At 37.2% G+C, this 71,176-nt stretch overlaps 3 protein-coding genes and 1 long non-coding RNA gene across 4 annotated transcripts; 1 reads left to right on the top strand and 3 right to left on the bottom strand.

The window, feature by feature from the left end:
* The first annotated feature begins 21,448 nt into the window (after positions 1 to 21,448).
* LOC116139643 (galactoside 2-alpha-L-fucosyltransferase-like) lies at positions 21,449 to 24,454 on the top strand. Its single transcript, XM_031425320.1, has 2 exons — positions 21,449 to 22,035; positions 22,880 to 24,454. The coding sequence occupies exons 1-2, from the start codon at positions 21,759 to 21,761 to the stop codon at positions 24,337 to 24,339; spliced, it is 1,737 nt and encodes a 578-aa protein (XP_031281180.1). The 5' UTR covers positions 21,449 to 21,758; the 3' UTR covers positions 24,340 to 24,454.
* Positions 24,455 to 25,158: 704 nt separating this feature from the next.
* On the bottom strand, positions 25,159 to 27,375 carry LOC116139635 (peptidyl-prolyl cis-trans isomerase NIMA-interacting 4). Its single transcript, XM_031425313.1, has 5 exons — positions 27,186 to 27,375; positions 26,249 to 26,399; positions 26,019 to 26,128; positions 25,640 to 25,782; positions 25,159 to 25,517 (listed from the first exon to the last, which is right to left on the bottom strand). Exons 2-5 carry the CDS (start codon positions 26,385 to 26,387, stop codon positions 25,475 to 25,477), a joined length of 435 nt encoding a protein of 144 aa, XP_031281173.1. The 5' UTR covers positions 26,388 to 26,399; positions 27,186 to 27,375; the 3' UTR covers positions 25,159 to 25,474.
* A 709-nt stretch (positions 27,376 to 28,084) lies between these two features.
* Positions 28,085 to 29,281, bottom strand: LOC116139646. Its single transcript, XR_004129494.1, has 2 exons — positions 29,077 to 29,281; positions 28,085 to 28,516 (listed from the first exon to the last, which is right to left on the bottom strand). It is a non-coding gene; the product is annotated as an uncharacterized LOC116139646 (long non-coding RNA).
* A 1,363-nt stretch (positions 29,282 to 30,644) lies between these two features.
* Positions 30,645 to 41,995, bottom strand: LOC116139645 (dnaJ homolog subfamily C member 16). Its single transcript, XM_031425322.1, has 17 exons — positions 41,694 to 41,995; positions 41,538 to 41,607; positions 41,408 to 41,450; positions 40,197 to 40,274; positions 39,989 to 40,073; positions 39,816 to 39,898; positions 39,660 to 39,717; positions 38,811 to 38,921; positions 38,060 to 38,117; positions 37,775 to 37,871; positions 36,515 to 36,550; positions 35,121 to 35,257; positions 34,775 to 34,845; positions 34,612 to 34,665; positions 33,405 to 33,547; positions 31,280 to 31,415; positions 30,645 to 30,779 (listed from the first exon to the last, which is right to left on the bottom strand). The coding sequence occupies exons 1-16, from the start codon at positions 41,815 to 41,817 to the stop codon at positions 31,296 to 31,298; spliced, it is 1,368 nt and encodes a 455-aa protein (XP_031281182.1). The 5' UTR covers positions 41,818 to 41,995; the 3' UTR covers positions 30,645 to 30,779; positions 31,280 to 31,295.
* Between the last annotated feature and the right edge of the window lie 29,181 nt (positions 41,996 to 71,176).

The following is a 71,176-nucleotide window of genomic DNA, read 5'->3' as shown; positions in this document are numbered from 1 at the left end:
TTTTGATAAAGAGAAGCACCGGTTGATCTTCACGAAGCGTGAAGGTCATTCTTCACGCATATTGGTGACATGTGGTCACAATCAACGGTTGGAAGCGTGTTCCTGTCTAAACGTCGCTTATAAAAGAAACCAAACGTCGTCTTCCACCTTATAAAACCCAAAGCCCATTCTAAGTTTTTCACATAACTCAAATTTTTAGAGAGAAAACAACATTTTTGCACTAAAAAAATTAGTTCATCCTCTTTTCGGTTAATGCACACTCAACGCTATGACATAGCATATGTCCCCAGCAATCAAGAGGTAAAGAAATTTCTTCCCTTGTTCTCTTTTTCATTTATGTCAAAAAGCTTAGTTTTTACAGTAATGGCGGGTATGGACATTTGATAGGCTTAGATGATGAACATTCTTGGGTAGTGTTTAAAAGAAACACTTTTAAGAGTTGAAACTTAGGGCTTAAATCTTTAAAAAATTATTCTTAAGAATTTTTAGGGTTTTGGCGGCTGTAGAAGAGAAACCAGGGTTCTTTTACTCTTTTGAGTCGTCGTACGAGATAGATAATGCAGAGTTTGAGTCACGTCTACATGTCGCACCTTTATAGACTCTAAGGGCAATAGACACCTTTGAGGCGAGAACAGCTGAAGAGGGAAGCTTGCAACCATCGAGCACCTCGACAGGTCTTGGAAGCTCGCAACCACCGGGCACCTTGGCAGGTCTCAGAAGCTCGCAACCACCAGGCAAATTGACGGGTCCCAAAAAGGTGATACGATCAACCGTTGTGAAGGAAGAAATTCAGAAAGCAATAGACTAGTACACGATCAACGTAGACGTGTATGGGTACAAGTCACACACTGCTCAGGATCCTCTCGAGGGAATAGCCACGATCTCGGAAGCGATCTTCAAATGTGGAGTGAGGATACCACTTTACCTATACATCAGGTCGATTCTCGACCACTTCCAGGTTGCGTCATTCCAATTGACGCCAATGCATATATGATAACGGTCGCTATGTATATTGCATTTGACGAACACAACCTCGGCGAGCCAATAGCAAAGGAGCTCGGTTGCACCTATTACTTAAAGAAGAGTAAAGATAAGGATTCGTACTACCTCTCCAAACAATCCATAATCAAAGAAGGGATATTTGGTTACCCCAGCAATATGGGGGCTTATGAAACCAAGTATTTTTTCTTCGAGTACGATGGAGTCTGAAATTTAAGGAACCGAGTAGGCTTTTCTTTTAATTTCCAGATCGTTCGTTTTTTAACTTTAACTTTTTCTTAACATATTAGGCTAACGAACCTTTTGCTTTCTTGCAGGAAACAAAATGACCAGATTGTTGGTGCTAGCTGATCGCAGCCACATTGAAGCGTTTGGTCGACTGCCCAACTAGAGTCGCGACGCAAAACTGCTCGTGACTACTGCCAACCTTCAGAAATACGGGTTTTTTAGTCCTGACACATATTTGGACGGTTCAGCTCATAAGTATTTCTTACATAGAAAAACTTAAGTCTTTTTAACAAAAGAATACCCTATTTGCTGACGTGTCCATTATGCCATGCAGTAACCATGCCTCAAAAGGTTGCAAAAACGACGAAGAAGTCTCGGGGGTTTGCATTCCCAAAAATCAACCCAACTAGAATAGCTAAAGCGACCTCCAGTGATATACCTGTAACGAGGATACAGATCAGTGCCAAAAGGCAATCACCTGCTGGGCAATGTGGAGAAGCTCCCTAGTCTGCCGCTGCTCGTCCATTAAGGAAGAAAACCACAACCTTGAAGATGAAGAAGAGAAAGACAATACCCAACGAAGAAGAAACTGAGTCTGAATCAAAAGGCTTTGGGATATTTCCAGATAGGCAAAAGCCTTATCAACCCTTCTCTGCGAGGCCGATCTCAAAGAATGCTCCTAGGACCTCGATTGCCCTTGGGAGTGCGCAAGGGAAAGAGGGAGTGACCACGGCTGCTTAGGGAAAGCATGTGAAGAACATGTCAAAGAGGTCTCTACCGCAACGAGGCTTGACCTGTCCGTGATGGATCTTTTAGGGCAACTACCAGACCATTTGCGGCCGGTGGTTTACACCCTTTTAGCATGCCAATTTGCCATAACGTTTGATAGATACGTGGCCTCTCGACCTACCAACTCGGTGGCCATTGCACTTCAGATGCAAAGTTAGGTAAGATGACTTGTTCTCTTTGAGAACTCTTTCATATAAGTCGATCCTTTAGATTTGAAGAAAAAACTAACTCTTTGTTCCTTTCTTTGTAGTCTTTGCTCACTTTGAATGTCGCCCACAACAAGATGAAGATCAATTCTTCCAACAAGCTCCACGAGAAGATTGAGGAGATTGTCAAGCTGAAGCAAGATCTTATGACTTCAGACGAAGAGGCAAAGGCTGCCCACATTCAGGTGAATGTGTATCTGACAGAAAGGAACTCTGCTCTACGAGCAACAGATTTCCATAAGACTAAGCTCCAAAAGAAGGATAACGACAATAAAAGGGCTCCAACTAACAATAGCGAGGCTCACTAAGGAGTTGGGCCAAAGAGAAAAGGAGTTGCAAGAGAGCTTAGAGCGTGAAAAGGCAGCAGAAAAGAATCGAGCTGAGTTATAGGAAAACTCAGAAAAAGAGAAAAGGGCGAGACAGACAGATCTCGAACTGGTTCACGGGCGAATCATTTCGCTGACCGAGCAGATGAAGTAGCGAAACCTCGAATTAGAGAGAAAGGTTGCCCATTGGGCACTGCAAGCTATTTATAGCTTACGATCGAACAATCCTAACATGGATATCTCCGACCTCCCTGAAGAGTATCAAGTTGCTCTTGCTTCTATGATTTCTGTCGAAGAGTAAGAACAATAAGAGCCAACCCTAGAAGATGATCAACAAGAAGCAAGGTTCTTTTACTCTTTTGAGTCGTTGTACGAGGTAGATTATGCAAAGTTTGAGTCACGTTTACATGTCGCACCTTTACAGATTCTAAGGGCAATGGACATCCCTGAGGCGAGAACGGCTGGAGAGGGAAGTTTGCAACCATCGAGCACCTCGGCGGGTCCTGAAAGCTCGCAACCACCAGGCACATTGGCAGGTCTCAGAAGCTTGCAACCACCAGTCAAATCGGCGGGTCCCAAAAAGGTGATACAATCAACCGTCATGAAGGAATAAATTCAGAAAGCAGTAGACCAATATGCGATCAACGCAGACATGTATGGGTACATGTTGCACACTGCTCAGGATCCTCTTGAGGAAATAGTCGCGATCTTCAAATGTGGAGTGAGGATACCCCTTTACCTCTACATCAGGTCGAGTCTCGACCACTTCCAGGTTGTGTCATTCAAATTGATGCCAAATGCATATGTGATAACGGTTGCTATGTATATTGCATTTGACGAACACAACCTTAGCGAGCCAATAGCAGAGGAGCTCGGTTGCACCTATTACTTAAAGAAGAGTAAAGACAAGGATTCGTACTACCTTTCCAAATGATCAACGATCGAAGAAGAGATATTTGGTTACCCCAGCAATGTGGGGGCTTATGAAACCAAGTATTTTTTCTTCGAGTACGATGGAGTCTGAAATTTAAGGAACCGGGTAGGCTTTTCTTTTAATTTCCAGATCGTTCATCTTTTAACTTTAACTTTTCCTTAACATATTGGGCTAACGAACATTTTTCTTTCTTGCAGGAAACAAAATGACCAGATTGTTGGTGCTAGCTGATCGCAGCCACATCGAAGCGTTTGGTCAACTGCCCGACTAGAGTTGCGACGCAAAACTGCTCGTGACTACTACCAACCTTCAGAAATACGGGTTTTTTAGTCCAGACACATATTTGGACGGTTCAACTCGTAAGTATTTCTTACATAGAAAAACTTAAGTCTTTTTAACAAAAAAGACCTTTTTTTCTAACATGTCCATTATGCCATGCAATAACCATGCATCAAAAGGTTGTAAAAATGATGAAGAAGTCTGGGGGGTTTGTATTGCCAAGAATCAACCCAACTAGACCAGCTGGAGCGACCACCAGTGATATCCTTGTAACGAGGATACAAATTAGTGCCAAAAGGCAATCACCCGCTGAGCAATGTGGAGAAGCTCCCTAGTCTGTCGCTGCTCGTCCACTAAGGAAGAAAACCACGACCTTGAAGATGAAGAAGAGAAAGACAATACCCACCGAAGAAGAAACTGAGTCTGAATCAGAAGGCTTCGGGATATTGCTAGATAGGCAAAAGCCCTATCAACTCTTCTCTGCGAGGCTGACCTCAAAGGACGCTCCTAGGACCTCGATTGCCCTTGGGAGTGTGCAAGGGAAAGAGGGAGCGACCACGGCCGCTTATGGGAAGCAAGCGAAGAACATGTCAAAGAGGTCTCTACCGCAACGAGGCTTGATATGTCCGTGATGGATCTTTTAGGGCAACTACCAAGCCATTTGCAGCCGGTGGTTTACACCCTTTTAGCATGCCAATTTGGCACAACGTTTGACAGATACGTGGCCTCTCGACCTACCAACTCGGTGGCCATTGCACTTCAAATGCAAAGTTAGGTAAGATGACTTGTTCTCTTCGAGAACTCTTTCATATAAGTTGATCCTTTAGCTTTTGAAGAAAAAACTAACTCTTTGTTCCTTTCTTTGTAGTCTTTGCTCGCTTTGAATGTCGCCCACAACAAGATAAAGATCAGCTCTTCCAACAAGCTCTACGAGATGAATAAGGAGATTGTCAAGATGAAGTAAGATCTTACGGCTTCAGACGAAGAGGCAAAGGCTGCTCACATTCAGGTGAATGTGTATCTGACAGAAAGGAACTCTGCTCTACGAGCAGTAGACTTCCATAAGACTAAGCTCTAAAAGAAGGATAACAACAATAAAAGGGCTCCAACTAACAATAGCGAGGCTCACTAAGGAGTTGGGCCAAAGAGAAAAGGAGTTGCAAGAGAACTTAGAACGCGAAAAAACAAAAAAGACTCGAGCTGAGTTATGGGAAAACTCAGAAAAAGAGAAAAGGGCGAGACAGACAGATCTCGAACTGGTTCATGGGCGAATCATTTCGCTGACCGAGCAGATGAAGCAGTGAAACCTCGAATTGGAGAGGAAGGTTGCCATTGGGCACTGCAAGCTATTTATAGCTTACGGCCGAACAATCCTAACATGGATATCTCTGACCTCCCTAAAGAGTATCAAGTTGCTCTTACTTTCATGATTTCTGCCGAAGGGCAAGAAGAATAAGAGCCTACCCTAGAGGACGATCAACAGGAAACAGAAGTCCATGAGAATCAAGTGAACGACCTAGAGGTCGGTGATCAACCGAATGACCCAAAGGTCGTGGTGACCGAAGTTAGAGATCCTGGTAATCAAGACCAATGATCGTTCTCTCCTTTACTAGAATAGAGTCTTTTGTACTATCTTTTTTATGTAGCTTTAGGTTGTCCTTTGTAAATATTTTGGAATATATAAAAGAACTTTTTGACCAATTGTGATAACACTTTTATAGCTTAAGTACTTCACAAAACAAATATAGCATATCTGATCATAAAACTTGTAAAATGTTGTAAACAACAAGATTATTTAAAACTTGAGATTACGACACAAGTGATTCTTTGAGAAGAATTGGGATAATCTTATTCACAGCATTTACAACAATGAAAAATTTACAAGTAAAAAACTAATCAAGCTATAAATAAGTTCGAAATTACTAATAAGAAGCGCGAAGATGTTTAGCATTCCAAGTTCGCGGTACTTCAGAACCATTAAGTCTTTTGAGGTGATACGTTCCAGGTAGTACCACCTTTGCGACGCAATATATGCCTTCCCAGTTAGGTCTCAATACCCCCGCACTTGGTTCTCTTGTACCAAGAAGAACTTCTTTTAACACCAGGTTGTCAACCTAGAAGTCTCTTCTCTTGACTTTAGAGTCGAAAAATCTTTTTGCCTATTGCTGGTAGGAAGCTATCCTTAACCGAGCTTTGTCGCGGTGTTCTTCAACGAGTCCAAACTTGTATGCAAGAGTGTTTCATTGTCTGTTTCATTGCAAATTTCTCTCCGAAGTGAACCAGTTCCTACTTCCACTAGAACCATTGCCTCACAGTTATATGCCAGCGAGAAGGGTGTTTTTGAAGTAGAGGTTCTCGGAGTAATTCTATATGCCCATAGCACTTTTGGGAGATCATCGGCCCAATTGCCCTTGGCTGCACCAAGCTTGGTCTTCAATGTGTACTTGATAGTCTTGTTGACAGCTCAACTTGACCATTAGCTTGCGGTCTTGCTATTGTGGCAAATTTCTTATGAGTCCCCAACTCTTTGCAAAACTGCTTGAATTCCTCATAATCAAACTGTTTCCCGTTATCAGAGATGAGTGTATGGGGAATCCAATAGCGACACATTATATTCTTGAAGACGAAGTCTTTGAGCTTTTTCGTAGTGATCACGACCAAAGGCTCTACTTCAACCCACTTAGTGAAATAATCCACTACAATTACTGCAGATTTGATGCCATCTTTACCATTTAGCATGGGTCCGATGAGATCAATTCCCCACATAGAGAATGGCCAAGGATTGGTCATCGTTGTTAATTGGTAAGAAGGAGCTCATGGGATGTTCGCGAATCTTTGGCACTTATGACACTTCTTCACAAAGTTGAAGGCATCTTCATGAAGTAGAGGCCAATAATATCATTGGACGATAATTTTATTGGCGAGAGATCGTGCGACTGTGTGATTACCATAGATCCCTTCATGTATCTCTCTCATGATATAGTCTGCTTTATCATCTGTTACACATCAGAGGAGGATAGTGCTAAACCCTTGTTTATACAATTGATTTCTGATGAGAGTGTAACAAGCAACTCTAGTTTGTAGGAGTCTTGCCTTAATCTTGCTGTTAAGAAGAACCCCATCTTTGAGATAATGAATAATTGGAGTCATCTAGGAAATGGATTCAATTGTAGCTACAACCTGCTCAGGTGAGCTGGTGCTAGAAACTTCGATGTACTTAATCGGAATATTGTTTGACACGTTGGAGTCCAACGAAGAGGCTATCTTTGTCAAAGCATCCGCGATAGAATTACTATATCTCGGGATCTGCTTGATCGTATAATGTTTGAAGGGTTCAAGTGCAGCCTTGGCTTTCTTCAAGTAACTGATCATATTCTTTTCTTTGGCTTGATACTCTCCCAGAATTTGGTTGACAACCAGCTAAGAGTCGCTATTGACGTTGATCATATCTAGACCTAGCAAAACGGGCGGGTGGGTCGGGTCCAAACGAGTATGGGTCCCACGAGTACGACCCAAAACGAGTCGATCTAAACATGTCCAAAATATTGGACCCAGACCCTACCTTATACGGGTACAAGTGGACCCACGGGTACCCATTTTTGCTCTCTCTAATTTTCAATTTTCATAGTTACACCCCTAAAATTCCTACCGTTTTCATTTTTTTACAATTACACCCCCATAATCAATTACTCTAAATTCAGTTCACTTAAACAAATACCAAACACCATAAACAAATACATAATTAGAAATTATTAATACACATAAACAAATACCAACCACAATAAACACCTTTACAACACAACCCACAATAAGAGCACAAATGTCAAAAGCCTATACACAAACCCATAAACACTAGGTCACTGGCAAGCAGAAAAACAAAATTGCCACAAAAAACAGCAAAAAAAACTAGAACAGCAAGTGAGCTACAAATAATCAACAGCCAAATCTTCAACCCAAGTCAAATCTTCAACCCCAAGTTGGCACAGCATAAACTACAACAAGACAAAGCACCAAGAGTTAATCATTAGACTTTATTTTTATGATAATTTTTTAAGAATATGAATTAATCAAAGTCTGATGACTATATCTTTGTTTGCCATGCAAATGATATTGCATAGAAAATATACTACTTGTTTGCAACCGAAACTTGACAGCCAAGTTCAGCATTGTTTTTCACTTAATATAGTTCCACATGACTAGCATATATTAGAAAATGCAGCATCGGCTTGTTTCAAGTATGAAGCCGTGTGTTGAGCACAAACGAAGAGGTCAGACCATGATCTTAGGAGAGAAAATATGGAGATTGAGAGAACAATATACATGTCCATAAAACACAAGTAAAACAAATACCATCTAATTCAAAAAGCCTAACTATTGGCCTTGAATAGAAAAGAAGCAATTTGTTTCTCCAGAGAAGTGAAACAATAAAAGAAATGTGCTTCAAAATAATAAGAAGCCTAAAACATGATATGGGAACTAAAAAACAGTCCAAAGAGACCAAACCCCGAAAGCCAAAACACATTAAATGAACAAAGCAAGCAAAACCCAGATAGCAACTGACGAAATAAGCAAAACCCAGATGTAAAAAATAATAAAAAAAAAACCTTTCATAAAAACACACCGATCTGCAATGGTGGAGGTTTGATGGACTCAAAATGAAAAGTAATGAAAAGTGTAGATGCCAATGGTGACAGTGTGAGAGAGGAGATGTTGATGGCGACAGTGACAGTGTGAGAGAGGACATGTTGATGGCGATGGTGACGATGTGAGAGAGGACATGTTGATGGCAACGGTGACGATGTGAGAGAGGAGAGTTGCATTTGTGTGGGAGGGAGGATAGTCGGCGACGGTGTGATGATGTGAGAAAGGAGATGGTGACAATGAGAGAAGAGTTGTGTTGCATCTATGTGGGATGAGAGTCGGAAGGGAGGAGAGTCGAACTGATAGACTTTTAGGATTAGGGATTTCAAATTTTCATTTTTTTTTAAATACTAAACGGGTACTCGCAGGTTTACCCGTCTAACTCGTTGACAATAAAGGTTAGGTCGGGTATGAGTCTAAAAAAAAAGGGTCCAATGCATTAGACCCGTACCCTATATTTTTGACCTGGGTATGGGTCGACCCGTGGGTCTGGACTCGTTTTGCTAGGTCTATTCATATCTGACCTCATTTCTGTTGCTATTCCCAGACCAACAAATAGCGCTTCATACTCGGCCTCATTATTCGTAGCTTTGAATCCAAGCCTAAAGGCTCTATAAATGCGAGTCCTCTCAAGACTGATGAGCAGAAGACCAGCTTTGGCTCTTCTCTTGTTCAAAGACTCATCAACATAGAGACTCCAGGTTGATAAATTCCGAATAGTTTCCTAGACAACTTCGTTAGCTGGCTGTTCAAATTCCTAATTTGGTTGATGAGAGAATTCCAAAATAAAGTCAGCAACAGCCTATCCTGTAATTGCTGCTTTTAGTCTGTAATGCTAATCGAACTAGCTTAGTTCCATAACCCACTTGAGCAACTTACTCAAAGCCTCTGGCTTCTAGAGGACCTACCTGAATGGGTAGTTGGTTAATACATGAATGGTGTGGGCACGAAAGTAAAGTCGCAGCTTCTTGGAAGCGATCAGTAAGGCATAAATTAATTGTTCCATCTCTAGATACCGTGTTTCGGCGTCTAGTAATCGTTTACTCTTGACATGATGGTCAAGTCGTATGTCGCTTTAGATCACATAACTAACCTCGCGAAAATATTTGATATACTTCGAAGATATAAAATGAAACTTAATCCTCTTAAGTGTTCATTTGGAGTATCCTCGAGAAAATTCCTAGGGTACATACCATCGGGGAATTGAAGTCAACCCCAAGAAAATTCAAACTCTCCTAGATATAAAAAGTCCCACCAATCGAAAGCAAGTTTAGAGCTTGAATGGGACAATAGCGGCTCTTAGTCGCTTCATATCGAGAGTAATAGATCGTTGTTTGCTATTCTTCAATATCCTCAAGGCCAACAAGAGGTTTGAATGGACTCTAGAGTGTGAGTGAGCCTTCCAGAGCATAAAAGAGCATCTCGAAAAACCACATCTTATGTCCAAGCCTGTTCCTAAGGAAATCTTATTTCTATACCTGCCCGTCTCTCGGTATGCGATCAGTGTAGCTCTCATTCGAGAAGAGGGCAATTCAGTGGCCAGGAAATATTACCGTTATCATCGGGATAATGGGCACCATACCAATGAATGTCGAGCTCTTAAGTAGGCTATTGAAGACCTCATTAAAAAGGGGCACTTCAAGGAGTACATTGATAGTCCAACTCCCACTCAAAAAAAGGATCAAGGGGAAGGTGGGAAGAAGCGTCGTGGTCGCAAGGGTCTTTATTTTCTTGGAATTATATTTGGAGGACCGCACCTCATGGGGAATTCTTGAGGTACTTAGAAGAAGTAAGCTCGAGAAGCTCGTCATGACCCTATGAGTGCATTAAACACGACGCCATGACCTGCTAAGGTGCGTAGAGAAGAGGAGATTACCTTCTCAGAGAAAGACACGGTACGATTGCATCATCCTCATGAGGATACACTCGTCATCACGGCTGAAATAGGACAGTGCGAAGTCATAAGAATGTTGGTGGATAATGGGAGTGCAGTGTACATCTTGTTTCAACGAGCATTTGAGGAAATGCAATTGGAAGAGACAGATTTGTGCTGTTTCTTATTGAAGGGGGATTTTTCATGGGCTCTGGCTCTCCGAACATATTAGCTTTTTCTGATTTATCCAGAATAACTGATATCGATGCGTTCAATAGAGTGAACAAATTCTTATCGCGATTACGATGAGAGACCTGAGCATAAGATTTCTTGGGCTCAAACTGTTGTTTCTTTTCCTTTCTCTGATCGTCATTAGCCCATTTGCGATCATGTCTTCTACTACTCTCTCCTCGGTTTTCCTCCTTCCGATTTGGAGCATTGGTTGAAAGATCGGGGTCATGGCGATTCAAAGCAACCATTGAATTTTCAATTCTAAGATATTTCTTAGTGAGGTTGTAGAAGCGAGTGAGGAAAATATCGTCCTCAGATTGTAGTTTCTTCCACAAGTCGATTTGCAGGCGAACTCTTGTAATAATAAGAGTTCGAACTGAATCTTCTAATGCATTAGCCACCTTATTTAGATCCCTATGGAACCTGTCAATATAGAATTGGAGGGATTCATTCCTCTCCTGCCGTATGTTACTGAGATAGCTCAACGGCATTGAGAACTTCCTATTAGCTTGGAAGTGTCTAAAAAATAACGAACTCATATGCCATGAGTTGATAGATCCTGGTGGAAGTGATCTAAACCAGCGTTTAGCATGGGAAGTCAGAGTCATTGCTAAGCAGCGACATTTTGCTAAGTTGGAAACTTGGTGAAGCTCCATGAGGTCGTTAAACTCATAGAGATGATCCTACGGATCAGAATTCCCATCGAATGCTCGCATATCAAGCATCCTAAATCTTGACGGGAGAGGAGTAGTCAAAATTGTGGGAGAAAAGGGAGATATACTTTAGAAGAAGATCTAGATAAACTAGTATTTATTAGAGTAGTAAACGTAGATAAAGCTGAAGAGGATTCCATAAGCGTGAGTTCAACCTCTTAGATGTGTAATACAACCTAAATAACAAGAATAGCTCAAGACTCGTAACAAATTAAGAACATAAAACATAACCATGACTTAAAGGAGCCAATATCCGAGGGGAGGTAATCCTCCGCACACACAGAAATTGAAACCACTAAGTGACTTAAAGAAGCCAATAACCAAGGGTAGGTCGTCCTCTGCACACATAGTAATTGGAATCAATAACTAGATCTTCCTCTAAAGTAGATACTTTGTATGAAATATCTTATATCCTAGAAAATAAAAAATCCAAGATACTATCCCTCCTATTGTAAATCCTTATAAAACTTTCTCTAAGTCTTCTTCTTTGTCTAAAATCTTTAAAACTCTTGTTAGACCTTCTAGAAAGCTAGTAAAAGAGTATGTCCAGACTAGTACTTTTGATAAGTGTCAAATTCCAACCATAACTCAAGAACAATACGTTACTTTGGAAATTCCTCAAGAATCCATTGCCCAATGGATCCGTGAAGGTTACTCTCATGTACACTTTGGTGTTATCAAACTTGCTTTATCATACCATGGCAGAAAAAGGACTCCTAGTCTCTGTTCGAATCGCTCTATTGGACACCAGATTTGTCCAATATCAGCATGCTTGCATAGGAATGGCATAGAAAACTTTGAATGCTGGAACAGTCATTATGACACTGTTTCCTAATTTCAATATGTCTCTCTTTGATCATTGCTCCAAAGCTCTAAAGGTTCAACTATAAATTGTCGGTGCAGATTTGAATCCAGGAAGTATTGCAGCTACTTTGCATTACTAGATGGTTTGGCGAATCCAAGACCATGCTCTTGATCTAGCTATTCCTATGACTACTGATGCGTTGCTTCTTACTATGGACTCCCAGAATACTCCTCATTGCATCAATATTTCCAAGTAGATTTCCAAATATGATTGATTAAACTGTTACCAGACTCTTAGGTGACAAGTTATAAGTCTCTTAATAACAAAGAAACTCCAGTGGTTTCTACAAAATCTACTATGCATGATAATAATGACAGAACAACAACTATCAGATTCAAGTCTCCAACAACTCCCAGTGCTCCACCTTTGAGTTTTCAACAAATTTAATTCATGATCACTCCAGTCTCACTAGCTACAGTAGTACAGGCACCTGGACTTTCCATTCATTCATTTCAACAATCTGGTGCTCCTGTCTATTGTTAATTTGATCCAGTCACTGGTCATACTCTATTTGATCTTAACTGTCAATGCTCGGACTGCCTTAATGATCCTATTTGGGAAATAGACGAGCATTATCTTTCCAGATGAAGCCATTCCAAATGGAAAAGGCAGACAACTCGATGCAGTAAAATAGATCTTCACTCCAGATTTGAAGACCATGATCCCCAAGTTGGCCTTCTTGGTCAGTCATCCAGAAAATTTGAATATTATGTCAAATATTCTCTACCAGCCTAGAAAGAATCACCATCCATTAAACCTTTATGGGACATTCCTCTAGAACCTAAACCCAGATCACCTTTAAAACTACTTTAAAAAGCTTTTAACTTGTTATCAGCAGGCTTTCCAGTGGATTGCAAAAGAAAATAGAACGACCCATTCACCCCTTATCCATACTTCTCCAGTCCAATCCATCATGATGATTCAATCACCTGACCCCCAAAACATAGGACAAATTTTCAATTATGACACATATTTTCCTTCTCTTAAGGAAACTGTGACTCAACAACAAAAAATGGTTCCTTCCAAAGTTATATAGCCTAATGGCTCCACACCAAAAATCTCCCAAGCTGAAGCAATTCTTAATTGGCAAACTGAAAATGCTTTATCTCAGAATAAAATTATTACCATAATAGAACAAAAATTGGACTTGGTAACTCATCAGGTGGACTCTCAATCTCAGAACCTCACTATGCTGATTTCTAGTTTATAAAAACAGATTGATCAGCTCCATCAGGAATTGATGCATATCGCTAGCACCTCTCATAGCTATTCAACTCAATTTCTCCAAAAGGAAGCATAAATGAAGTCGCATAAATGAAGTCGCTTAAAACTCAAATGACATCATTTCAACATGAATACCTTAAGCAAAAACCCAGACAACCACAGGCTTTTCCTAAAATGTCTTTGGTGCCAAATGCTTTTGATTCTTCATTAGTATGGCCACAAACCTCATTTTCACCTTTCCCAAAGATTAGTCAACCTTTGGTCTCTCCTTAGATGGCTTGTAGTGCTATTCAGGCTTTTGGGAACACTAAACAGCTGTATGCTAGACTCCACAAGGAACGTGATGAAAAGATTAAGCTGGAACATGAACAAAAGAAGCAAGAAAAATATTCTGCTAAAACACATGAGTCAGCATGGAAACCATCTGATAATATACCTGACTCTTTCTCTTCCAGTCATTCAAATCCTCCATCTCCAAAGCCTCATCGTCCTTTATCTAAGGATAAGGCTCCAATGCAAATGATAATGATGGAAGATCGCCAAACTTCTGCTAATCCTGTCTCTTCAGAAAAGTCCTCTTTCTTCCAATTATATGAGTTTTTTTTTTTTTTTTTTTTTTTTTAGAGACATGGCAGAAAGACAACGTCTTGCAGCCTCTAGTATTTCTTAGGATTCTCCATCTTCCTTCCAAACAGAATCAGAAGCTGATATGCCTTCGACTGATGAATCATTTGATAGTAGCTTTGATTCTGAAAGTGATACTTTTGATCAACATCTCAATGTTGATCCTCAATTAATGACCCATCAACCCGAATCTTCAAGACCATCTGTTGTCTCTGAAGTTGATAATGAAATGTCTAAAGGTGATGATTCCATTCCAAACTCTCTGCCTATATATCGGCAATCTCGTCACACTACAGCTGAGCATGACTCTTATACAACTCTAGCCAAGCTCTACACTTTTACTATTGATGATCTTCCTCCACATAAATGGAGAAATCGAATGTATGAATTTCAAGCCTGGTTACAAGCTGAGATGTTTAAACCTAATGGCCAAGTCTCTACTGTTCTTACGCAATTTATAGCTAGATTTGGAGGAATTCTCCATAATTAGTGGATTAATCTTCAGGATACAAACAAACTTTGTTCATCCAATTGCCAGTTATTAATCAAGCTCTGTATCTCCTTTATAATGAGTTTTGTGGATTACCTTACCTTTATGAGGACAAGGTCATAGAAGAATATTTTAAGATGCGATGTTGTTCTCTCAAACAGAAAGATCTTGACAGACATTATAAAGAATTGGTAAAACGGTATCATATACTTAGGGGTATGGATGATCCTAACATGAAGCAAGCTTTTTTAGCTTCTATTCTAGAATCCCAAACTCATGAAGCAACCAAGCTCATGCAATCTCAAAGTAAACAACTTTGTTCCATTTCTTTTGGAGAAATTTATCAGTTTGTCATTCTTGCCCTGGAAAAGCTCTGTTCTCAAAAAAAAAAAAAAATTGTGATGATTATCTGAAGTGTTCTAAGCAACTGACAAAAGTTTGTCAAAGACCAGACTTGCAGATCAAGTGCAAATCAAATCGCTCATGTTTTTGTCCTATCAAGAAGAAATTTCATTCCAAACGCATCAAGTATTCACAACCTAATGCTCTTGTCAAACGCAATTTTCAATGTTTCAAGCACCACAAAATTTCTTTGAAAGAAAAAACGACGAGACAAACGATCTAATCAGTGTTACTTATGCAACCGTCCTGACCATTTTGCCAAGAATTGTCCAAACAAGCCCCAACAGTCAGCTAAAATGATGTAACAGCTTTGATATAGACTTTTCTGATGATGATGTCAAAAGTTGGTTTTCCATGCATGAAGAACTCATTTCAGATAATGTTCTTTAGTTTGCAGCCACTAATACTATATTCTTTGATTCAGATGATTGTCACTATTTCTACCATATCCAACAAATACCACAATCCCTTCCATCATTAGCTTCTCATATCACGTACATATAGCAAAAGTTTAGATCTTCCCTACTAAATATTCCAATCCCATTTATGTCATAGCATTTTTTGATACTGGTGCTACTCACACTATTATCAATCCTAAGATCCTCCTTTCCTCCCAATGGTAATCTCATCAAGAAGTTTTCTACACTACTAATAGTGACACTTTCACTACTCATCTGATCAGCAAACCCATTAAAATCTAAATTTTTCTAAGATGTTTTACTTTTCACAAAGTTCTTGGTTCCGATTTACCTAGCAAAGATATGGTTCTAGGTTTTGATGTTTATTCCAAACTCAATAAACTTAGAATCCTCCCTAATGGTATTGGTACAAGATGTTTTTCCAATCTTGGACCAGCAGCCTAACTTATTCTAGATTGAAGGCAATCTAATTGAGCAGATCAAAGCTCAGCTTATTTCCCGCTCTTGTGCAGATTCTCATGCAGATTTTCTCACTAAATGTTCCCATCCATTATGGAAGAATTCTGATTTCTTTATCCATCTTCCATTCATCAAGAGCGAAGATATCAATCCCACCAAAGCTAGTCATTCTGGCATGTAACCAGAACATCTCAACCTAGCCCACCAAGAATGTACTCAACTTTTATCTCAAGGATTGATTAAACCCACAAATTCCCAATAAGTATGTGAAGCTTTTTATGTCAACAAACGTGCTGAACAAGCCAGAGGAAAACTCAGACTTGTTATCAATTATCAGCCTTTGAATTTCTTTCTTCATGACGACAAATTTCCTCTGCCTTCCAGACAAATCCTCTTTGCAAATCTACATAATGCAAAGATGTTTTTCAAATTTGATCTCAAAGCTTGATTTTGGCAACTTGGAATCCATCCTAATGATCGTCATAAGACTGCTTTTTGCATTCCTAACCAACATTACCAATGGACAGTCATGCCTTGTGGTCTTAAGATAACTCCTTCCCTGTTTTAGAAAGCCATGATAAAGATCCTTGCTCCTGCTCTTCATACATGTCTCATTTATATCGATGATATTCTCCTCTTCTTAAAAGATGAATCTCATGTTCATCTTCTTCGCAAATTTGTTATTATCATACACTTTTATGGTATTATGCTCTCTGTGAAGAAAATACATCTAGGTCAGATAAAGATTGATTTTCTTGGTATGGTTATTATTGATGGCAAGTATGACCTCTAGCCTCATATTGCTAGTGAGTTGTAGAAATTCCCAGATGTTCTCACAACCTAGAAAGAAATACAACAATTCTTGGGAATTGTCAATTACATGCGCAGTTTCATTCCCAACATTTCTCAACTCACTTCTCCAGTTTCCCAAATGCTTAAAAAGAATCCTCTTTCATGGTCTGATAAGCAAACCAATGTAGTTAAGAGTCTTAAACGCAAATCCTTCCATACACAGCCATTGAAGATTCCCTCTTCTGGGAAATGAAGTCTTCAAACGGACTCTAGTGACACTCATTGCGTGTAGTGCTTTTTGAACAAGATGATGACAAAGTACGACATTTGTGTGAATACCAGAGTGGACAATTCAAACCACATCAACAACATTGTCATTCTACTTTCGAGGAAGTATTAAATGCTATTGAAAGTTTTGAATTCCATCTTGTTGGACATCATTTCTTTGTTGAAACGGATATGAAATCCTTTAATCAAATGCTCCGATTCAACAAGAAAAATGTCTCACATCAACAATTACTTCGATGGGTAGAATGGTTTAGCAAGTATTCTTTCACCATCCAGCATATCAAAGGTCACACCTATACCATTGTAGATTATTTATCTAGGCCTAAAACTAAACAAGTTTGTTTCATGAACCTTAGGTCCAAACCACTTCCCTGTTTCATGTACCAACCACTAACCCATTCCAATTCTTGTTCATCCTCCTTTTTACCAAACCATATGCCAGACACACCTCCTGAATTCGATGACCTTGTTCGAATTCGTACCATTGATGAAAATGCCACCACCCTCATGTTTTCTTATCAGATTCAATGCATTGAAAAATGTGGACAGTCCATTTATGATATGTTAGGTGTCTATCCAAATTACCCCTTTTTAAAAATCTTTTGTTTACCTCTGGGTCCAAATGTCATATTTCCAGAAGAATTATTATGGTTCTTTTGGTATATGTTACACCAGTACCACATTGCAATTCAATTCCCGGTTCATTATATGTTGAAAATGATTTCCCAGTATCAGTCATCCTCGACCTCTGAGTTACACCTTTTGATGACTTTTCTGAAATAGTTCAAAACCTTGGAAAAATGGAAGTTTGTGTTTGCTCATCAACTTGCTCGAAGTCCTATGTCCACCAAAATGGCATGGTCTATCATGTTTTTTCATAGGCATCACTCTATTAGATCTGATGGCCTATATTTTTCACCGCATCAAGTCACATTTCATCAGTCTTATCCATATGATCTCGTCCATAATATGTTTGACCATCCTGTTGAGATTAGGTCAATTCAGAAGATCCTTTGTGAGAAAAATCAAATGATTCCAGATGAGATATGACCATCTTTTCGTGACGGTGCCCCGTGGGAACACTTTCCTCTAGTGTACATTGAGAAATTACTCCAGGCCAAACAAACATGCATGAGTTCCATTACTGCTCAATTGAATGACACTTCAGACTATCCAGAATGGTGGTACCCAGATTCTCAGCCAAATACTGTGCAGGAAGAAGAGCTTCAGCAGTCTTGTGATTACTATCTTCATAAATCCAAACGACAATAATACATGCATGCACCAAGTAACTCTGCAAGGTAGCCCTCTCAGTCTAGACATTTCTCCGGATATTCATCTAGATTCATCTTCTCGACAAATTCTTGCTGATTAGATTCAAGCAATGGGTTGTCTCGATTTCCAAGATCAAGACTCGTGGCATGTTACAAACTTGTCCGATGATTAAAGCTTTGCGTGTCTTAAAATAAATATTTATGTCCTTTATGTTTATCTGTAAAATAAACATGGACTAATCAAGTGCAATATCTTCTGTGTAAGATATAAGAGTCAAATATTGTAGGCAAGGTTAATAAAAAAAAAAAAATCCAAAAAGTCATATATGTCAGGACATAAATATTTATAAAAAGACACGCAGAGCTTTAATCATCTGACAAGTTTGTAATGTGCCATGAGTCTTCATCTTGGAAATCGAGACAACCCATTGCTTAAATCCAATCAGCATGAATTTGTCAAGAAGATGAATCTGGATGAATGTCCGGAGAAATGTCTGGAGATTGAAATGGCTGCTCTGCAGAGGTATTTGGTGCATGCATGTATTGCTGTCGTTTGGATTTATGAAAATAGTAATCACGAGACTGCTGAAGCTCTTCTTCCTGCAGAATATCTGGCTGAGAATCTGGGAATAAATAATCAGTATAATCATCTTTTATTCGAATGTTTTCTCTCTTTCAAATACAAATAATTACAAAAATAATCCCCAAAATGGATTAAAACAAATTTTGATTTTTGCATCATCACCTATATTTCGACCAACACAAAATCAACTATATCCATTATACAAAGCTTCATATCTAACAACATATATTTGGATCTAAGAAAATTCATCAAAGCCTATAGTCTTAGAACGGCTACCAAGAGATGAATAAACAAGCTTGTTCGGTGTAATGTTTTCACTTTTAAGTTGAAGAACTTGCGAAAGAGGGGAGAAAGAGAGAAAAAGAGAGCTGTCAGAGACAAGACGAAATGAAATGAAGAAAATAGGACGAGAATGGAGAGGGGAGGAAAGAAAGCCTATTGAATTGACTTCTAGTGAATGTGGGGAGCGAGAGTGATGTGTTATATTAATTTTTCTTTTTTCTTTTTCTGAAACTATGTTGATTTCTAATTTGAATAGACACGAGTCACACGAGAAGACGAAAATACCTTATTATGTTCAACACTTCAACTTCTTGTAACAGCCGTAGTTTTAGGGGGAAAATGTAACTTGATCTTAACAATTGGGTTTCTAATTGTACTCTATTGAAATTTCACAAACATATGTTCAAAATCTATCAGCTAAACATACCTTAGAATGGTGAGAATGAAAATGAAAAAGCCATTTTAAGGTAATCAAGTTCCTGAAAATCTCATGTCTTATAACCTGTTGTAGAAAACCATGACTTTAACTAAATCTTTGTTTTAAGAAGCAATTGTGTCGTGAGATGTTACAAAATTATAATAGCTCATCTTTTTAAGATTTTCTAAATTTCATATATATTTTAAGTTTTTTTTTTTTTTCTTTTTTGGTGACCGAAGTGTTCGGGTCAGCTTGTGCACACCTCAACTAATCCCCTGAGCTATGAAGTTAATAGCTGGGTAAACTTTCAGTGGTCACCCCTATTAACAATCGAGGTGAATTGAATTTTAGACCTTTTGGGTAACACTCCAAAAGTCCTTATTCAATCGCTCGACCACGCAAGGGTGGTTTATTCACAGTATTTTGGACTATTTAGAAATATAATACATGATCATAGCTGATATTTGTGGGACTTAATAGATTTGAACATCAAAATATTTTTAAACTTTTTAAATTATTGGAGTTAAAAGGCTCAAATTCGTCCTCCTCTAAAACGCCAATTATTGTCTAATTGGTTTGCCAATGAATGAAGTTTATTGACTTTTTTGCAACTTCATTGTATTTTTCTTTTCAATAATACTACACTCACAAACCTATCTCACTAACTTTCTCTTACAAACGCGACGGGTCAACTTGTAATTAGTCAGCTTATAATGGGTCCTACCTAAACAAATACGAACTGACCAATTACGAGCTACCACATCAACATTTATGAGAGGAAGTTATGAAAAGTGTTTGTCAATCTATCTTTATTCTTTTCTTTTAATGATACAGTAAAACATTTCTATAGTCATAATTGTAGGATTAACTAATTTTATTACTATGAAGAGGTTATAACTTAATAAAGGTACAGTTACAAATTTTTTTATTTCATAATTCATGTTTTAAGAATACAATATTAGGATTTCAATTTATGTTTTAATAGTATTAGGGTTTCAATTCAGTCCTTCAATTGCATAGTTTTGAAACGAATAAAAGATCGTGTCTTGGAACCAACAAAGATAAGTATCCTTGATGGAATTGTAAATGCAGTTGCTGCATAGTCAATTGATGTGAAACCACAGACAATTGCCAATTGTTTTAAACATTGCAAAATTAGGACCCCCAATGTTGGTGAATTGAAAATTACAAATAAAGTGGATTAGGAGAATCAAAGAGTCATTGTAGAATTGAGTGATCAGATTCGGCAACTTCACTATACTAATCAAATGGATATTAATGTCATCTTCAATCATCTATATAAGCAACAAGTCATGTATGCTTTAATTGAAGAATAACTCATTGGTACAATTAGACAATAAGAGAAATGAAATAATAATGAGGTTGATAGTATGAAAATACAAAAAGTTTCGTGCCAAGAAACTTTAAACATGTTTGAGAAGCTAAAAATGTTTTAGCTTCAACAAAAAAATGTCAATGCCAGCGAGTAATGTACCTGCAAGTTAAAACATGTGGTAACAACTCTAAAGAATAAATCATTATCCCAAACAATTTTAGATAAATATTTTTATTTCATCTTAAACATTTAAGGTAAGATAACATTTTTTTTTTTTTTGCAATATACAAATAATTATTATTATGTAGAGGTAAGTTTCCTTAAGACGGGAATTAAAAACATTATAACTTATTACAATGGGGAGTTTATTCTTATTTATAACTATCATAAATTGGGAATATAATTTTTTATGACTATGTAGAGTTTATTCCTATATGAAGTATTATAATAGAGAAGTTTTACTGTACTTTAATAGGGAATAATTAACTTTAGATCTTCTATCGTGATCAAAAGACAACTTTACCCCGATCCTTTTGTAATTCTCTCCATTCCAAATTTGAATAATAAACGAAAAAAAAAAAAATAAAAACTAAAAATAAAAAAATTAATTAATAAAAAACCATAGAAGAAAAATAAAAATTTTTAAAAAAAAAATTTACAAAAATTAAAAATAAAAAAAAAAAAAAAAAAAAAAAAAAAAAAGGGTTAAAAAAAAGAAATTAAAAGAATAAAATAAAAAAAAAAAAGGACAAACTACACGTCTTCACCATTTTACACTGGCACGACATCTCGTCTTTTTTTGGACGACATGTCATCCATTCGTGGACCCATTCCTCTGCCAGTTAATTCGAGTCTCTGTCCCTGCGTTCACAGGATCCAAACCATAACTTTGCATCAGTGCACGTGGAACGTGTCCAGTGTAGTAGTTGTCGGTGACACTTGCTCGCTTTCTTCAACTCTCCTTTATCACTAACCTCTGCAACACACCCACCACCGATCCACACAATCTCAGGTCGTAATACCCCGTTTTGGACCAACCATTTGGTCCAAAACGGACCTAAGCTAGTTTTTTGCAGCACCCAGATGATTTACTCAGCTATGAAGCGCTTCAATAAAAACACGGATACTGACCCGGAAACCCACCCGGATACTGATAGCCGTAGTGACAACAATGTCTTGAGAGATCCGGATAGTGAATGCCGGTTCGAGTTGAATTCGATGAGGTTGATGGGTATTTTTTTGGTTATTTTGATGGCAGTGTCGGTTCTGTTCTCTGTGTCAATGGTGCTTAGGGACCTACCCGTTGATGGTGTTTGGGAACCTAATGAAGCTAGAGTGTTTGAAGAGAAATTACAGAAAGGTATTTACTTTTGTGAGAAAGTTCTCTTTTTAAAAATTTTGGTTTGTGTATGTTGTTTGTTGTATGTGTAGTTGTGGTTGTGGTTTTGAGTACATTGTGTTTAGTGTGGGACTAGCATTACTTGCATGTGTAATTTTTATTATCAGTTGGTGCACTAAGCGATCTAAATTTTGGCTGAGGCAGCTTTAAATGTGTTTGGACTGAGTAATTACTGGTTCTCTGTGAATAGAACCGACTTTAGAAACCAGTTTTAGCAATTGATTTGGCTACACTGACTTGTAATAATATACATTATGACCTTAACGGCTTTGATTGGTGTTTTTATTGACTTTCCTTGTGTCCTTTTGGTTTCTTTCGAGTTGTTAGACAATGCTATCTTGTATTGTCGGCAATGCCACCATTAGTTTCCTAAGGTTGTTTCATTTTTCTATCGCATTGTTTATTGTTATTCTTCTTGGTATGATCATCTCTATAAGATTTTATGCTTTGGGCATTATTAGATTGTTGATGCACAACATTTGATAATTTGATTATGTAAATCTGAATTTTTCTTCATATGCACTTCAGCTTTCAAAGTTTGGCTCGTTTTAATATTCCTGTCTTGAGTACTCTCAAAATGCTTATTTAGAGGAAATTGTTGACATTCCACAGTCTTACTGAGATGATTGAAAGTTAGAAACAGTTAGGCTGAAAACCAAAATTTTTCTCCTATAAAAGGCCAAAATATGTTGTCAGGAATTATAATGTTGCTTAATTCTTTTACGGCAGGAGTTTTTCTTGGAAAACTCACTAAACCCTATTTTGCAAATTACTTACATCTTTCCTTCTTTTTCCCTTATTACAGTCCCCAGTTCAGAAGATGATTCCTTTCAGTCTGATGATGTGCCAAAGGAATTGCTAGATGGCCTTCTTTCTGCTGAATTTGACAAAAGATCTTGTCTCAGCCGGTACCAGTCAGCATCATATCACAAACCATCATCTCAGAAACCTTCTTCTTACCTCATTTCCAGGTTACGAAGTTATGAAGCTCTCCACAAAAGATGTGGACCCTATACTGAATCCTATAACAAAACCTTGGAAAACCTCAAGTCTGGCCATCCTCCAGAATCCTCAGATTGTAACTATCTAGTATGGATTTCTTTTAGCGGATTAGGGAATAGAATAGTAACCCTTGCATCAGCATTTCTTTATGCTCTCCTTACAAACAGGGTCCTACTTGTTGATCCAGGAGTTGACATGATTGATCTCTTCTGTGAACCATTTCCGGAGGTCTCTTGGTTTCTCCCCTCAGATTTTCCTATCAAAAAACAGTTTGACCACTTTGATCAAAATTCTCCTCACTGCTATGGGAGGATGCTGAAAAACAATTCTACTAAGTCAAATGGCTTGAAGTTACCATCTTTGGCATATCTTCATCTTGTCCATGATTATGATGATCATGATAAGCTTTTCTTTTGCAATGAAGATCAAAGTTTTCTTCAAAAAGTACCTTGGTTGATCATGAAAACTGATAACTACTTCATCCCATCTCTCTTCTTGATCCCATCATTTGAGCAAGAGCTGAGTAATCTTTTCCCAAAGAAAGATACAGTATTCCACTTGTTGGGTCGGTATCTTTTCCATCCCACAAATCCTGTCTGGGGACTTATCACCAGATACTATCATGCATACTTAGCTAAGGCAGATGAAAGAATAGGCCTCCAAATTCGAGTCTTTGACACTGTCGTTAGTCCATTCCAACATGTGTTGGATCAGATACTAGCTTGTACCTCAAAGGAGAATCTGCTACCTGAAATTGACAGGCAAAAAGCCATCATCCATCCCGGAACTCAGATGTCTAAAGCTGTTTTGATAACATCCTTAAGCTCTGGTTACCTTCAGAAACTAAGAGACATGTACTGGGAACATCCAACTGCAACAGGAGAAGTCATCAGCTTTTACCAACCAAGTCATGAAGAATTTCAACAAACTGAAAAGCATACACACAACCGGAAGGCTTGGGCAGAAATGTATCTGCTGAGTTTGACTGATGTGTTGGTCACAAGCTCATGGTCGACGTTTGGGTATGTGGCTCAAGGTCTCGGAGGATTGAAGTCATGGATACTCGATAAGCCAGAGAATAAGACTGTTCCCAATCCACCTTGTCGCAGAGTGATGTCAATGGAGCCTTGTTTTCATGCACCTCCCTTTTATGATTGCAAGGCTAAGAGAGGTATTGACACGGGTTCAGTAGTTCCTCATGTGAGGCACTGTGAGGACATGAGTTGGGGTCTTAAGCTAGTTGATCTTGAGAAGGAGTTGTAAGTTGTAAACCAGATAAAGTCTATTGCAACTGTCCTAGTTGAAGTTGCAATTCTTTGGATGTACTATAGAATCAGCAATTTCATTAAAATATATCTTAATTATTTTGTTACTTAATTAATAGATTGTTTGTCTGATGAGTCATTCAATAATTAGGGGTTGAACTACTTTTGTAATAATGGATTGATGTGCTTATTTATGCATAACCTTGCCTTGATTGATTGCTGCAGCTATTAGGAAGCTGATATAATCATGTAAATGGCTTGTTATGAGTCTTATGCCTAGTCTGGTAATATTATTTGTTGCATAGGTTATGTTGATTAATGCTCAAGAGCTGTTTGACATAGAGCCTTATTTTAGCTATGAACTCCCCGTGTAGATGCGCAGAGTAGAGAGCCTCTACTTCAAAGAATTTGACGTAGAGTCAGAAGAAAAAGATTGTGCCTTCACCTAGGTTTATAATAGCCAACACTTGACAATTTATACCAAAAAAACAATATAAAAAAGGTCTTCACAAGCAGTTGTTGCATATAGGCAGTAGCCAAGGAGTTGCCCCAAGTGACCTCGCTTTGAAATGCCACGTAATTAATATAGCCATAGAATTGAATGGTATTAGAAATCTTCTTGAAACCAAATTGGTGACACATATCTCCAATCCCATCTAATTTCCATTCCAAGACTCTGTTGGCTCCAAATGTAATCAATATAAGGCTGTCAAATCAAATGCTTCTAGGTGCAAATTTTCCAGTACAGCCCCTAAGTCTTCTTCCCGGCACTCTTTGAGATATTATAAACATCCATTTGGAATACTGTCCAAGTGTGTATGCAAATCCCAGTTCAAATCATAAAAAGTTCCCAACAAAATTAGAAGCTGACATTCATCTTTTCCTTGCTCAAGAAAGTCGAGATAGCACACAAATTGAAATTAAAAGAAAAAGAAATTTATGAGCATTTCCAAACAATTATAATCTTTCCAGATAATACTCAGTAATATCTAACTTCTGATGAGAAAGCATCATTCAGCCACGAATGTCAACCATCATTGATGAGCCACATTATGCTTCAATATAAAAATTCATTATTTTCATCTCTATGTTCGCCTTTCCTGGATTACCCTTCATGCGAATTCCGGGTTCCATCAATTCTTCCTCCCTTCACACAAGATTATGTGGTATCCATGCCTGCATTGTAAGGTACAAAATAAATAAGCTAGTATAAGCCAAGGATAATATTGTGGTCCACAAGATATACCTAAAACAAGCTGGTGTAAAGCCTTAAATAACAATAAAATTTAAGAATATACGTTGATTTGAAGGGTGCACTGGTAGCTCCAATTGGTGTGCTGAAGGCAACTTCCTGGAATGGGCCGGCCATTTTGCCACGTGGAAACCATCCAAGGTCTCCACCCTTCTTCCCAGATGGGCATTCCGAATATTCTGCAGCTATCTGATGAGAAGGGGTAAGGAACGAAAATGATTCAGCAAACACCCAAACTCAGGCATTCTTAGAGGTGCCCAACTAAGTTGTCTTTCTTAAAAGTGCATAATTTATGCCAGGCACAATTTACCACTATAACTTAAATAAGATAGTCATCACTAACACTCGTGCTTATGGTCTCTAAACCAAGAGTGAATATTTAGCATCTTCAATAGTTATGGAATGATAGTTTCTACTGGATTCACCTTAGCAAACTCAGCTGGTGGAACCTTATCTCCATTGCTAAGCCAACCATCTTGCAGCTTCTTGTATGCTTCATTGATCTTCCCTTGTTTCTCACATAAGACATGTCTCGCTACAACAAATTAAGGAGTATCATAAGCAAAACCAAACAAAGAAGGGTGTGACAGATATGTGATAGATAATCATTAAATGAATGATAAGCTACTAAAGGCGGCAAGCAAGAATTAGAAACCTTTGACATATGTGCAGGTGCCAAGCCCGTCAGCTGACTTCCCACCTTTTCCTTTACCCTTAGAAGCATTCTCATCACCTCCTGCTGACTGTTTCCCTTTACCCTTCCCTCCATCCTTTGGTTTAGAGTCCTTTCCCATTGCTTCAAAAACCTAAATAATCGAAGTGCAAAATGTCATAGAAAATGATACTACCATGATAAAACTAATGACAACTACAAAACCACGCATTCGCAGAAAAGGTAAAATTGCATCCCATAAGTTTTTCAACAGAAACTCTACTACCAACATTTGCTTTAGCGAAAATAAATAAATAACAAAGAGCTTCCAAAACATTCATATCTACCATTGTCACAATTTAGTCAACTCCAAACTATCTCAGTGCCCACCAATTTGAACCCAATTATCGAATTGCTCAGTGTACACAGGCAGCTATGGTACTCCCCCTCAACTTCATATGCAATGAGAATCCCTTCCAAAGCACCAATACTAAGTTCTAACAAACCCAGAAATAATCCTAACACATGCAACAAAACAAAAGCCAAGACCAATACTAGCTATACTAATAAATCAAAGAAGAAACCTCAGTAATCACATCAACACACGTGGGGAAAAACACATTAAAGAAAAATCATTATCATCCTCCTCACCACCAACATTTGTACACTAAATACACAAACCGAATATATACCCAGAAGCGTTCCATAACAGGCATCACCACCCAATATCAATATTAATAGAATTTAACCAACACCCACAAACAGAAGCAATAATTCGAGAATTTTACGCAACCACGGGAGCATAATTTTTAATTTTTCACCTTATGCATGAAAAGTACAACGAATGAAACCCATTTAATATAATCGAAAACAAAAGGAAGAGGAATAAAAATATTGAACTCAAAAAACAAATGACACGATCTAAGCATGGACATGTCACCTTAAAAGATTTCGATCGAAAATGTTGATGAACAAGGGAACTGAAAAACCAACAGCTGACTAACTGAAGTCTGTCGGGGCTTACAGCGATACCGCGTTGAGAAGTTGAGTTCAGACTATCTTGAATTGAATTACGAAATCACCCTTCTGATGAGTGGTGGGTCGGGTCACACGGGCCCATAATAGATAATCAATAACAGTTCAATCAATTTAGAAGAGTTTTCTTCCTCTAAGCAATCTTTGCCCAAACAAATATCAATTAGGGTTTATACAATGGTAAAATTTATTTTTTAATTATTGATAAATCTATTTCTTATTCGCATTTTTTTTTTAACTTGAAGCAGAAGGTAGGACTAAAAAACTTAAAAAGTCAAAAGAACATTTAACTTATATAACGACTTTATCATTAATCTGCCTTAATATAGAGGATTGGCACTTTCTAGTTTCTAAATTTTCATCTTAATAATTGGATAAAATCAAGTCAATAATAAAAAAATATTGTGCCGAAAGTTTAAGCGAACGTTCGCATCTCTAATTTGATTTCGCTTAGTCAATCATATGAAGGCAATTCTTCATGTTATTTTACAAATTCAGAGCTGTACTGAACACAATTGCCATGCATATTCATGATTCTAACAAAAATCATACAAAATCATGCTTCAACAACCTGGCGAAGGCCTGAAACTATATCAAACATAAAAGGGGTTCAGCAACCATCAGATAAGGTTCTTAAAGTACACAGTTAATTGAAATGAGAATGATCACCCCATCAGTTTAAATCTCATATACGCCTAATGGAAGCCATTATTTGCTGATACAACAATACAAACCAACATTCTGTAATCCAGTATCAAATTCTTACATATGAACAGACCAATTTTTCGGTACTCTTTCCAATAAAAAAAAAAAAAAAAAAAAAAAAAAAAAAAAAAAATTCCAAACCTAATTGAATAGGAAGCCTTCTATATCTAGTTTCTAGCCTATATAACTAGATTGCCAGGGTGCTATCAAGATAACATCTAGATTCTAGATATTGCAGCTTAAATAATACATAATTGTTCCGTAATAGTCTAATCTTTTCCTATATCATCTGGAAATGATTTTATCAACAGCAACTGTTTGTTACTTCCAATTACAACTATGGCCTTCGACTTTTATCTCATTTCGAGAATCTCCGGCGCTATCCATTTTGTTAAGCGATATCTACTACTCTGAATCAGAATCTGAGAGAGGGGCCTGGTAAGCATCTTTGGTTCCACATCGGTTATAGAAAAGGTCGTCTTTCTTTGAAAATTTCTTTGCACGCTCTCTCTGTCGTTGTCTAGTTTCATCCTGAAAAGAATAAAATGTTTCCAAAGCATTTATCCTTATTGCTTCATGAGAAAAAGAAATACAGAAAATAGTATATCAAGGATCATGTTAATTGGATTGGTTTACGAAGGACAATAATGTGTAGGACGAGAAATTGAAGGAATTAAAGAATAGCTAAAAGGAAATAGAGAAGCTAGTAACATTAAACCATCTGAGTAGCTATAATCATCATAGAATAAACAATGCTAATAAACAGGCTTCTAAATTACACCACACAAGTATGATTTGTTTCGAATGAAAGAATGAAACACAATTTTTGCTCGTAGAATATTGGCACATGATAAGCATCATTCACCAGCTGCAACTCATTCAAGAACATGGCACCAAACGAGAGATCAGTAAGAGTATTTTCTTTCTTATTAATCTTTCTTTCCAGCACTATATTTGTATGTGTTTGTGTGTGTAATTGACAATTGTACATACATTAATAAGGAATATGCTAGACAGCTTTTGCACATTATACTTGAGAAGTTTGCAAACCATTAAAAAAATATCGTAATTTTTAAGCCAGCCACTACTACCTCAGTGCTTGATTCACTTGGTTGACCTGATTGCCTAGGACAGCTGGTTTTTGACTCCTAACCAGCCAGTGGTACCAAAACATTATTGCTGCCAAAAGCAGCTCGGACCTATTCTGGATCTCCAAGGTAACTGGAACATCGGCTAGAATGTTGCGCAGCAGTGCTTCATTCCAACACTCTTAGAACGAATGCTTTTGTGCCCTCTGGACCATAGGATCTGCATCCTCAGGAACAAGTTCAGAGTCTTCACTCTCTGTATTGGAAGAGAAAGAACTTTTGGGTAACGACAAAAGACTCCAAAAGAATCATGACACGTTTCTATCTGGGCTTTTAGTTATTAACATAAACCGTAATGCAACGAAATTTTTATATTAGAAACCATTGTTAGTTACATCACATATGAACTGAGCCATTCAAGCTGATGAACTAAGGCCTAACGGCCCTGTTGTAAGCACCTCAAATAGCAACTTACACTAAAAGCAACATAAGGCAATGTTTAGTCTGTCGCATTGCACTGAATAGTAAGTATAATATCTATTGTATTGTACTTAATAGTACAAGATAATACTGTATGAAATATAATAGGGTGTTTGGTGCATCATTATATTGTATTAATTTACATTTGATTTTCAATTAGATTTTTAAAATGTATTTGTTGAATTTTAATAATTCATTTAAAACTTAATTCTTTTTACTTTTACCTTAATTTTAAAGCATTTTTAAAAAAATTATAGAAAAGAAATTAAAAATTTACAGAAAAAAAAATCATTTATTATCACACAGAATATTTAAAAATTTTAAATAAAAATAAATTTTTTGTTATCGTTATTTTAAATCAATATGATCTATCTATCTTAAAGTGAAAATTTAAGTAATTAATAGATTATTAAAATTATTAAAGTAAATTAAAATAATAGAATATGTCACTTAACCCACCCTTTTACTTGGTAATTAGTACAATAGATATGGATTAAAAACTTATACATTGCATTAGCTTTATGTAGTGCAAAGTTTTCACCAAACTTGTATTGTATTATTTAATACTACACTGCTTTTTATACTATACAATCTTTCACACCAAATATTCTCTAATGTATAGTAAACGATAATTGGGGGAGGGAGATGTGGAGCTTTTTTGCTAAGCACCATTAAATAAATTGCAATAATTTGATAACAGAATTCCATGATTAAAAGAGAAAACAACTGGATTAAAGTATTTACAAAAGATGGCTCAACTTACATAGAAGGGGAATCTTTGGTGTCACCATCCTTGTATTTCTGATGCCCATTTTAAAATCTGAAAAAAAATAGAGTACAACACCGTTCAACGTATCCTTAGTTCTCAACTGAGTGAAACTTATCTCAATGAAAATGAAAGATGTTACACATACTTATAAACACCAAGACAAGTGAATCACAACTGCTAAAGGAAGCCAGTGCGAAAAAGATCTGACATTAGAGAAAGTTCATACCTCAGGAATTCATCTGAACCATTATACCTCACTACGAGCTGTGCAGCAGGATCCCCTTCTTCATCTTGCAATGCACTCCATATATTATGCGGTTTTTTCTCAACTTTATATTTTCTGCGTAGCATTTCTGTTGTAACGCACAATAAATATCCGGGGTATATCAGTCATATCCCTCCTTCTTCCACAATTTTCAAAGATTGTCTCTGAGAAAAGGTAGAATGAACAATATCGCTGGAGAAAATTCAACAATATTAGTCGCTTGAGGGCCAATATAGATGCACGCTATAACTTGTATGAATTAAGTTAGCATTTAATGCAGTTATCCCAAAATTTCTAATGAATACAACTTGGAGAAAAGCACCATCATCTTTCAACTTAGATAGAGGTGTGCATTTAACCGAACAAACTCTCAAACTACCTACACAAATTGATTTTGGTACGGTTGCTACGAAAGTTTAGTCCCCCTCATTATGATATTTATGAATTTGATAACTTTCATTGGTTTCCTAGAGTGAGAAAACCAAACAAAACCATCAAAATGACCCAAATTTCTAAAAAAGATGAAAACATGGCATGTTATTAAATGTGATCAACCAAGTAATCAAACGCATAACTTTCGTCATTTTCATCCAATAATTGTTTTTTGCTCACACTAACCAGTATCATCAACATGCCTGAAAACAAACAAAAAATAAGATGTATAAACACAAAAATGGTGGGATGAAACTCACTTCTTGAGCTTCCCCATCAAGCCAAGCAAAAGTCATCGCTTTTCTGAATGCATTTATTGATGGCGCTAAGATTGATCTGCCTCAGCTGCATCTGATCCACCATCACTTGATAATATTTCTTGAACCCTCGCACGGTCTACAAACTATTGTTACTACCCCCATATTTTAAACAAAGAATTTAAGGAAATTCCATAGCACAAGTTAGATGCATAAAATAACATCCAAAACGGTATCTGGAAGCGTATCATTAAATGGTGTATATCTGATCTTTATTATCCGTATTGTCCTTCATCACCCACCCCCCCTTCCTCTCTCCTTTCCCCTTCTCCCTTAAATATGAATGTCTGCAAGTCCCTTCATATTTACCATATTATTCAAGTGTTAAACAATTCTTAAGCAAATATATGAACATAAACTGGCTGAAGTAATTTAAAGAGAAGACCACAAGCAGAAGATTAGCTGTTGCAGACTTTCCGTAATGTGCCTTAGATCCCCAAACAGTCTGTCTTGGGTCCAATAATTGAACCTCCAAAGAGTTAGATAAGGATCCTAAGAAAGCTAAAAACTGTAACAGAACTTCAGAAAAGTATTCAAGAAATTCTAATCAGATACTTCAGAAGGGATCTAACTGCTACCTAATTCAATTAAAACATCATTTGATACATGGAAGCAGATCTTAATATAAATGAAAAATTAAAGAGAAAGCCCATGTGAAGTTAAAAACCAGTAGAAAACAGAGAGAATAGCTTGGGGTGCGTTTGGTTTAGTATTTTGGATAGGATTTTAAGGGTAGTATTGGGTTATTGGATATGGGAGTATTACAGGTAAATTTTAAATTTTAAAAAAGCCCGTTTTACTAATTTAACTAAAGACCCTAACATGTAAAATGACAAAAACACCCCCCCCACTGCAGTGTCAGATCCGGCCACCACCGCCGAATCTGACCGAAAATTTCGTTACGGCACAGATTGTCGGATCTGTGCCGAACACATCGTTATGGCCTTTTCCGGCTAATCCATGGTAGATCTGGCCGAAAAGCCAGATCTATGGTTTGTTTTGGCCGTCGACCCGGAAAAGGCCAAACGACGGCCATCTTTGGCCGTCAGCGACGGCCAAAGATGTGGCCGTCGTTTTCGATCGAGCGACGGCCAAGATTGGGCCGTCGTTGACCGTCAACGACGGCCATTTTCTTTGGCCGTCGCTGACGGCCAGATCTGGCCTTTTCCGGCCAATCCGTTGTGGATCTGGCCGGAAAAGGCCACAGCGGTGAACTTCCGCCATTTCTGGTCGGAAGTTGGCCGTTGTACATTCCGGCTATCACCGACGTGGGTGCCGGAATCTGACAAGTTGGTTGATGGGGGTTTTTTTGTTAATTTTAAACTTTTTTTTCAGGGGTTAGTGAATTAATAACCTTAGGGGTTAATGTAATTAAAAAAATAGGTAATATTTTGAGAATATTATACCAAACGCGATTTGAAAAATAGGATCCAGAATAGGTATAAAAATATTAAACCAATGCATACTTGTGTTATCATGCAGACCTACTGGTTATAAAACAGATTTTCAGAAAAGTCGTAAGGAATTGTTTTTCTTTCCTAGTTACTTGTTAGTTGAATGTTAGGAGATTCCCAATGCCTAGAAGGCATCATCAAACAAAACTTCCTTTGATATCTCATAAGCTGCAATGGTCCCCCTCTGTATTTTTTATCTTTTACTTAGAGGCATTTACTTCATCACCGGAGCCACCACCACAAGTCACTTTTTGTTTTACACAGAGTAGTGTTCCCTAGGTCCCATTACGAGTGTCTTAATTCTATTTTCATTCGGTTTTATCACATGCTCTATATCTACAGTCAAAATGCTAAAACTTTTTTACGTTTTCTCTCACTTCTAAAGAGAAAGTACTTGAAAAAAATATGGAAACTTTAAGATCTAACCGTAATTCTTACCTTTCTCAAAAGAAAAGGTGCAAAAATGAGTTACAACTTTATTAAAGAGTAATAAGATGAAAAACTGTTATGAAACCACAAGGGATATTGGGCGAACTACATACTTTACGATTATTCTAAGACCAACATATGTATATGAAAAGGCCTTGGAACAAAATCCAGGCAGAAATACTTACTTCTCGCATTTTGTTTAGTTCTTGACTTTGCCGTCCTGCAAGAATGATACAATACCAGATCTTGGTATCACTTCCAGCACGAGAATAACCCCTGGCATCACACCCAAGTTCCATTGATGTCGAACTCCTTAGTTGAGGAAGCTCTGAGAAGAGGTGTAACCCAATAAATATAGGTCTTTCAAAATATAAGAAAATTTTTATTTAAAAACTGGTTCAGTATAATTATATGCTAAATTATTCTGATTTCAGAAGTAGTAATTTAGGAAAAAAAATGTCTAATTAAGATTGGAAGTTGATACAGCCATCGATAAAAAAAATTTTAAACTGGAATTATACGAGAGATCAGGATTTGCATCAACAACCTCACACACTTTGATAGAGGTAACATAATGTTCCCAACCACTCCCGCCCCACCCCCCCAAATTGGGCAACTGATTAATGGATAAGCAAGGTTTGACTATGATCTAAGCCAACCAGTGATTTTCATTTCTTCATGTAATCTATCCTTACCAGCAACAAAGCAAATATAACGTGAATGGTAGATTGAACATTTTCCCATCTCAATTTTTCATTCTTCACATTCATTATAACTTTAAAAGTTAATTTTCATGGTTAATTTTGGTCTGGTTCCATCTTGAACATTTGAACCAATTTGAATAAATACCAAGATATAGTGGGTCAAATATAAGTGTTTCAGTCTTATCAGACCTAAAATAATGGGAAAACTCCTATTCTGCTTTTCAGAATTCAAGGGGATGAGAACAGCCAACTATTTATTAACATCATTTAGGTACTACACGAAACCAAGTAGTTCCATCCATACATTAAGAGTGATCATGCAAAGAAAAAATGAGATATAAAAAATTAATTCAGTAACATCTTCACTGATTATTACTATAATCTGTAGCGATGTAATGAGTGAATTGTGGAGGTGCAATGAATGTCCAAGCATCAATTGACAATCCACCAATTCATTGTGACTTTTACGAATAGGTTTCTTAACAAACAAAGGTGCACTGATGAGTGGAGGAAAAGAAATTAGCATACTCTTGAAAGACACTGGGATTCTTTACAAAAGAGTTGTCAAATAGTCAATGGAAAAGAATAAATAAATAATAAATATTCAAATGAAGCCTGTTAAAAAAAATAAATTAATGATCCCAAAAACAATAGTAAAATTAGGCTAACACGTCGTCATTATAAATACCTTGCTCTTTATTTTGTTCCATGACTTCTGAAAACTGTGAATTATTAAATGATCCTGCAACATTATCTGCACAACTTAGCTTTTTTCATAGATCAAATAAAATCATATAAAAAGTTCTCTAGCCACAAAAGGCATGTAAAGTGATAGAAAAAGAGTAACATGCCATGGTACACAACAGGTTTGACACCCGGATCTTTCAAGAATACAATAGCAGGCGCAGAATCCACCTCAAACCTGTCATCATTGGTTAAATCTCAATTAGGTTGTCTAATGCAGAAGGAACTAATGAAGCATCATTACTTTCATGGTTTTCAACTCAAGCCATAACAGATGTATCATTGAAATTTGCTATAAAAATTATACAGGTAAATATGTAATTGACGAAATAAGCTTAATGTTATTGACAAATTACTCCAATTCAGGTTCCTCAAAAACATGTTGAAGAAAACAGTCTCTTCCACATAAATATTGCATATTATAATCAGTAATAAGAAAACATATCCACATACACGTTCCACCAAAGGGCAGCTTCCTCCTCTCGCCATAGTATGAAGGCAAAAGAGGCATAAGCCCGATAATCTTTAGAAATTTGCCGTACAAATGGAGTAGCACGCTCGCCTGTTTTTGAGAATAAAATTACCTTTACCTACAGGTAAAAAGCATGAAAGCATCAAGAACTACAAAATATCACCATGTTGCACATGAAAATCTAAGCAAAGCTATGGAAACTAAAATGTCACAATAGAGAACACTATTTTTTTTTATAAGAAAGAACTGAATAACTACAGAAATCAGCATTGCAGAATATCAGTCCAACTTATAGGACAAAAATTCCAAGGATTTTGAAAGAATAAGCTCTTCACATAACAATTATGTTGCACATCCATTCTTAAGCATAAAGCATTCAATTTATGGCTGCGTCTAGGATGAAACACAAAGTTATGAATTGGGCATAGATAAAACATTAAAATTTTGCATAAAAAAGTTGCTAATTTTGATAATAAGGACGGTAATTTAGTATTTCCATAAAGCATCATTACCTGAGACCCAAATATGATGTCAAAAGTTTTCACTTATCCTCCTTCACCCACCCCCAAAAAAATATTATAATAATAATGATAAATCAACCTAAGTTATGTCTGACAAATTACCCCTTATTACTTGGGTAATTCAAAGCCAAAAGATCTCGCATACAATTTATGGTAAAGCCAAATTTTGCATAAAAGAAAGTGGTCACAACATAAGGATTCTACCAGGAAAAAAATGATAATGTAAACAACAAAATGTGAGAAACAATACAGGATATAAATTTATCATGAATCACCAATTGCAAAATTGCAACTAGCAGCTTGCTATCTTCATTTCTAATTCATAGTCAGTTTAATACTTCAACAAGCAGTATCAATTTTAACATATCAGTTGCTAACCTCTCTATACCCCCAAATTAGTAATGAATTTGGTTCAATCTGACCCAAAGAAAACCATATAAAGATTACGTTAATCCAAAAGGTATCACTCAAACATCTTTAGGATTCTGAATGCAATAAATGAACACCATTAACTAAGCTGGTTTGGGTCCCACAAGAGAACAAGTTATCAGCTCCAAGGCTCATTTCACGAAATGCTCAACAACTATGATCAAATACGCATGAAAGACACTTTAAAGTCATTCTTATTTCACAAGCTGTAACAACCACAATGATGTAAACAGAAAATCTAAACTGACTATTCCTAAAATATCAATACAATATTAATCAGCCAGGAAGCTGTTGACATCCTCACATAGTGGCTTCATAATGTAAATATGGCCTAGCAACCAAATTGCAAGAACAAAACAAATAAAATCACGAAAATAGCATTTTATGAACATTAAAAAAGTATATTGTGAAAAAAGGAACCATACCTTATGAGGCGCAGCTTTTGCCAGAAAATCTTTTCCCTGAATTTAATGCATAATTCCAAGTCATCATTAACAATAAGGATGAAAAATAAGATAACAGCAAGAAAAAAAATATCAGCATAGGGCAAGTTGTGCCAATAACATCCATTAAACACAAGATATGAAACAAAAGTCAAAACTAAAAGCTACTTGTGATTATGCATTGATTACTTATTTATTTGTTATAAATTCAGCAAACAAAATGTTTTTTATCTTTTGACATTTGACAAGTGAGACAACCCTCCACCAGCACCCCAAACCCTTAAAAGAAGAGCGACAACTATCCATTTTTAAAGAAACTATAAACTTTGAATTAAAATGATAAGAAATACAACTGGAGACCAAGTGTCCACAAAGAATTATAAAACAAAAAGAAGGGAAACAATTCAATGAGAATTCTAGTTAGTAATCGTTCTCCCCTGAACAAAAAAGCCCAAAAACTATAGAAAATCTACCCAAAGTCCCTTCTCACTTCAGATGAATTCAAAAAAAGAAAAGGAAAAAAAAAAAAAAAAAAAGATAAATCTTGAAAATCCTAAAAAACTGAAGCCTAAAGAGAACCAAAAAAATGAACTCTATCCCACCACTCACTACTGTTTTCTTCCTTTTCCTAGCCAAAAAAAAAAAAAAATGGAAGACCTGGCTTTGTAATGCAAAAAAGTGCAATATTGTTTCAAATGGTATTGTCAGTAACATGTTAAAGTAAATACTGGGTTCACCTAATTAACAAATCAATTCTAATATAAATGGTAACCAACTCATTCTCCAAAGTTCATGTAGGAAAGTGACAATTTATTTTTTTTCTGCAGCTTAGCCTTTACATGCATTTTTGTTTTCAGTCATGAAATAATTGGGTTGCAGTATATTGACAAGTTTTACTAAAAACCAAGGACAATCAAAAGGTAATATATAACCTCCACAATCTGAGTAATATTTTATTTGCACATACAGACATAGAATCAAGTATGATGTAGAGACATTAAATGCCAAAGCTCAAACACCAACTTGTAATTGAGGATGGGTTGAAGAAGTTTATATTTTCAATAAATGACACTAAGAAAGCGTGCATGCAAAAAGCACTGACCATCAATAATCAATTAACAGTTTCACTTAAAAAAAAGAATACAACGGTTTCACTCCAAAAGATTTATTTCATGCTCAGGACGTCAAGATAAACTTTTCTTATGAATAAAAAATGAAGTTCCAAGAGTCAATACTAATTACCAGTGACTCCTTCGTATAGTAGAAAATGCGAGGTAAATTTAATATGGTTGTCGCAAACCAATCGGTAACTGCATCAACGGAGAGTTCTCCATCAAACCTAACACCAAAGATCATTTTAGATACTATTCTACTATAACATTAAGAAAGATATAAGACTCATTGGAGTTAGAAAGCACATATGGAATATGAAACTTAATATAAAGCTTTCCTCAACATACTTTAAAATATAGAATATTGTAATTTCTTACTTTTTTTTTTAAATAAAGAACCTAACTGGGTACTTACCTAATTACACAATCAGCAGTTTTACACCCTGTTGGAAATGCAACGAACAAAGGAAGACCTGTGTGAATTTGTTACAATTTTAAAGCCAGAATTGATCATAAATATAGTTCTTGCCACAATGAAAAAAATAAAGTTTCGAGTTGCCGTAAAATCAAGAAGAAAATAACTTCCAGCTTGAAAATCCACCATTTAATTCCTTCAACCATTTGGCTACTTCATAGTGCCTCAATGTATCCTACCATTGACAAACCATCAATGACATACAGCCAGAGAAGGCAAGCAAATCAAGCTCTAGTGTTTTTTCTTTTTTTCTGGTTATCAAAGAAAAAACATGAGATTACAACAGAACATTTGAATTATAGTATATTTTCTCTCAACCAACAGATTCATCTAGGATGTGGCTATAGAAAAACTGGCAAGGATGCATTCTGCAAGTATCAAATTACAAGCTTGCACATGATCCCACTTGCAATAAAGTGAGAGAATTCCATTTTCGAACTTAACCATATGCTTGTAAAGAATAGTTAAATATTATCACACCACCACAATTGATTTTATATAAACCCATTTGTATCAAAGTAGTTAAATATTCTTACATTTTAAAGGAGCTTTTGACATAAGATTCGCAAATTCCCAAAGCTTGCAATCTAATGGAAACTTCAATTTTGCTTAATAATTGTTTTCTATACAGCTGTTGAGATATTCCCTTCTTGTCATAAACTGATGTAAATTGAGTAGATGCTACACTCACCATTTCTAAAGAAAAATTGTCCAGTTGGCTTTCTCTCAGCAAGGTAAGTGGCAAGTTGAACCTCACCAAGTTCCACCATACCAGTATTTGCAATCCCCTCCAGTAAGGCAGCTGAATGCAGACAGAGGGAGATATGTTATCAATATCTCAAAGTAATCACCATGCCTGATTCAGTGATAACATTACAGTCTTACTGAACACACAAAAAGCACCCAAGTGATGCATGAAATACTTATACCATTAAAGTGTTCCAACTTAACCTATATTGGTACCCCTCATTAAAAATGAATAGCAAAATAATTAAAGAATAAAAATTCAGGTGCATCAGGAATATAAGGTAGCCAAAACACACACCTATATGGCAGACGAGTCTGTTTGATTATCTTTTTTCTGGTTATATGCTTCATCCAAGAGATGCCTAAATAATTACAATCATGCTACTTAGTGAACCCCGTACAGCACAGATGTACCGAGGTCACAATACCGAAATTCAGTCTTGCATAAATGACATAGCCTAGTATACATATCAGCATATTCCAGTATTTATGAATATATCTCTTTGTCTTTAGTCCAGGAAAATAAGATATCATCTTCCAAAGAGATGAACCAAAAATGCAGAGCTCAAGCCTTTTCATCCAAGAAAAAGGTGTGAATGGGAGCTCTTTTGTTCATCAGTGACCAAGTTTAATTCAATTTAATATTTCTAATTGAGTTAGCTGCTCTGGTCCAAAGGTCCACTTTTGTCCTGACTGTTAAAAGTGACAATTAAGCAAACAAATCCTATGAACAACAGAGAGAGAACAAAATTTGACTTCCAAACTTACAATCTATCACCAAATGAATGCATACCAATTCGTTTCCAAGCATTAGAAAATTGAGCACAACGATAGCTCGCGTCTGAGTAAACCTGCATCCATTAATATTCATTGTTAAATATTTTACCAAAATTATAATTGCTTTACAGGCATTCGAAAATCAAGCACAATATATCCATAGTGTTCTAACCTGAATTAGCCGTGGCTTAGTATCTTTAAACATAGACAAAAAATCCTTCAATGTAATGACATTAAAGGCATAATCACCGTAATCTGATGGAAAGATACACTTTATGAATCTATCAGCAGTTTTGAAACACTCCCAAATTCAAAACTGAAAGAAAAAAAGACATCTTTACTAACCAGAAGTGGCAGCATCAAGTAATGGAAGGTCTACCTGTGAGAAACTATCCCCACCATGTTGTTCTCTGACCTTATCAAGAACATGCTAAGGACAAGAAATCAAGCAAATAAATTAAAAAAAAAAAAAAAGTAAAAACTGGAAGAGGAAGAAAAAGAGTTGGGAAGTATACAAACAGGACATCGTAATAAATGATAAATAACTACATACTAGTTGCTCATCAATTCCATATATGTCATAGTCCCTCTTCCATAAAGGATGGATCAGCAGCTCATAAGCATATCGGACCTGCAAGGGAAACCATAAATTTAACCAACAGCATTACTCAAAAAATAAATAACAAAAGGCTCCTTCCTACAATAAGCCTCACATTCAACAAAGACGACAGAATAAAAATCAAATCACAATGGTTTATTATTTGCACAATGAGGCCAAAGTCCCAATAAGCATATAAAGTTTAAGTTCAAATGTTAATGATAGAGTAGTAGCAAATATATGCAATGAAAGCATGCATGACTTTCTTTTCCTTCCTCTTAGTGTTTATAATTCCCCAATTTATTAATCAACCTCCCCCACCCAGAGTGTAGATGTTGTGGTAATTTAATCTTTGTTCAGGCATTAGGGCTTTGCCACAAGTGACAGTGTAACAACAAATTACTACTTTCTTCATTTTCTTACAAATAATATATGAGTCCTTGCCCATGAAAAACTTTTAAGCAACCAAATTTGAGATTTCTAAAAACATAGAATTGTAGATTTAATTACTTACTTTTAGAAACATTTTCTAAATTCATTAATTGCAAAGATCCAGGTCACCATACCATAAAAGAGTGCAAACCTTCATATTGATAAATTTGAAACTCATTGTCCCACTTGATCCATTTGCACTCAAATATTGGATGGAAAGTTGGAATTCAAAATTTAAATTAACTATTGTCACCTTCATAACTGGTCATCGCAAATGACGACTTCACTTTTGGTAACTCCATAGAGAGAGGGTAACTCCATGGAAAGAGAAGATTAATACCAATAGAATATATGACTCCATAAATGTAACAGACACATAACAAAATCTTAAACTTTAATAAATAACATTCACCATGACCAGAGTTAAAATCGAAAAAGAAACTTAAAATTACAAAAGCAGAAGTTGACCTACAACCTCGTTAATCCGGATGAGAGATGCTACTACAAAAGAGAAGCACAACCATTGCTTCAACAAGTACTAACATGCAAGTTGTGAAATTCCACTCTACCAAATATAAAACAATCTTTATTACTACCTCAACCTAAAACAACGTGACAGTCTTCTGATATCAATATTTACAAAACAAATAGGAGCAGCCGCTTATAATGTAATCATAACTTTGTCTATCTAGAAAAAGCAAAAAGCAAAGCAAGTAAAAATAAAATTCACGAACCTTCAAAAAATCAGCAGTACTTGGAACTTCCTCACCTGAATTCCTGAAACAATCAATTATACACAAAATTCAATAAAAATAATAAACAAAATAAACTACAATTACAATGAAAAAGAAGCAATTAAATTACCACTTAGAGGATAACTTCTCGTACGCGTCTTTCACTTCTTCGATAGAACTGTGCCGTTTCATTCCCAAAACTAAAATTCAAGGAAAAAAAAGACACATAAATAATTAACAAATGAATGAAAGAAATGCACGCGCGTAGGTGTCAATTGCGACGGACCTTCGTAATGAGAGGGAGGAAAGGAGCGAGGAAGAACGACGAGCTGATAATACAAAGCGAGGAGGAAGAGAGTGAGAGGCACCGCGTAGGCTTTGATCGTCGACGCCATTGCAGGCCGAGCCATGGTGAATAGTGAATCGATCACACTCTCAGTGCTTCGAGTAAAAGAAAAGAGAGATGTCGAGTTATGGAGAAGAAATGAAAAGGGAATTAATTAATGAGTTTCGGTAATTTGCCTTAATTAATTACTTCACAGGGGTGATTATGTTTTGATTTCGATGTGGTTTTCCTTTTCAAGCACGGTGATTACTATGTGAAACTCAATTAGAATGAGCTGCAAAATATTAATTAAATAATGTAATAATATTTTTAGCAAATTCATTCGGCGCCAGTCGCATTCAGCAATGGAACTAACGGTTCGCATGGATAGGAGACATATAAGATGACGGAATAATCTTAGTTTATTTTATAAGATTTTGGTAAACTAACTAATAAAATATTATGAGTATCTTTAATTATAAATATTGTTTAGTGTCGATAATATAGGGGGTAATCTGATACCCTCCCCTAGGAGTGTTATTAAAAGATTATCGGATAATTTAATTTTGACACCTATTTTGCCCTTAATTTAATATCATTTCAGACACAATTGTCCTCAAATATCTACCAAATAACAATTACCCAGCCCCCACATTTGAGAAATTAGCTAAAACACTACAGCCACAAAAAAATTTAAAAGTTAACAAAATATCCTCAACCACTGAAGATCAACGTTGGTAATTACTCACCACCACCGACAACAAGCATCAATCACTGTAATGGCGCACGACCGGCGGGATTTGGTAGGTCGTGCACTAGTAAGGCTTTTTTTTGTCATGGATTTGTGATTCATAGTTGGAAATGGCCAGATCTGGCCGTTTCACGGCCAAAGATGTGGTCGTGAAATGGCCACAAATCTAGTTGAGGAACGGCCAAATCTATGGCCATAGATCTAGCTGTAAAACGGCCATGGATCTAGCCGTGAAACGACCATGGATTTGTGATCTATGGTCAAAAATGGCTTTGTCGGCGCACGGCCAGCCATATATGGCCAGTCGTGCACCATTCCGTCGACTGCCGGTAGCGGCCAGCTATAGTGCCTGGCTGCTAGCAGTGGCTTGGGATGGATGGGGGCGATTTTGCTACAAATTAAAGTTTTATATGGATGTGTGTTTTAGCAAAATTTCAAATGTAAGAAATTAAAAGAAATAATTCAAAAAATAATATTATATTAATATTTAAAAACGAGGGCAATTTAGTAATTTATATAACATACCCACTCATTTATCCTCCCAATTAAACATATTATTCACCAATTTATTCGAACAAACCGAACACTTTTCTTAAATATTCTCAGTAATCTTCAAGATGATTTATCTTTCCGTTCATATAACATCCCCTATAATAAAAACATAATATGATTCAAACTCCTCCTAATTATACGTATTTAGTCTTTATATATATTTTTATTTATCTATATCATTTGGTAATTGAATTGTTTCAACATGCCTATGGTACACGATTAAAAAAAATGTATAATGTACAAAATTTGATTATATAATTGCATTGAAAAATATTTTTTTGTCAAAAATTTTGCTCAATAAAGGACTTAGTGTATGCCGAAAACATATTAAAGCAACTCTTTAATCAAAGACAATGTAAATACGTATATTATTCTTTAATAAATGAAGTTTTAGATTAATGGTTTTTGAACCTTTTTTATGTACAAAGTTCTAGATTAATGGTGTGCGACAATTGAAACATAGGTGAGTATCGGATTTATATATTAACCGTTATCTACCATGAGTTTTTGAAAATAAAGCTAAACTCTTTAAGTACTGTATTTTAACTTAGAGTGATGCTATTGGCTCCCACAATTTATCTTAATAGACCCTGTTTACTTTTTCTAATTTAATTACAACTTTATCCTTGTTGTGTGAGAATGTGCAACTAGCTCGGAGCAGACAGTAGCTCAGAGCAATCAAGAGCTTGGTGTGGCTTGTGTGGCGACTACCAAATTGAAGCGATCTGTGCTACGTACGAGGTGAAGCGAGTTATTTGGTTACTATCTTTCAGATTGTAGATAAGCCTTATCACCGTTTGTAAGTCTTATCTCCTAGAGTCGGGGAGAAAATTTCGGCATAACTCTGGCAATTTCAATCTAGTGACAACAGCTCCAAATCATGTGATTAACTCCCAAAAATCACGCCATTATCCCTGATTTTCCACTTGTAACCGTTGTTCATTATGTACTATATAAACCCCCTCAAACTCATTGTAAAAGGGATGAAGAGTTACAAGAAAAAACTTATTATAAGGCAAATAAGAAATAAAAGAACAGTGTACATAGGCTTGATTTAACACGTCGAATTACTTTAAAAATTGTTCTTTATTCTTATTTATTATTCATTTCATTTTCTTGTTAATTCTTAAAGATCACGCTCAGATCCTACTCAATCCCATCAAGGTTGATTGCGTATCTTTGGTTTTTGTGAGTTTTTATAACAACAATCCTTCATAAAAATTACTAAATAGGATATGATTTTATTTTTTTTCCATTATAATCATAAACCCTAATTTTCTTCACTCTGCTATTGATCCACGCTTCAAAAATAGATGAATTCAAGAGTATGCTATTCTTACCAAACTCCAAAGATTTCGTGTTTTATTTAACCATTTTGTATTATAATATTAAAAACATATTCATTGAAAGGAAGAAATTTAATTACCAATAATGTTTCAAATTGAAAGTAAGAATATCATTGCTACTAAAGTTTTTGTTGATGCGTGATTTTTACACTAACGAAACGTACATGTGAAATGCTGAGCTGGCCCAGAAGACACACGTGAATGTAAAGGAAAAGAGAGTAATGCAACGAGAAAAGCGTTTTTAAAGTGGTTCGGATGCTCAGCAAGTGAATCCTACGTCCACTGTTATTTTATTAATGATAGGGGTCAGGTCGCATTAGCGGACTGACTTACAAATGATAGTACAAGCGAATGAATGCTACAAATTACAGAAAGAGAATAGCTATTCAAGAGTAAAATTAGCGAATCCCTTGAATGAGAGAGGAACTCTCAATTTATAGTGGGATGGATTAAGGCAATCATCACTGAATCTGTGAGTTGGTGGGATTATCCGTGCAAATCCTTCTTTATGTCACATTGCCCACCTTCTATAGTGATTTGCGCGATTTGGCGCAGGGATTGGACACGTGGGATCACCACAGCTCCTGGCAAGTCTGGCGCGCACCCACTATTCTGACAGAAGTAGACTGCAAGTGAACCCATGTTCTGACTTTTGTACTCTGACTAGACCTTACGTCAGCCCTATATTTTTCGGGCATAACAGAAGTCCCCTAGTTTTTAAGGTTTGAGGATCGAACCTTGGAAACTACAAGTCATGCCATGGCTGGATGCTTTTGGAAATTTTGGTGATTCCGACCTGCTTGAAAATAGGTCGGGGTAGTACTCTGCGCGAACACGACCTCGCACAGTCATTGCTTGCTAAGGATGAGCGACCTGACTTCTTCAGGAGTTACCTGTTGTGCTTTTGGTGTGGACGCATTTAATGAAGCGGTATCTACTCTGACAGACGTGTCATGTGCGTAGCAAGTGCCAACCAAGCGCATTAAATGCATTGTGTGCTTACACGGTACCCTTTATCAGAATATTAAATGTGTGACATGCTGAAACGACGCCCCTTATCAGAGCATTAAATGCAGATTGGGGCGCAATTAATGCTGAGAGAGAGAGAGTGTCGTCGCTTGAGTTTGTCAACGGAAAAGATGAAGATTTGATTTTCTTCAATCATGATGCTCACTCTTCCTCACTGATTCACAACACGTGGTAGTGATCAACGGTGAGAAATTTTTGCCGCCCAAACGTCGTTTTGATTCCGAGAAAAACAAACGTCGGTTCATGCGCTATAAAAACTCTGATCTTTCTCAGGTAATGTCACCACACTGTTATTTTCACAGAGAGCAAGAGATTTTCGCAAGCTTGGAGTATTTGCCTTCCAAACCAGCGTCTTTCTGATATTCGAAGCAGAAGCCATTTTCGTATTTTGAAAGGTAAGAATCTTTCTTTTTTTTTTTTTTTTTTTACGGTCGGTAAATGGCGTTTGTCTTCCGGTAACTCATCGGAGACGAGACACTCATGTCGGGTTCGAGCCATGAGTGACAGCTCGAATCATTCTGTTAGGGTTTTCTTTAGGTTTTAGGGAGTCTGTTTCCTTCCACGTCGTCGTACGGAGTAGCGTACGATGGCTAAATGACCCCCCTACTTGTCGCTTTTGCAGACCAGTAGAATGGACCCCTCAACGACCAGATCCAAGGAAGGAACCGGTTCGTCTTCGCAGGGTGCTCCGAGCGTCACTCCTGAGGTCTACTCGGTACTTACAGGGGAAGAGCTCGAGAGGGTGATTAAATAATATGGTATCGAGGTGGAGGTTTTCCGCGATGTGGCCCACTCATCGCGATACCCATCCCGTGGGTTGGCCGCGATCTCTGAAGAGATCATCAAGGGTGGGGGTCTGATCCCCTTCCACCCTTTTATCAGGTCGATTTTGGATTACTTTGGGATAGCGTCGATGCAGTTCATTCCGAACGCATACGTGATTGTTGTTGCAATGTACATCGCGTGTCGCGAGAACGGGCTCGACGAACTGACCGCTGTGAAGCTCGGCTGCTCATATTACCTGAAAAAGAGCAAGGACAAACACTCTTATTACTTGTCCAAGCGACCTATCATTGCCGACAGGATACACGGCTACCCTAGCAACGCGGGGGCCTACGAAACGAAGTTTTTCTTCTTTCGTTACGACGGCCATTGCCGCTTTCAGGACCCGAGTAGGCTCTTTTCCCTTGCCGAACTCATCAAATTTGAAATGCACTTTCTAACGACCTGTTTCTTTTCTGACAGTTAACAAGATGATCGACCTAGGGCTACTCTACAATCGGGATATGATCGTGTCTTTCGGCTTCCTACCTAAAGTCAGTCGCGACGCGAAGAAGCTTGTGACGACCGCGAATCTGCGAAAATATGGTTTCTTCAATGCAAACGCGTCTTTAGAGCCCCATTGAGTAAGTATTGCTAACTGGTTCTTTTCTGGTCGTGAGTGAAATACTATTACTAATGATGCTTGCATGCAGCGACCATGCCTCCGAAGGAGTCGGAGCAGCAGCAAAGAAGGAAATTCAATTTTCCCCGGTCAAAGAAAGCCAAGGCGACCGATGCTGCTCCTACCGTTCCCCCGGCTGAGGGTGCCACATCGGGCCCCCAGGTGCGACCTGCTGGAACTTCCCAGCCCCGACCTTCGGAGGATGCACCAATCCAAATCGCGAAGGCTTCCCAACCACCGGCTGTTCGCCCAAGGCTAAAGACAATGGCTCAGCGACCAAAGAAGAGAAGGCAAATTCAAGTCGAGGAGTCTGAAACTGAATCTGAGGGCGATCAACCGGGGGGTTCGCAGCCAGATGTCGGGAGGAGGTCGGGTAAGGAACCGACGGGTGACACGACCCCTACAGGAGGCTCGAAGAAAGGAACTCCAGTGCTGGACTCGCTGGGGAACCTGCCGGAGTACCTGCAAACGATGGTCTACACTCTGCTAGAGTGCAGACTCTTGGAAGCATTTGAGCAGTCCGCAGGATCCAGCGACGTGGACCTAATGTCCACATCTATCCAGCACTTAAGCAAGGTAAACGAACTGCCCTTGGAGAGGACTTCCCTTAGTCTCTTTTGATAAACGTGCTATTTTTCCTTGTTCGCAGGCCCTGCTTACCATGCAACTGTCCTTGGAGAAGGTTCGACTGGGAGCTGTGAAGGGAGAGGTCGCATTAAAGGAAGAGAACGCGAACCTCAAGCAAAGTTTGGAAGCCGCCGAAGAAGAAAGGAACCTATCCTCTAAGTCGGCGAACCGATACCTGAACGAAAAAGACGCGGCTCTTCGCACGGTGGACTTCCAAAAAGCCGAGCTCGAGAAGCATGGAGAGGAAATAAAAGAGCTTCAAAGGATCATAGCCAGACTCTCCAAAGAGGTCGGAGAGAAGGACCAGGAGCTCAAAGCGGCCACTACGCGGGCATGGCGAGCAGAACAAGAGAGAGACGCCTTAAAGAAGCAAAAGCAAACTCTTGAGGCCGAACTCCAAGCAAGTCAGGGGAAGGTTGCTTCCCTGACCGAAGAGATGTAGAGGCAGGTAGCGGAGGTCGAGGAAAAGGCTGCCGAATGGGCAATCGTGTCTATCTATACCTTGCGACCAAAGAATCCGACCCTTGATTTGTCTAATCTCCCGAAGGACTGGCGAGACACTCTCTTGTCCATGGCGCGAGAGGATGATGTAGCAGCGGCTGCCCAAAAATCTGATCAGACAGAGGGTTCGGGACATGCCTCGAGGAAACCTCCAGTCGACCAGCTCTAGGACGATAAGGTCGGTCCTCGAGGAGTCAGATTAGGGCCAATAGTCTTATCATTGCCTGCTGTACTCTTAACATTAATGAAATACATTTTGCTTTTACAACTTTTGTTCGCTTTATTATACATGAATTTACATTGATTGCTTACAGCATTGGAACAAGTCTATAACGTGAACACATTTGTGCGAACTAGATTACATGCGGATTGTTACAAGCGAACAGAGTAATACTTTACAGGAAAATAATTTACAAAGAGTAATAATTAATTTACAAGGAAAGTTGAGTTCGGAATTACTGATAGTGAGGTCGAAGATGCTCAGCATTCTAAGCTCGGGGTACTTTGGAACCATTTAGCCTTTTGAGATGATAAGTCACCGGTCTTATCACTTTGTCGATGCGGTATGGACCTTCCTAGTTCCGTCCCAACACTCTTGCACTTGGTTCCCTAGTACCAAGGAGAACTTCCTTTAATATAAGGTCACCGACCTAGAAGTCTCTTCATCTGACCTTAGAATCAAAAAACCTCTTCACGCATTGCTGATAGTCTACTATCCTTAGTGATGTCTTGCTGCGATGTTCTTCAACAAGGTCTAGACTTGCTCTCATAAGTGCTTCGTTGTCGGCTTCATTGTGCAAGTCTCTTATCTGTAATAAAGGATGAATGCTCTTCGTCCGGTGCGTACATCGAAATTTGACTACATCCCGAGTACACGTCCATGAAACATAGCAGCTCGGGCCGCGATGTGGCATCCACGAGCTGGTCGATGATGCTGATGGGCTACATCCTTCTCTAAGAAGGTAATTGGCTCCTTCTTGTGAACCTTTTGTGGTCGCTGCGATGTGTTCATACTGATCAGGTCGTGATGAGCCGCGCGAACATACCTTTCCTAGGCACCTCGCGTGTTCCCCACGAGGTGCGGTCCTCCGAAGATCATGTGACACTGTCATATCCTGCGCGATCACGACGCTTCTTTACTTGCTCCCCTTGACATTTCTCTTGCGCAGGAGCAGAATCGTCAATATACTCCTTGAAATGCCCCTTCTTGATGAGCTCTTCAATTGCCTGCTTGAAAGCTCGGCACTCATCGATGTAATACCCGTTATCCCGATGGAGGCGACAGTACTTTTTATTATTTCTGGTTGTCGCGGGAGTTTTCATGGGCTCAGGCTCTCCGAGCAGGCTGGCTTCTTCGAATTTATCGAGAATAGCCGATACAGATGTATTTAGAGGCGTATATTGGTCTCTGTCGCGATCACGACGAGGGACAGAAGCATAAGACTTTTTGGGCTCATAGCGAGGTTTCTTTCCTTTTTGCTGATCGTCAGCGGCCCTTTCGCGATCAGCTCTCCTACTTTCCCCCCGTCCAGACGTACTGCCTAAAGCGCCAGGGTCACGACGGCGAAGTGCCGCCAATGAATTTTCAATCCGGAGGTACTTCTCCGCAAGGTTATAGAATCCGGTGAGGGAAACATCGTCCTCAGCCTGTAATTCTTTCCATAGGTCGGTTTGTGGACGAACTCCTGCTATGATGAGTAGGGGTGTTCAAAAAAATGTAAAAACCGAACCGAACCGCTAACCGAATCGAAAAACCGGTTAATCGAAAAATCAGTTCGGTTACGGTTCGAAAAATTCAAAAAACCGAATTTTCGGTTCGGGAGAAATTAGAAACGGTTAACCGAAAACCGGTTTTCTAAACCGGTTATTCAAATATATATATTAAATAAATAAATAATAACCTAAACTAAAATAAATCCCTAATTCACTCAATCTAAAATCCCAACCCAAATTTTTTTTCTTAGTTCCCAATGTATTGTCTATATTTACAATTTAATTTAAGAAAAAAAAAGTTTTATAAAAAAAAAAAAAAACGAAAACCGATTAACCGCTTTTTTTAAACCGGTTTTCCCTAAAACCAGTTTGGTTTCGGTTCGGGAATTTTCCCGAACCGAAAATCCAATTCGGTTTAGAAAAGCGGTTAACTGGTTCGGTTAACCGCTTTTGAACACCCCTAATGATGAGAGTCCGAACTCCCACTATGATGAGAGTCCGAACAGACTCTTTGGGAGTATGAGCCACCTTGTTGAGTTCTCTGTGGAAACGGTTAATGTAGGACTGGAGGGATTCGTCCCTTTCTTGCCTTATATTGCTGAGGTAGCTCAAAGGCATTGAAAACTTTCGGTTTGCTTGGAAATGCCTTAGGAGCGTCGCGCTTATCTGAGGCCACGAACTGATCGATCCTGCTGGGAGCAACCTGAGCCACCGTTTGGCATGAGAGGTCAAAGTCATTGCCAAACAACGGCATTTTGCTAGATCCGAGACCTAATGAAGCTCTATCAGGTCGTTGAATTCATATAAATGATCCTACAGATCAGCATTTCCATCCAACACCCGCATGTCGGGCATCTTGAATCCCGGTGGGAGTGGAGCGGCTAGCACTTCGGGAGAGAAGGGGGACGTAGATGCGACCTGCCCTTGCTCATTTTGCTAAGCTCTTAGTCGGTCTAGAGCTCGCTGCAGCTCCTCAATTTGTGGCAATGGAGCCACTTGGGGATTACTTTCACCCATGTGAGTTCGACCCTCACGATTACGGTTAAGGAAAGTCTGGAGGTCAGGTTCCTCTTCGCCTCGGCCGGCGGTCCCGACCACTCTCGACACACCCTGGCTAGAGGCATGTGATGGCAATGAACGGTGCAGGGTATTTTCACGACCTTCGCGGTGGTAAGAACCACCCCGCGAAGTGTGGGAACTTCTCGCACGATGACGATCTGGATCGTTTCACTGGCGGTGGTAAGAATCATCCCCGCCCGGCGCTTTTACTAGGGTGTATCTGCGATGTGGCATGGGACAGCTCGGGCTGCGCCCTTTCACCTAGTCTTAACGAGACTGGTATTCTGCTTGGGATGCGGTCGGTGTTCGCTGGCCCCTTGGAGCCCGTAGGCCCCTTTTTTGCCACTTGCTTACCCTTTCGTCTACGCACTGCAGTGCTCACGGCACAAGCTATTTCTCTTTGCTGCGCTTTCGCGTGACCTGCAAGCGTTTTTTGCGGTTGCACCGCCCTAGCTGACTTGGATGGCATGCTCTGGTCCAAACGATCCAACCTTCGGTTGACCGTTTGGAGGGTACTATCAAACCACTCCAGGTAACTTCTAATGGCAGGGTCAAGTTGTGAACTTGATGGGATATCCTCTGCAGCGCCTTGCGGAACTGAGGGTATTTTGGAAGAGGTACCCCCCTGGACTTGGGGGGTTCCTTCAGCACCCTGGTTGGTTTGCTCAGGTTCAGGTTGGCGAGCCATTTGCTGTTGTAGGATCAGTGGGTTAGAGATTCTCCTGATGAAGGATGAACACTAAATCAGGCCCTCCTTCTAGCGCCAAACTGTTGATGCGTGATTTTTACACCAACGAAACGTACGTGTGAAATGCTGAGCTAGCCCAGAAGACACACGTGAATGTAAAGGAAAAGAGAGTAATGTAATGAGAAAAGCGTTTTTAAAGTGGTTCGGATGCTCAACAAGCGAATCCTACGTCCACTGTTATTTTATTAATAATAGGGGTCAGGTCGCATTAGCGGACTGACTTACAAATGATAGTACAAGCGAATGAATGTTACAAATTACAGAGAATAGCTATTCAAGAGTAAAATGAGCGAATCCCTTGAATGAGAGAGGAGCTCTCAATTTATAGTGGGATGGATTAAGGCAATCATCACTGAATCTGTGAGTTGGTGGGGTTATCCGTGCAAATCCTTCTTTATGTCACATTGCCCACCTTCTATAGTGATTTGCGCGATTTGGCGTAGGGATTGGACACGTGGGATCACCACAGCTCTTGGCAGGTCTGGCACGCACCCACTATTCTGACAGAAGCAAACTGTGGGTGAACCCATGTTCTGACTTTTGTACACTGACTGGACCTTACGTCAGCCCTATATTTTTCGGGCATAACAATTTTCTTCAAATAAGAGGAAAGTATTAGAAAGATTATTAGAAAGAAACTTGTAGTTTAAAAAAAAAAAAAAAAAAAAAAAAAAAAAAAAAAAAAAAAAAAAAAAAAAAAAAACTTTTTGTGATTACCATCAAGTTACAATGAGATAAACTTAATACACCAAGTAAAGAGAAATATGATATTGGCTGATATAGATGATGGAGAATATATAATTGATAATATAATATTTGGAGTGGAAATATAACAAAAGGGTTATTTTGTAAATGTGTGGGGTTTGTGTTCGATTATTTTTTATTTAAGAATCTTAATGAGGCAAGGATAATTGATAAAGTATAATATTAATATGTATCATATATAACATTGATAAGGATTTTATGTAAAAATACTAGTTTTTAAATATTTAAATTTATGAAACAAACACTTAATACTTATAATCACATATTCAAAATTACAGACAAATATATCATAATATTTAATTTAGTATTATTCATTCAGTTATTCAGTAGTCAACATTACACAGTTATCAGACAAATTACTAAATGCTACCTAACCTCCTCCCTTTTCTCTGAAATAACGATCACCTTCTTTAAATTAATATTAACATGGAATATAATCAGGAGCAATTCAGTCTTTTGCATATTATATAAAAAAAATAGAAAAATAATAACAAGAAATAATTATGTGTTATAACTATATTTGTCATCAAACTCTCATTCCATCGCATATTGTCTTCACTTCAATATCATTTGGTATATATGGTACTGATCCATTTAACAGTATAATCATTGATGGCATATGACATGTGTGTTTCGGTAAATACAGAAAAGATTATTCCAATCAGGAAAGGATAAATTCAACTTTGGCAACGAGATATCATGTGATATGGATTTAGAATAAGACCGAATATCAAGTTGTTTTCATGTTTGAGGATACACTGTTTGTTTCCAATTAAAACTTGTAACAGGTGCTATATAAACCCAACTCTAGATGTTTTGAAAAAAAGCAACACACACATAGAGAGAAAGAACGGTTAGGTTGAGAAAAGAGAGAACTCGAGAGGGCATTTGAGATAACTCTTTATAACTCAGTTTGCAAATACACTTAATATACAGCATGGACGTAGGTTTTGCTTTGTAAGCAGTCGAACCACTTTAAAAATTGTCTGTTGTTCTTGTGTTCTTTATAAATTGCGGTTCATATACAATTGCTTATCTCATTGTTGATTATCATGATTACGCAAGCATCGACGTGGTTCAATGTTGTCAATCGCATATCTCGTTGTTGTGATTTCTTGCATCAACGGTTTGGCGTTAAAAGGCCCCTAAAAGCTTTTCGAATTTCCTAGCAGATTTCACTCAACTTTTCAAGGCTTGTGCAACATCACCATGGCTCGCACAATCCAATCTAAGAGCAAACCACAACTAGTTGCGCTGGAAACGCCGCGGTGTTGATAACCTAGAAACCGTCAACGAGGTATCCAAACTCCTCGCTAGTGATCACGACAACCCCATCGACTCCAAATTGGCAAGGATTCAGCTGTTCCACCAACCAACCCACAAAGTGATGGATTGATTAGAACACTAACAACAGCAGTCTATGCCTTGCAACAACAAATGGCCACATTGCAAGAAGCAATACCAAGGATCAAGCCCCCGTCAACAAAATATTTCTAGGGAAAGAGATGACAGCCTGGTCGCCTCATAGGCAACGCAATTAAGAGCTTGGTTCGATCAGTGAACACCTTCCTAGGCAAAGAAGAGAGCAAATCCTCCAGGTGCCAAATGAAGGCCAACAACAAGGAGATGCCCATAACTAGTGCACCTCAAACCAAGAAAGGGTTAGCTCCCAAAGAGACACCCACAACCAAGTGACAGTCGTGCTTCACGACAGGAAAGGATAAAACTCTCCATCCTTGCCAGATCCCACATACATCTAAGCCATCCCAATGCAACCAACTTGCACAATAATGGTCGAGTGTGTTTGACAAAATTAGGAGAAGAAGTCAACTAGCACGAGCAAGACCTCCGTATTTGTTAGAGCATCGCGAAGTCATCAGAGGTCTGCCGTGAGAGTTGAAAATGGAATTCCAGTAATAGTCAATTGAATCAATTTCAGCAAATGCTAGACGACATCAAGCTTATCAAGATGAGTATTATAAGGAACATGGAGGATCCCCCCTCTATAGGGGATGCTCTGATTTCCGAGCACCCTTCATCCAAACTTCGAGATGCCAAGATGCCCGTTTTTTACAGAAAAGGTGATTCCCAAGACCACCAAAAGCTTGCAATTACCTAATGGAGTTGTTCCAAGCCTCAGGTTTGCCAAGAGTCGTTGCCAGTCAATTGACTGAAGGAGCAAAAGATGGTTCAGAGGTCTCCAATAGGCTTAATAGAATCTTAGAGGCAGCTCGCCACATTATTCCTCTAGAACTTCCAGGCTAGTAGGTGATTTTTAATGCGTTGAATTACCTCAGCAACATTTGACAAGAAAAAGGCGAAACGCTAAGGTTTTATCTTGAGAGGTTCAACCGGAACGGAGCAAGGTCGTCAATGCTAAGTAAGAAGCGATTTGAACTCTTCTCATTGCCAGAATTTGTCCACAAACCATCTATGGAAAGAGTTGCAAGCTAAGGACAACGTGGCTCTCACCTGCTTCTACAGAATGACAGAAAAGCACTTGGAGTTGAGGACTTGCTGGCAACCATAAAGCAATGATGTCGAACTTAACCAAAGCTCTACTCGTAAGAAGAGAAAGGAGAAAGGAAAAGATGACCGAGACCCTGGTGACAGGGATAGGCGCCACTTTCTAAATAGACAACGCACATAACACATGAGAGACACAAGAAAAAACTCTTGCATTACTCTCTAAGTACAATTGATCACATCCTTAATGTGTAAGAGAGTGACATACTACTCCGCAAGCCCTGGCCAATGGCTAGACCAGCAGTAGGCATGATCCCAAAAAGTACTACAGTATCAAAGAGATATTAGTCATGACACAATGATAGTCGAGCTCTAAAGGATGCATAAAAGACCTCATCAGAAGGGGCCATCTAAAAGATGATGTGGACAGATCACAAGCTCGTCAAGAGTAGGGTGTCCAAAGAGAACAACTAGAAGGATCTCATGACGTGATCAATGTCGTCAAGACAACCTTTTGAGAACGGGGCCAAAGCTCAAATCAGTCAAGCATAACCACAAGTAGCCTCCTACAAGCAACATGCTAAATTATTTGTAAAAAAATATATATCTAGCATTTTATGAAAAGTTGTACCCAAATTGATAATATCTCTTCAGAGAAACATATCTATGAGTGAGTGATTATGATATTCAAACTCATGGTGGAGAAGGGGAGTTGCAACTTAAGTCCATAGGGGGGAAGTTTCAGAATGAGAGCCAAACTCTTAATTTATATGGGTGATACAATACTTACAACTCAATCTCACGAACTTTCTCTCACCACTCCGACGTAGTAGTTCACAATTGGTCAACTCGTAAATGGGTCTCGCTTGCGTATTTGCAAGTTGTTCGTTAGAGTTGTGAGAGAAAGTTTGTAAGATTGGATTATGAGTTAATCTTTATCCATTTACATGAGTGGAATGTGAATCTGAAGCAAAAGAGAATCGTTGGTTTTATCAACCAGGTAGAATATTTTTTTATTCAAATTTTCATTTGTAGCTTATTCTTGATGGTCATCCTTCAGTTTATATATCACAATTTTTCTATCTCTTCTTCTCTCTTCTCTCTTCTCCTCTCTCTCTCTCTCTCTCTCTCTCCTCCTCTTCTCTTTCCCTTTTTAATAGAAATTATCAATTTCGTTTTATCTTGTTTATACTCATAAAAGAAAATTGAATATAAGGGTAACATTGCCAGTTGAAGAATTAAGATATAGTTAAAATGTACATATCATGTTATATATATTTTATTACAGTTTTTATAAATAAAAATAAGTGGGTTCAAATATCACTTCACTCTTATATAGCTGATTAATTCACTGATAAATATAATAATATTTTGTTATAAGACCTTGAATATAAAACTTTTATTCGTAACATTATTATATAAAGCTTTTAAGAAAAAAATCTCCATATATCGATTATATATTTATTAGAATTTACCTTCTGTTTGTATCATCACTGATTGTATGTTGTGCAAGCGAAGCCCCATTATTTCAAGTCATTGAATGTGAATGATATCATATTTAAATGGCTTCATCTTCCTTTAGTCAGAGCAAATTATTATGACGTTAAATTTTGATATTAATGCCACACGTGAAAATCAATAATGTACGTTCTAATCCCAACAGTTTTGTCGCGGAAAATTTTTCTGCTTTATAATTATTTTGGTTTTCATATTTATTATGCTGCTGCTCCCTAATTAATACAAATATAAGAATGTATAAATGAGAAGATTACAAAAACAGCCCGCACTTTTAGATATATTTATTTACTCATAGCACTTATGAACCATAACGTTGTAAAAATTGTTGACTTGCAAGTTGTTTTTTTTTTTAAAGTCGACTTCGTCAATATGCAGAGATGGATTCATCACATTATCCCAATTAGGCCTAGTGTTTTTATTTGCTGAACAAGGATCACCTTCATGATGTCGAAATGCATATAGGGGGTTTGATTCGAATATTAGATTACTGAAATATAAATTACCTTAGAAGATTACTAGAAATCTTTAGAAAATGTGTTAGTTAGTTAGTGGGTATATTATATTAATATGTTTGGTTATGGGGAATAAATTGGGGGTATGTTATTTAAATTACTAAATTATCCCATTTTCAAATATTAATATAATATTATTTTACTATAATTTTTGAAATTTTTTAACTCCCAATATTTCAGATTAGTTAAACACCCCCCGCTTATATAAAACTTTAATTTATTACGAAATCACCCCCACCTCCTGCCGCCCACGCACACACCATGCTGGAAGCTCCGAAAGTCCCCGCGAGAGACTCACTGTGACCAAGAGGCTCTGATATTGCTGTTTTCTGGCCATATTGATGGCCGAAAAAGCCATATCAAGCCAGATCTATTCTGGCCAGATCCTTGGCCATTAACGACGGAATAGATCTGGTCCTTAACGGCCAGATCTCACCCAGATCTAGCCGCTAATGGCCAGGGATCTGGCCGGAAATGGCCAGAATAGATTTGGACATTTTTGGCCATATCGAAGCCTTCCAGAGCCTCCACCCGAATCTCGTTCTTTTTAGGGACTCCGACGACTTTTCGGCGGCGGTCCGTGGTGGTGGCTGCTATCGGCGGTGGTCGCTGGGTGGTAGGGGTAGTGGTAGTGGTGGTGGTGGTGGCGGTGGTGGCTGAATGACAGTGGTGGTCTGTAATTGTTTTAAATATAAGACATTATTGTCCAAAATTTTAGTTAAATAAGGGTAAATTGAAACAGGATATTAATGTAAATTTATTTTAAAATGAGGCATTATTGTCCAAAACTTTTATTAATAAGGGATAAAATTGTAACAAAAAAAGATAACCCTGGTAATCTTAGAATACCTAAGAAAATATAGGTAATCAGATTACCTCCAATATTACCAATAGTACTACTATTGGTATTTGAAATTACTGAAATCTTATATTACTTAAAACCAAACGTGGTAATTAAGTAATATAAGATGACATTACCCCATAATCTCACATTACGACACCAAACGCCCCCATATAGTTTTGGTATATTAATTTCTTTTCCCCAACTTTTAAACCCTTCAATAGTAAATGCTAGATGTTTAACTGGATTTGTATAGAAATGTTGAAAGATTTACACCAGACCAGAGACACGTGATTGACAATATTAGAACCACATAGGTGTGCTATATCATAATCTTTTATCAAATCAAATATGATCAGTGATGGAATAATATAATGATAAAGCATAGTAATTACATAAAATAACGAAGAACAGAAAGACTTTTTAAGTGGTTGGCTGCTTATAATGCAAAGCCTACGTCCACTATTATGTTGTTGACATGTAAAGTCAACTATCTGTCTTTACAAGGGTTTTAAAGAATACTCAATGACCTATTTTCGCCATCCCCAAATAGTATTATATGGGATTTATAATGCAGTTATATAGTGAGTTGAAGACAAACTCAAACTTAATAAAACAAAAAAAAAGCGTGATCTTCGGCTTTTGATATAAACCATATCGCAAGATATCTTTACACCAAAGAAGGATTTGTCCATTCCGGATTTCTCGCAAAAAAAAAAAAAAACATGGAAAACAAAATGAAACTATAATCTTGCTTTAAATACTTTAGCCATGAAAATTTAAATAAATATTCTCAAAATATTCTAATTTTATAATGAACTAATTGTTTATAATTTTTTTTTATATAAAAAAATAAAGTTGTAGTGATTCAATTTGAGCCATAGAGTACGTCAAATGCTATGTTCATAACGAACTGAGTTGATAATATTAAAAATATACAATTATGTAACAACAATCAAGATAGAAGTTTGAGAATTGTTATATAAACAACACATAGAACGTGAACTGCCTTAGGTAAATAAAATAACTTTTTGTTTGAAATTTAAATTTTCTTTAATTCATGATCGTGTGCATTATTCACAAGATAATAGTGTAAGTTGATACATATAGATATTACGTCAGAAAATAATTGTTACTGTTCATGTAATAACTATTATATATTATTTTTTTTTTTTTAAAAAAACGTTTACATACATTTTGATTCATTTTTATAATTGAAGTTTAACATTTTAGTTTTTTATTTTACTATACCGAGCACACCACCATATACCTGGCAGACGATTAGTTGCATCCTAATCTAATCTATTCAATAGTGCGCTTTCCAACTCCTTTGAATCTGTTGGCTACCAGGTGGAGGTAACACTTATTTTAGTGCTACTATCCACACCTCGCCCGAGGTTTTAGTTTAAGGTAAACGACTGTTCCCACCCAAGGTTTCGCAGAACGGTAAGTTTCCACTCCTGATTTCATAATTCCAGATTCGCACCCTTAAAATAACATCGTTAGTGACTGTTGGTTCTAACACAAATGTATAGAGTACTATTACCAGATGTCCTCTCATCATCTTCTTCCTCATCTCCCCCTTTGCACACCCTTACAATAAGGCCTAATTGGATCCATCAAAATAAGCCATTTTGGGTGGTGTTGTTAGCCAGAATTAGCCGTTTCTGGCCGAATTTCAACCCTTTATGTTTTCTTCTTTTTGCGTCACACCCCCAGCAAACCACCGTTGGAAATCCTCTCTACTATTGTGACCCCTTCGCCACTGAGCTTGCCTCCCAGCCATTTTGCTTTGTTGCAGTCCATCATTTGCGCAATGTCATCGTCACAACTGGGTTTTGGAAAATTGTTGGTTGTTGGATTTTTGTGGATGATAGAGGGGATTTTGATTTCTAGGTATTTGTTGGGGTGTTTGATTGTTTTTGCTGCGATGATTGGTTTTTTTTTTTTTTTTTTTGGTTGATTAATGGATTGAATTTTTCTACGACTACCCCCCAGACCGCCCAAGTGCCAAGAAAACAAGGAGAGGTGGCTGGTGAGCAAGAACGTTGTGAGCCGATTGAGTTTCACAGATGCAGCTAGCTAGTGTAATTGGATATGAGTGGTGGTGCGATGCTACAACTCTTGGCGACGGTGTGGATTCGCCTTCACTGCAAGAGATGACGAGGTCAGTGCAGTTGTTTGTGGGTTGGCGGCTAGCTGGAAAGGTGAAATGTCGCACTCGATCGGTCGCAGGCTTGAAAGGTAAAAGTCTATGCTCGATCGGCGAGTTGGAAGTGGAAAGTGGAAGGAGCGCTCAATGACGGCAAGAAGCTGGGAAACACGAAAATCTTGATTCATCGGTGGCGGGAAGCCCGATGACAAACATCGGCTGTATTAAGAAAAAGAGAAGGAGAGGTAATTACCTGGGATTTGGAATTACATTTTACCCTTTAACCGCTTGATTAACAATTTTCTATAATTTAAGGGTGGAATTTGGAATTTACGAAATAGGGTGGGGGGAACTTGCCATTTTGCAAAACTTGGGTGGGAATGTTGTTTACTCTTAGTTTCAGTAACTCACATTCAAAAGATACGAAAAATGACCTCCCTCCACATTTGAAGCATTATTTACCTCCCCTTATGGCCTTAATTGATAAATTTCTTTCATCTGGTTTATTTATTTAATCCTTAATATCAAACCCATCCATTTTATTCCAAAAAATATCAAAAACACCCCTACCCTTAAATATATGTTGGGGTTGCATTCAATTTTAAAATTAAAAGTCTATATCTCATCCTTTCCGATCACTTACCAACTTAAAAAAATTTTTTATTCCTCCCACTTTATGATTTCTATAAAACATTAAAATGACAAAATAGCTTCCACATAATTTATTATTTATTTGTGATTTTTATTTTAATTATTTTTTAAGGAAAAGACTTAATTTTACCAAAATTCATTTTTTTAATTTATTTTTTCTTCTATTTTTAATTAAATGTTGGTTTAAATGTGCTATATATATAAATGTGTAACCTTCCATAGGAAAAATAATTATAGTAGAACCTATCTATAATCATAATGTTGGGATCAACTAAATTTATTACTATGAGGAGATTATAACTTAATAGAGGTGTAGTTACAAGAATTATTGTTTTGATTAAAAAAATTATTGTTTTGATTTTTGATTTTATAATTCATGTTTCGGTAGTACAAATGAATTAAGTGAACAGATTCGACAACTTCACTATACTAATGAAATTGATATTAATCTCTTCCTCAATCATCCAAATGAGTAATAAGCCGTGTATGTTTGAACTGAAGAATAAATCATTATTGGAATTAGACAAGAAGGGGAAGGAGATAATCTTGAGGATGATAGTACGAAAATACCAAAAGTTTCGTGTCAAGAAACTATAAACATACTTGAGAAGCTAAAAATATTTTGGTTTCAATAAGAAGGTGTCCATACTGACGACTTATTATGTACACGCAAGATAAAAGATGTGGTAAAAACTCTAAAACATAAATCATTGTTCCAAATAACTTTAGATAAATATTTTATTTCATCTTAAACTTTTAATGTAACATAGCTTATGTTTTTTTGCAATATACATATAATTATTACTATGTAGAGGCAGGTTCCTTAAGACATGACCTAGAAAAATTATAACTTATTATAATATGAAATTTATTCTTATTTATAATTGGCCCAAGTTGGGACTATAATTTTTTATGACTACATGGAGGTTATTCCTATATAGAATATTACTATAGAGAAGTTATATTGTATAAGTTCAAGGTTGATTTTGTAGATTCGAATATGTGTTGAGTAAGGATTTAAGAAATTTGTTGAGTTAATAAGTGATGAAAGGGTAAAATAGACTTTTAATTTTAACATTCAATGGAGTCATAACATATCATTAACAACAAGGGTGTTTTTAATACTTTTAAATCGAAGTGGATGAGTACGATATTAATCTAGACCAGACAAAAGAAATCTATCGAAGCGATCTGAACTCTTCTCATTGCCTAAATTTGTCCACAAACCAATCTGTGGAAAGAGTTGCAAGCTAAGGACAACGTGACTCTCACCTGCTTCTACAAAATGACAGAAAAACACTTGTGAGTTGAGGAATTGCTAGCAACCATAAAGAGCAATGATGCCGAACTTTAACCAAAGCCCCTACTCGTGAAGAATGAGAAGGGAGAAAGGAAAGGATGACCGAGAACGGTGTGACAGGGATAGGCGCCACTTTCTAAATAGACAACGCACAACACATGAGAGAACCAAGAAAAAACTCTTGCATTCTCTCTAAGTACAATTTATCACATCCTTATGTGTAAGAGAGTGACATATACTCCCGAAGCCCGTGCAATGGCTAGAACATGCGCATGCGTGATCCCAAAAAGTACTGCAGATATCACAAGAGATATTAGTCATGACACACATGATAGTCGAGCTCTGAAGGATGCAATAAAAGAACTCATCAGAAGGGGCCATCTAAAAGATATGTGGACAGATCACAAGGTCAAGAGTAGGGTGTCTAAGAGAACAACTAGAGGATCTCATGACGTGATCAACGTCGTCAACGACAACCTTTGAGAAGGGGCCAAAGCTCAAATCAGTCAAGTATAACCACAGGCAGCCTCCTACAAGCAACAGCTAAATTTATTTGTAAAACTATATATATCTAGCATTTTATGAAAAAGTTGTACCCAAATTGATAATATCCTTCAAGAGAAACATATATGAGTGAGTGATTATGATATTCAAACTCATGGTGAGAAGGGGAGTTACGACTTGAGTCCATAGGGGGGAAGTTTCAGAATGAGAGCCAAACTCTAATTATATGGGGTATACAATACTTACAACCCAATCCACGAACTTTTTCTCACAACTCCGACGTAGTAATTCCAATTGGTCAGCTCACAAATGGGTCTCGCTGTCATTTGCAAGTTGTTACTTAGAGTTGTGAGAGAAAGTTTGTAAGATTGGATTGTGAGTCAATCTTATCCATTTACATGAGGTGGAATCTGATAAAAAAAAATGAATCGTTGGTTTTTATCAACAGGTATAATATTTTTTTTATTCAAATTTTCATTTGTAGCTTATTCTTATTGGTCCTTCAGTTTATATATCACAATTTTTTCAATCTCTTATTCTCTCTCTCTCCCTTTTTTTTTTTTTTCCTTTTTAATAGAAATTATCAATTTCGTTTATCTTGTTATACTCATAAAAGAGAAAATTGAATATAAGGGTAACATTGCCAGTTGAAGAATTAAGATATATTAAAATGTACATATCATGTTTTATATATTTTTATTACAGTTTATATAAATAAAAATAAGTGGGTTCAAAATCACTTCACTTCTTATAGCTGATTAATTCACTGATAAATTAAAAAATATATTTGTTAAAGACCTTGAATATAAAACTTTATTCGAACATTATTATTATAAAGCTTTAAAAAAAAAAATCTCCATATATCGATTATATTTTATTAGAATTTACGTTGTTGTTTGTATCATCACTGATTGTATGTTGTGGAAGCGAAGCCCGATTATTTCAAGTCATTGAATGTGAATGATATCAATTTAAATGGCTTCATCTTCTTCTTAAGTCAGAGCAAATTATTTATGACGTTAAATTTTGATATTAATGCCACACGTGAAAATCAATAATGTACGTTCTAATCCCAACAGTTTGTCGCGGAAAATTTCTGCTTTAATAATATTTTGGTTTTTCATATTTATTATGCTCTGCTTCCTAATTAATACAGATATAAGAATGTATAAATAAAAAAATTACAAAAACAGCCCGCACTTTTAGATATTATTTATTTACTCCTAGCACATGAACCATAACGTTGTAAAAATGTGTTGACTTGCAAGTTTTTTTTTTTTTTAAAGTGCGACTTCGTCAATATGCAGGATGGATATCACATTATCCCAATTAAGCCTAGTGTTTTATTTGCTGAACAAGGATCACCTTCATGATGTCGAAATGCATATAGGGGTTTTCAGAAATAGATTACTGAGAGTTGGATTACTAGAAAGATAGATTACCTTGAAGATTACGGGAATCTTTAGGAAAATATGTTTGGTAGTTAGTGGGTATGTTATATTAATATATTGGTTATGGGAATAAATTGGTGGGTATGTTATTTAAATTACTAAATGTCCCATTTTCAAATATTAATATAATATTATTTTACTATTAATTTTTGAATAATTTTTTTAACTCCAATATTTCAGATTTAGTTAAAACACCCCGCTTATATAAAACTAATTTATTACGAAATCACCCCACCTCCTGCCGCCACGCCGCAAACCACCGCTGAAGCTCCGAAAGTCCGCGAGAAGCTCACCGTGACCCAGAGGCTCGATATGCGTTTTCTGCCATATGTGGCCAAAAACAGCCATATCAAGCCAGATATTCTGGCCATTTCTGGCCAGATCCCTGTCATTAGCGACGGAATGATCTGGTCTTAACGTCAGGTCTGTGGCATATGGCAATCTCCAGATCTGGCAGAATGGCCAGGGATCTTGGGGAAATGGCCAGAATAGATTTGGTATTTCGCCAGATCTGGCCTGATATGGCTTCAGCCATCAATAGGTTGGAAACGGCCATATCAAGCCTCTCGAGGCTCCCACGAATCTGTTCTTTTTAGAGACTCGACGACTTTTCAGTGGGGTCCGTGGTGGTTGGCCGCTATCAGCGGTGGTCGCTGGTGGTAGTGGTGATGGTGGTGGTGGGTGGTGGCTAATGGACAGTGGTGGGCTGTAAATTGTTTTAAATAAAGGCATTATTGTCCAAATTTTAGTTAAATAAGGGTAAAATTGAAGGAGTTAATGTAAATTTATTTTAAAATGGGGGCATTATTGTCCAAAACTTTTATTAAAGGGAAAAATTGTAACAAAAAAAGATAACCTGATAATCTATAATATCTAAGAAAATAAGGTAATCAGATTACCTCCAATATTACCAATAGTAACTATATGGTATTTGAAAATTATGAAATCTTATATTACTTAACAACCAACATGGTAATAAGTAATATAAGATGAATTACCCCAATAATCTCAATTACCGCCAACAAACGCCATATAGTTTTGGTATATAATTTCTTTTTCCCCAACTTTTAAACCCTTCAATAGTAAATGCTAGATGTTTAACTGGAATGTATAGAAAATGTTGGAAAGATTTACACAACAGAGACACATGATTGAGAATATTAGAACACATAGGATATGTGCATAATCCATAGATAAGTGATGGAATAATATAATGATAAATGCGTAAGTATAATATAAATAACGAAGAACAAGAAAGACTTTTTAAAGTGGTTTCGGTGTTATATGCAAAAAACTACGTCCATTATGTTGTTGAACATGTAAAGTCAACTATTGTCTTTACAAGGTTTCTAAAGAATACTCAATGACTATTTTCGAGTCCCAAAATAGATTATAATGGGATTTATTAATGTCAGTTATATAGTTGAGTTGAAGACAAACTCAAACTTAATAAAAACAAAAAAAAGCGTGATCTTCGGCTTTTGATCTAAAACCATATCGCAAGATATCTTTACACCAAAGAGGATTTGTCCATCGGATTTCTCGCACAACAAAAAAAAAACATGGAAAACACAATGTATAATCCTTTGCTTTAAATACTTTAGCCATGAAAATTTAAATAAATATTCTCAAAATATTTAATTTTATAATGAACATATTGTTTATAATTTTTTTTAATAAAAAATTAAAGTTGTAGTGATTCAATTTGAGCCATAGAGTACGTCAATACTATGTTCATAACGAACTGAGTTGATAATATTAAAAATATACAATATGTAACAAACAATCAAGATAGAAGTTGAGAATTGTTATATAACAACACATAGAACGTGAAATGCCTTAGGTAAATAAAATAACTTTTGTTTGAAATTTAATTTTCTTTAATTCAGATCGTGTGCATTTATTCACAAGTATTAGTGTAAGTTGATACATTATAGATATTACGTCAGAAAATAATTGTTACTTGTTCATGTATAATACTATTAATTATATTTTTTTTTTTTTAAAAAAAACGTTTACATACATTTTGATCATTTTATTATAATTGAAGTTTAACATTTTAGTTTTTTTTTATATACCGAGCAACCATATACGGCAGATCGAGTTGCATCCCTAATCTATCTATTCAATATTGCGCTTTCCAACCCTTGAATCTGTTGGCTACAGGTGGAGGTAACACTTATTTTAGTGCTACTATCCCACACCTCGCCCGAGGTTTTAGTAAGGAGTAAACGACTGTTCCCACCCAAGGTTTGCAGAACGGAAGTTTCCACTTATTTCATAAATTCCAGATCGACCCTTAAAATAACATCTTAGTGACTGTTTGTTCTAACACAAATGATAGAGTACTATTACAAACTGTCCTCTTACTTCTTCTCCTCACCCCCTTTGCAACACCCTTACAATAAGGCCTAATTGGATCCATCAAAATAAGCCATTTTGGGTGGGTTGTTAGCCAGAATTAGCGTTTCTTGGCCGAATTTCAACCTTTAGTTTTCTTCTTTTTGCGTCACACCCCCAGCCAACCACCGTTGGAAATCCTCTCCACCTACTATTGTGACCCCTTCGCCACTGAGCTTTGCCCTCCCAGCCATTTTGCTTTGTTGCAGTCCATCATTTGCGCAACTGTCGTCGTCACAACTGGGTTTTGGAAAATTGTTGGTTGTTGGATTTTTGTGGGGATTAAGGACGGATTTTGATTTCTAGGTAATTTGTTGGGGTGTTTGATTGTTTTTGCTGGAGATGATTGGTTTTTTTTTTGGTTGATTAAGGATTGAATTTTTCTACGACTACCCCCCAAGTGTTCAAGAAAAGTCCAAGGAGAGGTGGCTGTGAGCAAGAAGGGTGTGAGCGATTGGGTTTCACAGATGCAGCTACTATAGTGAATTGGATATGAGTGGTGGTGCGATGCTACAACTCTTGGCGACGGTGTGGATTCGCCTTCACCGCAAGAGGATGACGAGGTCAGTGCAGTTGTTTGTGGGTTGCGGCTGCTGGAAAGGTGAAATGTCGCACTCGATCGTCACAGGCTGGAAAGGTAAAAGTCTATGCTCGATCGGGATAGGTTGGAAAGGTGGAAGGAGCGCTCATTGACGGCAAGAAGCTGGGAAACCAGAAAATCTGTTCATCGGTGGCGGAAGCCCGTGACAAACATCGCTGTATTAAAGAAAAGAGAGAAGGAGAGGTAATTACTGGGATTTGGAATACCATTTTACCTTTAACAGTTGATTAAACAATTTCTATTAATTCAGGTGGAATTACCATTTACCCTTAACCGTTGATTAAACAATTTCTATTATTTAAGGGTGGGAATTTGAATTTACGAAACAGTGGGTTTTGCAAAACTTGGGTGGGAACATGTTGTTACTCTTAGTTTCAGTAACTCACATCAAAAGATAGAAAAATTGACCTCCTCCCACATTTGAAGCATTATTTTACCTCCCCTTATTGGGCTTAATTGATAAATTCTTATCTGGTTTATTTTATTTAACCTATGAGATGATTACTAAGGATTACCATCAAGTTACAATGAGATAAAACTTAATACACCAAAGTAAAAGAGAAATATGATATTGGCTTGATATAGATGATGGAGAATATATAATTGATAATATAATATTTGGAGTGGAAATATAAGCAAAAGGGTTATTTTGTAAATGTGTGGGGTTTGTTTCGATTATTTTATTTATTTAAGAATCTTAATGAGGCAAGGATAATTGATAAAGTATAATATTAATATGTATCATATATAACATTGATAAGGATGATTATGTAAAAATACTAGTTTTTAAATATTTAAAATTTATGAAAACAAACACTTAATACTTATAATCACATATTCAAAATTACAGACAAATATATCATAAATATTTAATTTAGTATTTATTCATTCAGTGTTATTCAGTAGTCAACATTACACAGTTATCAGACAAATTACTAAATGCTACCTAACCTCCTCTCTTTTCTCTGAAATAACGATCACCTTCTTTAAAATTAATATTAACATGGAATATAATCAGGAGCAATTCAGTCTTTTGCATATTTATATAAAAAAAATAGAAAAATAATAACAAGAAATAATTATGTGTTATACCTATAATTTGTCATCAAACTCGTCATTCCATCGCATATTGTCTTCACTTCAATATCATTTGGTATATATGGTACTGATCCATTTAACAGTATAATCATTGATGGCATATGACATGTGTTGTTCGGTAAATACAGAAAAGATTATTCCCAATCAGGAAAGGATAAATTCAACTTTGGCAACGAGATATCATGTGATATGGATTTCAAAATAAGACCCGAATATCAAGTTGTTTTCATGTTTTGAGGATACACTGTTTGTTTCCAATTAAAACTTGTAACAGGTGCTATATAAACCCAACTCTAAGATGTTTTGAAAAAAAGCAACACACACATAGAGAGAAAGAACGGTTAGGTTGAGAAAAGAGAGAACTCGAGAGGGCATTTGAGATAACTCTTTATAACTCAGTTTGCAAATACACTTAATATACAGCAGTGGACGTAGGTTTTGCTTTGTAAGCAGTCGAACCACTTTAAAAATTGTCTGTTGTTCTTTGTGTTCTTTATTAAATTGCGGTTCATATACAATTGCTTTATCTCATTGTTGATCTATCATGATTACGCAAGCATCCGACGTGGTTCTAATGTTGTCAATCGCATACCTCTCGTTGTTGTGATTTCTTGCATCAACGGTTTGGCGTTAAAAGGGCCCCTAAAAAGCTTTTCAAATTTCCTAGCAGATTTCACTCAACTTTTCAAGGCTTGTGCAACATCAACCATGGCTCGCACAATCCAATCTAAGAGCAAACCACAACTAGCTGCGCTGGAAACGCCAGTGTTGATAACCTAGAAACCGTCAACGAGGATATCCAAACTCCTCCGCTAGTGATCACGACAACCCCATCGACTCCAAATTGGCAAGGACTTCAGCTGTTCCACCAACCAACCCACAAGTGATGGATTTGATTAGAACACTAACAACAACAGTCTATGCCTTGCAATAGCAAATGGCCACATTGCAAGAAGCAATACCAAGGCATCAAGCCCCCGATCAACAAAATATTTCTCAAGGGACAAGAGATGACATGCCCTGGTCGCCTCATATGGCAACGCCAATTAAGAGCTCTGGTTCGATCAGTGAACACCTTCCTAGGCAAAGAAGAGAGCCAAATCCTCCAAGGTGCCAAATGAAGGCCAACAACAAGGAGATGCCCATAACTAGTGCACCTCAAACCAAGAAAGGGTTAGCTCCCAAAGAGACACCCACAACCAACGTGACAGTCGTGCTTCACGACAGGAAAGGATAAACTCTCCATCCTTGCCAGATCCCACATACATCCTAAGCCATCCCAATGCAACCAACTTGCACAATAATGGTCGAGTGTGTTTGACAAAATTAGGAGAAGAAGTCAACTAGCACCGAGCAAAGACCTCCGTATTTGGTTAGATGCATCGCGGAGTCATCAGAGGTCTGCCGCGAGAGTTGAAAATGGAATTCCAGTAATAGTCAATTGAATCAATTTCAGCAAATGCTAGACGACATCAAAGCTTATCAAGATGAGTATTATAAGGAACATGGAGGATTCCCCCTCTTAGAGGGGATGCTCTGATTTCCGAGCACCCCTTCCTCCAAACTTCGAGATGCCAAGATACCCGCTTTTTACAGAAAAGGTGATTCCCAAGACCACCAAAATGCTTGCAATTACCTAATGGAGTTGTTCCAAGCCTTAGGTCTTGCCAAGAGTCGTTGCCAGTCACATTGACTGAAGGAGCAAAAAGATGGTTCAGAGGTCTCCCAATAGGCTTAATAGAATCTTAAAGGCAGCTCACCACATTATTCCTCTAGAACTTCCAGGCTAGTAGGTGATTTTTAATGCCGTTGAATTACCTCAGCAACATTTGACAAGAAAAAGGCGAAACGCTAAGGTTTTATCTTGAGAGGTTCAACCGGGAACGGAGCAAGGTCGTCAATGCTAAGTAAGAAGCGATCTGAACTCTTCTCATTGCCAAAATTTGTCCACAAACCAATCTATGGAAAGAGTTGCAAGCTAAGGACAACGTGACTCTCACCTGCTTCTACAAAATGACAGAAAAACACTTGTGAGTTGAGGACTTGCTAGCAACCATAAAGAGCAATGATGCCCGAACTTTAACCAAAGCCCCTACTCGTGAAGAATGAGAAGGGAGAAAGGAAAGGATGACCGAGACCCTGGTGACAGGGATAGGCGCCACTTTCTAAATAGACAACGCACATAACACATGAGAGAACCAAGAAAAAACTCTTGCATTACTCTCTAAGTACAATTGATCACATCCTTAATGTGTAAGAGAGTGACATACTACTCCCGAAGCCCGTGCCAATGGCTAGACCATGCAGTAGGCATGATCCCAAAAAGTACTACAGATATCAAAGAGATATTAGTCATGACACCAATGATAGTCGAGCTCTGAAGGATGCAATAAAAGACCTCATCAGAAGGGGCCATCTAAAAGATAATGTGGACAGATCACAAGGTCAAGAGTAGGGTGTCTGAAGAGAACAACTAGAGGATCTCATGACGTGATCAATGTCGTCAAGACAACCTTTTGAGAACGGGGCCAAAGCTCAAATCAGTCAAGCATAACCACAAGTAGCCTCCTACAAGCAACATGCTAAATTTATTTGTAAAACTAAATATATATCTAGCATTTTATGAAAAAGTTGTACCCAAATTGATAATATCTCTTCAAGAGAAACATATCTATGAGTGAGTGATTATGATATTCAAACTCATGGTGGAGAAGGGGAGTTGCAACTTAAGTCCATAGGGGGGAAGTTTCAGAATGAGAGCCAAACTCTTAATTTATATGGGGTAATACAATACTTACAACTCAATCTCACGAACTTTTTCTCACAACTCCGATGTAGTAATTCACAATTGGTCAACTCAAAAATGGGTCTCGCTTGAAAATTTGCAAGTTGTTACATTAGAGTTGTGAGAGAAAGTTTGTAAGATTGGATTATGAGTTAATCTTTATCCATTTACATGAGGTGGAATCTGAAGCAAAAAAGATGAATCGTTGGTTTTTATCAACCAGGTAGAATATTTTTTTATTCAAATTTTCATTTGTAGCTTATTCTTGATTGGTCATCCTTCAGTTTATATATCACAATTTTTCTAATCTCTTCTTCTCTCTCTCTCTCTCTCTCTCTCTCTCTCTCTCTCTCTCTCTCTCTCTTTTCCCTTTTTAATAGAAATTATCAATTTCGTTTTATCTTGTTTATACTCATAAAAGAGAAAATTGAATATAAGGGTAACATTGCCAGTTGAAGAATTAAGATATAGTTAAAATGTACATATCATGTTTATATATATTTTTATTACAGTTTTATATAAATAAAAATAAGTGGGTTCAAATATCACTTCACTTCTTATATAGCTGATTAATTCACTGATTAAATATAAATATATTTTGTTATAAGACCTTGAATATAAAACTTTTAT

This window comes from Pistacia vera, unplaced genomic scaffold (genome assembly GCF_008641045.1).
Source record: "Pistacia vera cultivar Batoury unplaced genomic scaffold, PisVer_v2 Contig356, whole genome shotgun sequence".
NCBI classification, from domain to species: domain Eukaryota; kingdom Viridiplantae; phylum Streptophyta; class Magnoliopsida; order Sapindales; family Anacardiaceae; genus Pistacia; species Pistacia vera.
The sequence above is the reverse complement of the archived record's forward strand: the minus strand, read 5'-3'. Positions and strand labels throughout refer to the sequence as shown.

Coding starts and splice junctions, on each gene's coding strand:
- LOC116139635 (XM_031425313.1), bottom strand. CDS start 26,387: ATGGGAAAGGACTCTAAACCAAAGGATGGAGGGAAGGGTAAAGGGAAA. Junction 26,129..26,248: donor CACCTGCACATATGTCAAAG/GTTTCTAATTCT, acceptor AATTTGTTGTAG/CGAGACATGTCTTATGTGAG. Junction 25,783..26,018: donor CACCAGCTGAGTTTGCTAAG/GTGAATCCAGTA, acceptor CCTTCTCATCAG/ATAGCTGCAGAATATTCGGA.
- LOC116139643 (XM_031425320.1), top strand. CDS start 21,759: ATGATTTACTCAGCTATGAAGCGCTTCAATAAAAACACGGATACTGAC. Junction 22,036..22,879: donor TGAAGAGAAATTACAGAAAG/GTATTTACTTTT, acceptor CCCTTATTACAG/TCCCCAGTTCAGAAGATGAT.
- LOC116139645 (XM_031425322.1), bottom strand. CDS start 41,817: ATGGCTCGGCCTGCAATGGCGTCGACGATCAAAGCCTACGCGGTGCCT. Junction 36,551..37,774: donor ACTATACGAAGGAGTCACTG/GTAATTAGTATT, acceptor CATTAAATTCAG/GGAAAAGATTTTCTGGCAAA. Junction 35,258..36,514: donor CAAAAGCTGCGCCTCATAAG/GTATGGTTCCTT, acceptor TTTTACCTGTAG/GTAAAGGTAATTTTATTCTC.